Genomic DNA, 66445 nt, shown 5'->3' on the forward strand with positions numbered 1-66445 from the left:
GCGAATCTGGAAACTGATTTGCGATACTAGAGATCGCATTGCGATTTTGTTGGTCATTTTGGCAAATCGAAAAAAAGTTAGTCAAAATCGTATATTATAAGGAATTTTCGGTCACTGAGGTTATTTTCTCTTAATTAAATGACTTAACCATTTGATTAAAAATTATAACCTTTTGATGAAAGGTTAACATGAAAAGACTTGACTTTTTGGGTGAAATGAATTAACTATTTTTCATGAAAATACTTAACTATTTTTCATGAATAGAGATGTTGAATAGTCATGATTGAATAAATCAATTCATTATATTTTTCCAACAATCCCCCATATGAATGAATTTAATTGTTTAAAATATTGACTTGATGTGGTGATAGATTCTACGTTCGATATTTGCATAGGATAGGTAGGCGTCCCCCTTTGAACCTTCCTTATAAAAAATATTACCTTACTGGTTGTCCAGTAGATGTGATGTCCTTGAAATGTTCTTCCATTTTGTTCAAGTGATGGCATACCTCACACAAATATCTCACTGACAAGAGTTTAGTCTCATGGCTATGTCCATATAGCAGTGGACATCTCCTAGTTCTGCAAGAGCTTAGAGAACTATGCCCAATAGTTCTTTGAAGCAGCTCCACTCCACTCTCACATAGGTGACTTATGTTGTTCGTTCAACAAACACATATTGGCATTAAAAGCTGCTTAAACTAATCCACATTTTAGTCACTGTTTTCACCATAGGAATGGGCTTGGGGATAAACCCCCTCAGTGACCTCACCAGGTCTATGCAAGTAGGTTGTCCCATTGAACCTAGATCTTGGGATCTCCAGTCAACTAAGTTGGGTTTTCCTTCACATGAAGCCTTAACAATTCATGGGCTTTAGTCTCATTCCTCTTATTTTTTATCAACTTGATCTCGATTCAACCCTTTGGTTAGCGGATCCACAATGTTATCTTTTGATCTTACAAAATCAATAGAGATAACTCCAGTTGAGACCATTTGTCTAATGGTATTATGTCGACGTCGCATGTCTCGACTTACCATTATACATTACATTTTGTGCTCTACCAATTGTTGCTTGGATATCACAATATATATTTTGGGCACAAGCTTTGGCCATTCAGGAATATCCTCCAAAATATTTCATAACCATTCTGCCTCTTCTCCATTTTGTTAAGGCTACAAATCATATTCCATCGTGGATATGGTTATAATTGTTTGTCTTGAGGATTTCCATGACACAGCTCCTCCTCATAATATGAAAATAACCACTTGTTCCTTTGGTATCTTGAATATCAGAAATCCAACTGGCATCAGAGATTCATTCTAACATAACAGGATCTCTAGAATAATGCAATCTATAGTTTTGAGTATATCTAGATATCTCAATACCCTCAAAATTGCTTTTCAGTGTTTTCCCCTGGATTGCTTGTAAATCTGCTTAAATTCCTTACAGTGAAAGCAATATCAGGTCTAGTACAACTCATAAGGTACATTAGACTTCCTATGATCCTTGTGTATTCCAGTTGATTAACACTTTCACCTTTATTTTTAGATAGATATTGACTTGTATCTATCGGAGTTTTTACTACACCAGAATTATCCTTGCCAAAATTTTCAAGAATATTATCTACATAGTGTGACTGAGTCAATATGAGACCTTCGTATGACCTTTGATTTGGATGCCCAAAATCATGTCAGCAAGTCCCACGTCTTTCATGTCAAATTTTGAATTTAACATATTTTTGGTACATTTTATCATTTCATTGTTACTTCCAATAATGAGTATGTCGTCAACATATAGACATAGGATTACATATCCATCAACAGTGGTTTTGACATACACACATCTGTCACACTCGTTTATTTTAAATCCATTTGATATCAACACTATCAAACTTTTCATGCCATTGTTTTGGTGCTTGCTTAAGTCTATATAATGACTTTACCAACTTACATACTTTCTTTTCTTGTCCTAGACCTACATAACCCTCAGGTTGTTCCATGTAAATTTCCTCATCAAGATCTCCATTAAGGAAAGCGGTCTTAACATCTATTTAATGTACTTCTAAATTCTGTAAAGCGGCAATTAGAAGTATCATTCTTATAGAAGTTATTCTTGATACGGGAATATGTATCAAAGTAATCAAGACCTTTCTTTTGTCGGTACCCTTTAATAACCAATCCGTTCTTGTACTTATCAATTGTTCTATTTGCTTTCATTTTTCATTTGAAAATCCTTTTAAAATTTAATGGTTTAATTTCATGAGGAAGATCCACTAATTCCCACGTATGATTTTGTATGATGGAATCAATACTTTTGATGGCATCTTTCCAAAAATTACTTTCAGATGAACGTATAGCTTCGCTATAAGTTACATGTTCAGTCTCTATCATATAGTTAGAAAATCTGTTCCAAAAGATTTTTCTACCCGTGCCCTTTTACTTCTTCTTGGCTCTATCTCGACTTAACCTTGTTGGAAGTCTTGACTTCTAAAGTTCGTTTCCTTGAACTTGAGCCAACTTCTCTAAATTTACAAGGAAATATATTTTCAAAGAATGAGGCATTTTAGATTATAATATTGTATTCTTGTGAATTTCTTGATTCATTGATTCATGCACAAGAAATCGATATGCATTGATGTGGTGATCATAGCCAATGAAAATACAATTCACTGTTTTAGGACCAATTTTCATTTGATTTAATAAAAGAGTCATTACCTTTGCAAGACACCCCACACTTTCAAGTAATTGTAGGAAGGTTTCTTGCCTATCCACAAATCATACGGTGTCTTGTCATTTTTATTGTGGGGCACCTTATTTAAAAGGTAATTTGCTGATAAGACATATTCCCCCACATGTTCTGTGACAACCAAGAACTTCTAGCATACCGTTCGTCATTTCCTTTAATGTTCGATTTTTCGCTCTGCTACTCCATTCGATGAGGATAGTATGGTGGGTACCTCATGAATAATACCATGTTGTGCACAATATTGACCAAATGATTCAACATATTCACCACCACGATCACTTCTCACCTTCTTAATCCTTTTGTTAAGTTGGGTTTCAACTTCATGCTTATAGAGAATAAATTTTTCTATAGCTTCAACTTTGTTTTTAAGAAAATATACATAGCAATATTTTGTGCTATCATCAATAAAGGTAATAAAATATCTATTCCCTCCTCTAGTTTGAACAAATTTTAAGTCACAAACATCACTGTGTATTATATCAAGAGGTTTTGTATTTATTTCAACGGGTTTAAATGAAAACCTTGTTAGTTTAGCTTCAACACATGTTTCACATTTATGATTATAATTAATGTGAAATGGGGGAATGTGTTCTAAGTTAATTAATCTACGTAAAGTACCATAATTAACATTTCCAAGTCTACCATGCCATAAATTTAATGACTCAATCTTATAAACATAAGAAGAATCATTATTATTTATATTTTTAGCTTTTACAGAGATACCATTGAGTTTCCACATATTCTTCAATACATATCCCCTTCTCACAAATATTCCCTCTTTTGATAAAACTAACTTCTGGGATTCAAACACCATCCTAAAGCCATGTATACTTAGGAGGGTCCCAGAGACAATGTTCATATGTCAGGCACATACAACATGTTTTGAAGTTTCAACTCTTTGCCAGAAGTCATCTTTAAAATTACAGTGCCTTTCCCCTTGATCTTGGAAGTTGTAACATTGTCCATATAGAGCTTTCTCCTTTCTCACAAGAAACCAACTCAACAAAGGAGTCATTTTCACAACAAATATGGCGTGTGGCACCAGTATCAAGCCATTATTCTCTTGGATTTGAATCAACCAAGTTAACTTCAGAGACCATAGCGCATACTTCAAGTTCATATACTTCCTTGGAAATATTTGTCAACACATTAGCCTATTTTGTTCTGGACCTTTTTGGAAGCCTACATTCGGATGAATGTGTCCAGTCTTATTGCAATTAAAGCTTTTCACTTGGAATTTTCGCTTATTAGAAACATCGCCTTTGGTCCTAGTTTATACTCAATTTGAGTGTGCTTCTTTTATTAAAGTTTTTTTACTTCCACCACATTTGCCTTGGCAATGTTATGATTAGCTTTTTTGTTTAGCCTTTTAGCCGCACATCGATTGTCTTCTTCAATCCAAAGTCTCACAATCAGATCTTCTACTGTCATTTCTTTTCTCTTTTGCTTAAGATAATTCTTAAAGTTATTCCAAGTAGGCGAAAGTTTTTCAATAATGGCCGCCACTGAAAGGATTCACTTATAATCATCCCATCGCGAGAATATCATGAATGATCAGTTGGAATTCTTACACCTGATTCACAACAGTTTTAAAATCAAACCATTACAAAGTTTAATAATAACACCTTTTGTATTTATGGTCCAATGATTCCCATAGTTCCTTAGTCGTTTTCTTTACGATGTATACTTCATAAAGTGCATCAGATAACCATTCAAAATGTAGTTATGGCATAGGAAATCAAAATGCTTCCATGCTTCGGTAATGTTGAATGCAGTTGCAGCATCCACTTCATCCTCTAATGTAGGAGGATCATACTTCAAAAATTTAGCCAGATTCAATGTCGTCAAAAAATAACATTTTCTGTTGCCATGTTTTGAAATTCTCTCCATTGAATTTCCCAGACTTTTCATTATGACTCATGGTCATATGTACGTTTGGCTCACAACTGGTGTAGCGACAATCGCATTAGACTGTGAATTGGATGAAGTATCAGACATCTTTCTGTAATCGGAATCAAAACCGAAATAATAAATATAATATGAAACATAATATATATATTAACCTAAATATATTACCACGGTAATTTGTTTGAGTTTATATTGAACTACAACACAAGAAATTTGTCTTAAGATTGTTGCAAATATTGAAAAATAGTGTTGTAGTATTATAATCTAAAAACTTCGTTTCGATAATAAAGTTAAAAAATTTGTGAAAATAAAATAGAACATATAATCGGATGGAAGTGAATAAATAGAAGAAGAGTTTTGTTGATGCCTGTATGAACAGTTTCCTTAAGACATATTCGTCTTCTCTTTGGTGCTTTGAGTAACTTTGGATGTCGATCTCTCAGGATACAACAACAAACGTTCACAATAGTAAGCACAACCGTAGTGAACAATCGAACACAATTTGTCTTTGTCTATTACCGGAAAATGATTTTGAGAGAATCAAAGAATTGAAATGAAAGTATTTGAAAGAAAATAGGAAAAATTGTGTGTTGAGATGTGTCACAACTTAGCCTTTATATATATAGAGAGAGATTTGTATTGAAATGTTAAGACATTTAAATGAAATGACTTAACCATTTGATTAAAAATTATAAACTTTTGATGAAAAGGTTAACATGAAAAGACTTGACTTTTTGGGTGAAATGAATTAACTATTTTTCATGAAAAGACTTAACTATTTTTTATGAATAGAGATGTTGAATAGTCATGATTGAATAAATCAATTCATTCATATTTTTACAACATAAACTTCGATGCAGTCTACAAAATAAAAAAAAATACAATCTTGGTTATTCATGGCAACACTCACAAAAGCCGAAGCCACAACCCATCAACTGAGATTTTTTAACTTGATAGGTTGTAATGGTTTTGAACTTGAAACGGGGGTTTTCATCGTAAATGGAGTTGAGAAGAATAAAAAGAAAAAGCGGAGATGACACATTTTTTTATTTTTAAATTATCACGTAATACGAGTTATAGAATTTAATAATGAACTTAAACCGAACGAATCGATAATATTATTATAATTTATCATAGATCGATAACAATAGAAATTATTTATCCTTAATTTTTAAATTAATAACCAAAATTGATTAAAACGAAAGTAAATGTATTCCCATAATTTACCGTAAAAAAAATACTATCATAGATTGAAAGGACAAACCTGACCGTTATTAGTCCTAACCCCAATTCCAATCAAAATCTGGGATTGTCCGGGTTCATCGCAAAAGCCCAGTAAACACAGCATATACTCATTTTCTTGCAAAACAAATCAATACAGGAAATCTGTTTATTTCTTTTCAGATCTTCATGGCTAATCACTACGGTTTCTTCTCACTCGGAGCAAATTATAATAAACGGTGGTAACTCGTTTTCTCTTTCCCCTTCTCTTACATGTATGTATAGATTTTTCTATTTGTATTCGTAGATCCCAACTCTCTTCGTACGCTACCTGTTTGATCAATGATTTTTTCGCTTTAGGTGAGACAGCGAAGGACACTTCGAAACTATCGGATTCAAAGCGTTGGAGAAGAGAATAATAAAATGGCGGCAGGTGGATTTGTGAGCCGAGCATTCGAGTCGATGCTCAAGGAATGTTCCAGCAAAAAACATCCTGATCTTTACAAGGCTATTCAAACTTATTTAGGTCAGATCTGTAGTTTCTTTTTAAATCTTATTTTTATGGATCTTTTTCTTTTTATTGTTTCTTTGTGGCCGAAGCAGTAATTGTAATTCTTTTGATCTGATAATTATGGTTTGATTATAATTTCTTCGCATTCAATATGTTTCTTTGTATTGTTATTCGTTAGTCTAATTTTGGTTTTCAGTGAATTAAATATCATTGTGAGTTTAAAAGGTCCTAACTCCTATTACTGGTATGTGCTTTATTGAATTTTCTCCTGCTTTTGCCGTTATTTAGTTATTTTAGTCCCGCCTTCCATATTTATTCACTTTCAACTATAATATTACTTTAAAATGCAGTCAGACTGGTACATAGGCATAAGTTAGGATTTTGGAGTAGTTGTGGAATTTACAAGTTATAATCTCTGCTAACATTTGATTAAGAAGCTTGGTGTTTCAAACGAGTACTTGATGCCTTTCGTATATAAGTAATTACTTATACATTTTATGAGAATAAGAAGGATTTTCTGTTCCGAGTCTGACGGATATTAGGAGTGTCAGCAAAATCTGTGAGCATTTCCAAATTGTTTTTATTCAAATAGAACAAGGAACAACAAATTGATAATGATCCCAGTTCATTTTGTTAATCTTTTCTTCTTCTCCCCCAATTGACTAATTCTTTAAAAGACACTATTGTTGGTTGCTGCATGAAATAGGAACTATGATATTAAGAAGAGGAGGGGTGGGAGAGTAACGAGATCCATGCATTTAGTATATGGAATCTTTATTGGTTTCGTTTAATATTTGAACTTATATATTCCTTTAATTTATTGTTAAATTGTTGCTGGTTGGTCATTGCTTTCATTTATTTACATTTTTTTTTCATTTCTCAGATGGTCCGAAACAAAGGGGTCGGCCTTCTTCATCCACTGAGCCAAATCAGGCATTGCCTGGAGATGGAAGGTTTATTCTATTTGCAATCTTATAATATGCTATTCCTTTTTATGTTCCTAGTTTTTTACCCAAGATATAAACCCAATGGAATAGCCTTTTTATATTTTTTTGGTCAATTTGTTTGTGATTATTTTGGCTCCATATAGTTCAGAGTTGAAGTTTTTTCCTATCACTTTAGCCTTTGTAAGATTCAGCTAACACTCTAAATTCCCTTGTTAAATGTAATACGGAATTGATATCAGTTGCGGTAATGTGATCATGACTGCTACTGTAACAATTATAGATGACCTCCATTTTTTTGCTTGTAGTTCCATGGGAACTGAAACTAGAAATATACCTGATGGGTGACCTCCAATCTTTGTTTTTTGTTTTATTTGTAGTTCCATCGGGCCACAGCGTGTTAGTGGAACCATCACAACTGCCCTGGCAAGTGCAGGGTACACCTTGGAACGACCTGAGGTGGAGCTTGTCCTAAATCCTCTTCAACTTGCATTTGAGACAAAGAACTTGAAAATCCTTGAACCAGCTTTGGATTGTCTTCATGTATGTAGTTGCTTTCTTTCTTGATTTACTATTTTTGAGTGTTTATTTTCTGCTTTGTAGTCTTCTCTATGTTTTTTTCATGACATTACGGGAAGACATAATACATAAGAAAGCTTGCTATTTTTCATTGTTTATTTTTGTTCCATGTTTATTTTTGTAGTTTTCTTGTTTAGTTTTGTTCCATTTGATTTTGGGAATTCAAATGTTTTATGTTTTGCATAATTATTACTGACATGATCTGTTTTTATTTCCATAAGCACAGAAATTAATTGCCTATGATCATCTGGAGGGTGATCCTGGCTTAGATGGTGGTAAAACTGTTCCTCTGTTTACAGATATTCTGCATATGGTTTGCAGTTGTGTTGATAATTCTTCTCCTGACAGGTATGGGCTCTTGTGTCTGTCAACCTCGTTTTTAACTTATTTAACTTGTTACATATTTTTAATTCTGGAAAACAATTTGCAGTACAATACTGCAAGTACTGAAGGTACTTCTTACTGTTGTAGCATCCACGAAGTTCAGAGGTACATTGTCCAGGACCTAGTTATCTCGTTTATTTTCTAGTATATGAACCGAGTCTTGTTGTAATTTTCTAATTAAATTGCAGTCCATGGGGAACCTTTGCTTGGAATTATTAGAGTCTGCTACAATATTAGTCTTCACAGGTGTTATTTATATTTGTTGAAGATAGTGATACTCTGTTTTGAAATAGTACTCATGATTTGTGGCTTGAATTTGTAGCAAGAGCCCTATAAACCAAGCAACATCAAAGGCGATGCTAACACAAATGATTAGCATCCTATTTAGGAGAATGGAAACTGAGGTGGTATGGAATTTCATCTCTAAGCTTTTAACTATCTTTTGCTTCATCTTATATCTGGGAGAAGGTAATATCTTTTACCTGAAACTCAGGTCCCTACATCTGGTTCTTCACATCATACTGAAGCTGCTTCTTCGGATAATTCCACCTCAAACGCAGAAGAAGCTTCCTCTGGGGACCAAAATGACAATGAAACAACTTTAGGGGATGCACTTAACTGGGTTAAGGATGCCCCATTTCCATCTATTGAGGAACTTCAAAAGCTTGCTGGTGCTGCTGATATCAAGGTGCATCCTTCTATTTGTTGTTGTTTTGATTCGTTTAATTTGTGGGTCTTAGGTTTATACCATTTTCTTAAGATGAAACTTATGTGTTTTATAGGCTTTAGAGGCTGTTCTTGACAAAATTGTGAATGTTGAGGATGGTAAAAAGGTCACGAGGTACGTACCAAAGTATTTTTACCCAGATTGTTAGTTTCTGTTTCTTACTTTGGCTGATATTTTTGTTGAAATTGTTCGTCAATACTTGCTATCATGAATATGAAACTTATCCTAGAGGGATTGAACTTGAGAGCATGAGTATTGGTAAACGTGATGCATTGCTAGTGTTCCGCACCCTTTGCAAGGTACTACTTATACTTTCACCAATTATTACTCTATGCATTAATCTTTGCTAGGATTCCCTTCATGAAATGTTTTTTCTTCCAGATGAGCAAGAAGGAAGATTCTGATGACACTAAGACACAGATGTTGTCTCTTGAGCTTCTGCAGGTTAACTTTATGAATTTTATGTTTTAATGTTTGGTGTTTTATATAGTAGAACACAATGGTTTTCCAACTGTGTTGGATCATTTTTTTCTATAAGCTTCAAGTTTTTTTCAAAAGGTTATATTTTCTATTTTCATTCTTATTATTGGCAAGGATTTGTGTTTGGATATATGGGGAACTCTTTGTTTATCGGTAATAAAGAATAGGTAGCTAATGACCTTGATCATATTTGCTGGTCCATATGGTATTGCAGGATTTGTTGGGAGGGGTTAGCCATTCATTTACCAAGGACTTGTATCTCATTGATTCAGTGAAAGCATATCTTTTATATGCTTTGCTGCAGGCTTCAATTTCACAATCCCCTGTCGTATTTCAGGTTATCTTGCTTCTACATAATATCTTTTCTTACCCTCTTTTAGAAGAATCTGCCATGACAATGTCTCTGACGCTTTTCTATGTTGCAGTATGCTACTGGGATATTTTTTGTGCTTTTGTTGCGGCTCGAGAGAGTCTTAAAGTATGACTACTATCATTACAGATTATTAAAGCTATTTCTTTCAAATAAAGCATTATTGCTATGATATACAACATCTTTGCTGAGTACTTTTATCTAATTCCTTTTAGGGTGAAATTGGTCTCTTTTTTCCCTTGATTGTTTTGCGGTCATTGGATGGTGCAGACTTTCCCATTAACCAAAAAACTAGTGTTCTTCGGTATGGTTCCCTTTCTAATTGAGTGGATGTTGCAATTACTGGGGCTTTAGTTATAGTTATTTGTGAGGCTTTCACTTTTCTGTATATTCTCATCAGTCATCGTCATCACCATGTTAGTCTGTTGCTTTATATTATCTAACCTTTCTAGTTTTTTTTTTAGGATGCTTGAGAAAGTTTGCAAAATTCCTCAGCTGCTTGTTGATGTTTATGTGAATTATGATTGTGACCCTAAGGCACCTAACTTGTTCCAACGCATGGTATGAACTCGATCAACCTAACATTTATATATTTTATTCTAGGCTTTTTTTTAGATAAGTATACCATTTACCTTCTGGCCTTCAGGTTACAGCTCTGTCTAAAATAGCTCAAGGGGCACAAAATGCTGACTTAAACACTACTGCTGTCAACCAGACAACATCTATTAAGGGTTCCTCACTTCAGGTCTGTTTATCTATTGGACTACTTGACAAAATCAGATTTTCAATTATTAGTACACCTCTTTGGTTTATATTTCTATGCTTACATGTTCAGTGTTGTTGTTTGATAAAGTTATTCTTTTTAAACTCTTTAGTGTCTTGTCAACATACTACAATCAACGATTGATTGGGAGACATCTAAAAGACAACCAGAAAGGAATAAGGGAGGCAGCCAGTCTACTGAAGAAGATTTGTCACGAGGATCGGAAGATGCTACTGGTAACTTTGAGAAGGCAGAAGCTCATGAATCTACCATGGCAGCTGCCATCTCTGAGGTAGTTGGACAAGTTTTATACTAACAATTTATCATTTTCGACCGGAAGTTTTCTCTGATGCAAAATATGATACTGGGAATCATTGTTAATCCATTCTCAATTTCTTAGACTCTAACTAGGCACTAAAACATAGTTTTAATTATATATTGTAGTTCAACAGGCAACCGGCTAAGGGTATTGAGAATCTGATATCAAATAAATTGGTAGAAAGTACTCCTGCCTCAGTTGCCCAATTTCTGAGAAATACTCCCACTCTGGACAAGGTAGTGCTCTTATCTAAAGACAGAGTTTCCTCAATTCCTCGAGAAGTGGTCTAACTCCTAGCATTGTTGCAGGCAATGATCGGTGATTATCTAGGTCAACAGGAGGAGTTTTCCCTTGCTGTCATCCATGCTTATGTAGATTCAATTACCTTTTCAGGAATAAAGTTTGATATTGCAATTCGTGAATTTCTTAAAGGATTCTATCTTCCTGGGGAGGCTCAAAAGATAGATCGAATCATGGAAAAGTTTGCAGAAAGGTACGAGGATTTCGATGCTGGGGCATAAAACTGTCATTTGTGCTTAAAATATAAAAACAAGCACAGAATTTAATTATGGCAACATATTTAAACATCCTTCGAAAAGGGAATCACCATAGATGAATATCTGAAGAATCCTTCAAATATCCATTTGTTGCGTGCTTCAAATATCCAGAACAAGGCTGTGTAGGCAATGCAAATAAACGTCAAATGCCATTTTACCATTTTATTAGTTATTCAAAGAGGTGCGTAGTATGTAATAAGCTCACTCTAAGAAATGTATTAGAAGAATATTCACCGTATAACATGATAAAATGGTTCATAGAAGAGTTGTAGAAAATATAATTTACTGGAAAAATACTAGGAATTTACTTCCATTCCCGTTGAAAAATCAGAATAGTACATGACAATATTTAGAGGTGTACTAGTGTAGTTCAAGGAGTCCTAGTTACAAATAAAATAGTGTTATGTCTAAGTCAAGAGTTCTAACTTATCTAAAATTATTTTTATCTAATAAATAAGTTGCTAGAGTTGGTGTTAGGATGAAACACTAATATTTACAAAGTAATAACTGTAATATAACTCACACTCCCCCTCAAGCTGAGGAGTAAATATTATAAAGACTCAGCTTGGATGTGATTTCGTCGAAAGTAACCCTTGGAAGTGCTTTGGTTAGGACATCTGCTAGTTGATTTTTCGAAGAGACGTAGTTTAGTCTTACTGTTGCACCATTCACCCTCTCAACAATAAAATGTTTGTCAATCTTTACATGTTTCGTTCTGTCGTGATGTACTGGATTCTTAGCAACGCTTATGGCTGACTTACTGTCACTCAGAAGCTCAAAATGTTTGCTATCACACACCTCTAACTCAGCTAGAAGCCTTTGTAGCCAAACTCCTTCACAAATTGCAAGTGGTATTGCTCGAAACTCTACTTCAACACTACTTCTGAAAACCATAGCTTGTTTATTGCTTCTCCAAGTCACCAAGTTTCTCCAAACAAATGAACAATAACTCGTAGTGACCTCTAATCCGTTAGCTCTTCGGTCCAGCTAGAATTTGAGAAAATCTTTAACGTCCTATCTTCATGTTTTCTGAAAAATCAATCCATGTCCCGGTGTCATTTTTAAATACCTCAAGATTCGATTTACAGTCTCCAAATGTTCTTCTCTAAGATCATTCATGTATTGACTTACAATGCTAACAGAAAAGGCTATGTCCGGCCTCGTAAGTGATAGATAAATCAACTTACCTACTAACTTTTGATATTTATTGGACTCCCCTCTTTACGTAACTTCAGGTCTGCTTCCATGGGAGTTTCGGAAGGCTTGCAACCAGTCATCCCGGTCTCAGAAAGTAAGTTCAGAATATACTTCTTTTGATTTATAATAATTCCTTCTCTTGATCTTGCCATTTTCATGCCTAAAAATATTGCAGGGTCCCTAAATCTTTGATTTCAAACTCTCTTGCTAACAACGCCTTCAATCTCTTTATTTCCACTAAATCATCACTCGTGATGATAATATCATCAACATAGATAATTAAGATTATTTTTTTCTTATTTGGCGCAGTCTTTACGAATAAAGTGTGATCAGATTGACACTATAGTTGTCTTGCAAAAGTACCTTCATGAACCTGTCGAACCAAGCCTAAGGTGACTGTTTTAGTCCATATAAAGATTTCAACAGTTTGCACACTCGTTGATTTCCAGATTTCATTTGTACTCCTGGTGGAACTTGCATATAAACATCTTCAAGATTACCATTGAGGAACGCATTCTTGACATCTAGCTGATGAAGTACCCAATATTCATTTACTGTTAAGGATAACAATACCCTCACAGTGTTGAGGTTCGTAACTAGAACAAGTCTCTTGACAGTGTTGAGTTTCGTAATTGGAACAAAAGTCTCCTGATAGTCTACTCCATAAGCCTGAGTGAATCCCTTTGCCACAAGTCTAGCCTTATACCGTTTAACACTGTCATCCGCCTTGTATTTTACGGTAAAGACCCATTTGCAATTGTGAGTAGTGCTTTAGTCAAACTCTGTTTCCTATCTTATCTCAAATTGTATCTCCTAATTTGTAGAAAATATGACTCCTATCTTATATAGGTCTCTAATTCATGTGTATAAAACTCCTATGTATTCTCTTATGTAAAATGAATTTTTTTCTTTTAATAAAAATTATTGCCTTCATCTGAAAACCTTAGTTTATTAGTTTAGGTTCGATCCATTGTTCCTCTTTCTCGGCCGTCATGATCTATTCTTTTTCTTCCGACCTACCACCGAGGCTGAAACATCCATTGTCCAGCCGTCTCCTTCCGACTATGCTCCCTCGTCAATTACTTGTCATCGCCTAAATGGCGAGAACTATATTGCCTGGTCTCAATCCGTGCGTCTGTTAATCACCAGTCGCCGGAAGCAGCAATATCTCTCTGACAATATGCTGGTCCCCGATCCCTCCGACCCCCAATACGACACTTGGCTCACCGAGAACACCATTATTATGTCCTGGCTCCTCATTAGTGTGAATTTCATGCTCTACACCACCGCCTCGGAAATCTGGAACACTGCCAGGGAGACGTACTCCAATCAAGAAAACTCATCTGCTGTGTTTTCCATTGAATGCCAGATCAATGACTTGAAGCAGGGCGATCTCACTGTTACGCAATATTTCACTCAGCTGTCTCGTTTATGGAAGCATATCGATATGTTTGAGTCTCCCGATTGGCAAACCGGTGCAGATGCCAAACTCTACAAAGGGCTGCTTGAAAAACGGCGTATTTTACAATTCTTGTCGGGGTTGTTCGTGTCTCTTGATGATGTTTGTGGCTGGATTCTGGGCATCAGACCCCTTCTGTCTCTTTGTGAGGTGTTTTCTAAGGTTTGTCGCGAAGAAAGTCGTTGATCTCTGATGCTTCCTCCATCCGTTAAGAGTTCTACCTTAGTTACCCATTCGTCCGGACGACCGTGTCAAGAGAGGTCGTCCCTGGTGCGATCACTGCCGGAAACCTGGTCATGTTCGTGATAATTGTTGGAAGCTCCATGGCCGTTCGACCGACTGGACACCATCTAAATCCTCCTCGCGTTCATCTCAAGGTAACTCTGTTGTCACGACATTGGGGGTGGTTCCTTGTCAACAGTTTGATGATCTCCGAAAAATGTTTGGTCACTTACAGCTTCCTTCTGCTCCTGAGTCCAAATCTGCATGCACTAATAGTGAAGGTAGTTCTCATTTTGCCTTCTTATCCCCTTCATCTGGGTGTCCCTTGGATAGTTGATTTAGGGGCGGGTGATCATATGACCGGAAACTTCATTCTTTTTTCTACGTTTCACAAAAACAGTGTCTCATGCACTGTTTGTACTGTTGATGGCTCCCTATCTTCGATTCAGGGAAGTGGCTCGATTCGCCTTAATCGTCGCATTCTTCTGTCTAATGTTCTCTATGTTCCGAGTTTGACTTGCAATCTTTTTTCAATTAGCAAATTATCTACAGATTTGGGTTGTACTTCTCATTTTAATTGCGATTGTTGTGAATTTCAGGATTTGACCTCAGGGATGGTGATTGACAATGCTAGGCTTCTTGGTGGACTTTACATCCTTGAAGCTCCTCCTCTTGCTCTCGTTCCAACCCGCTCACCTTCACCATTTATCTCTTCCTTTGTTTCAGTTTCTCCTACAAATGCGGCATTTGTTCCCAAATTGTTTCCCAAATTGTTTATTAATAAAAATTCCGCATCATTTTCTTGTGACATTTGTTCTCTTGCAAAGCACATTCGTAGCTCTTATCCTCATTCTCCCTCTCGCTCGCCTAAACCTTTTTTCTTAATTCACAGTGACATTTGGGGACCTTCGCTGGTTACGGGTTTACATGGAATTCGTTGGTTTATTACTTTTATTGGCGACCGCTCTCGTACCACTTGGACCTTTCTTATGAAGAATAAGTCTGAGTCTTGTACTGTCTTTAAATGCTTCCATAAAATGATTGAAACACAGTTCCAAAGTTCCATTGGCATCTTTAAATATGATAATGGTGGGGAATATCTCTCATTCGTTGGGATCTTTCTTCCAGGAAAACAGAATAATCCACCTCACTTCCTGTGTCGACACTCCACAAGAAAATAGGGTCGTCGAACGTAAAAACCGTAATCTTCTTGAGGTAACCAGAGCTCTCATTTTGTCTTCTAATGTTCTGAAATACCTTTGGGGTGAGGCTCTCTTAATAGCTACCTTTCTCATCAATCGTCTTCCTGTTAGATTATGCCCAAAGACCAATCATATGATGATTGTATTGACACGTTTTATTTACCATATTTATTAAATAAAGGCATTACCTTTATTTTCTTTTATTGTATTTTTGTGCATCAAATAATCTAAAAGATAATAATGTCCGTATAATAATGTGATTATTATTAAAATATCATTAGTCAAGTATTATTATGGGCATGGACAGTAATAATACGCTTAAAACTAACATGGTATTGATTGGTGACAAAGAGTTGTCATTAACATTGAGATGTAAAAATTAATACATGAATATATTGTCAGAGAACAATATATTGGATTGACCCGCTATGAGCGTATGTCTTGGATTATTATGTGATAGTCACGATATTGCTCATAGTGACAACTATATGTATAATCTTAGACTTGAGATCATTACAATCTCAACATATATTGTTGTATGTTTTGATAAAGTTAAGCATTCTCCATAATTGGTTGCACTATAAAGACTTATATTGAACATATCATGATATATGTAGCGGGGTGTGAATGATCTCGATAGGATTTGTCCTTCCTACATAATAGCAAATATATCGCATGCCACTTGATTGAGTGAGACTAGAAATGCATGGCCATGCTCGAATAAGTTGATATGAGATACACAAATTATTCGTTTATTATACTCTACTCTAGATATCAAGAAATAATAGATGGGTTACACAAGTGTGACTGTTCTAAGACTTGTGCCTATTCTAGATATAAATGACAAAAGGATATAATACATTAAAAGAGTTAGTCACGGACATGTTATGTCGGATCATGACTTCTTGTAACTTAGGTAACAATGACATATTTCTAGATGTCACTCATTGTTTGTAATAGTAGAATAGTTCTAATTATTACTACTAACATTACAAGAACCTACAGGGTCGTACCCAATGGTTGAAGAGAGAGCAACTCATAAATGTGACACATATGTACAATTTGAGTGTACATGAATAAATTGTGTATTTCATATTATTATTATTATATATATGTGTGTGAGTACTTTTAATTGCACAAGAATATCAGATTTAATAATATAATTAAATTAATTATACTCCCAATTAAATTCGAAATTTTTAAAAAGCCGTAATAGCTAGGGCGACACATATGTAAGGGATATATTGGTCTAGCAGCCGTTTAATGTCTTTTGAAAAATCCTGAAATTCTTATAACCCTTTTAGAAAAGGTTTTGCTCTTAACACTATTCAATCGGGTGAACTAAGTAATGGCCGAGACGAATTTTTGTGGAGGCTAGGATTCGAACTGTTCGTGATTTTTATTAGTCGCTGCTGTATTTGCTGATTTTCAAGGAATCCAATATAAGTAATCGCATCTCTTCTTCCCGGTTTCGGATTTAACAAACTTGGATCGCTAGTGAGATCGTCACGTTTTTGTTTCCGCTACTTCATAGATGCGAAGACGGCCCTGACACTGTCTAGTAAGATTCTTGCCTTTAAGTGTCCCCGGGATATTCTTTCCACAAATTTCCCTCATTTCAAACCTTTTACCTCTTTTGTTCCTCTTCGTGTCTTTGGTTGTACTGCCTTTGTCCATGACCACAATCATCATAAATCTAAACTTGCTCTTCGAGCAATTTGGTGTGCCTTTGTTGGTTATTCATATCTTCAAAAAGGTTATTGTTGCTACTTTCCTACAAAACGGTTCTTCACTTCTATAGATGTCACTTTTCAAGAGCATAAACCATTCTTCTCCAAAACCGAAATCCAGTGGGAGAGTGAGTCTGAATTTCAATTTTTACCGATTACTACTGAGTTATCCATCAGTCCATCTTCTACTGAAACAACTACCACTCCATAACCTCTTAACACCACCACATTTGTTGATGAAAACCAATCCATTAATCCCACCGACTTTCATGAAACACGCAGGCCATCAACCGATATTCTCACCTACAAAAGACGATCTAAACAAGCCCTATCATCCACACAGCAGCCAATGCATTGTTAAGAGCCAAAATAGGTTTAAATCCCTTGATAGACAGAGGAGATGGTGACCAAAGTAAGTTGGATGTGGTGATTGATATTAGTGAGTTACCAATTGTTCAAAGAAAGGGTGTTAGACGATGTACAACTCATCTTATTAGTAAATTTGTTGCTTATAGTAAACTAATGTCTAGTTTCAAGACTTTCACAGCTCAGGTTGATCATATTCACATTCCAGAGACCATGATGCATTAAAAAGTCCCGAGTGGAAGAAGGCAGTTGAAGAAGAAATTTCAGCTCTAGAAAACAACAAAACCTGGGTCATCGTTGATCTACCTAAAGACAAGAAACCGAACGACTACAAATGGGTCTTTACTGTGAAATTCAAGGCAAATGGAAAAATTGAGAGATATAAAACTAGGCTTTTGGCAAAGGGGTTTACTCAGACTCATAGAGTTGACTATCAGGAGACCTTTGCTCCAGTTGCAAAACTCAACACTATTCGAGTTCTATTATCCTTGGCCATGAACAAGGATTGGATACTTCACCATCTAGACGTAAAAAATGCATTCCTCAATGGCAATCTTGAAGAAGAGGTCTATATGCAAGTTTCACCAGGAATCCATTTTGGAAATAATCGGGTATGTAAATTGTTGAAATCCTTATATGGTCTAAAACAATCACCTCGAGCTTGGTTTGACAAATTCGTGAAGGTAATGATACAAGACAACTACAAACAATGTTAATTCGTCTGTTTATAAAAACTGTTCCTGATAAGAAGAATTCAATCTTGATTGTTAACGTTGATGATATCATCATCACGGGTGCTGACTTAGTAGAAATCGAAAAGTTGAGACTTTACTATCAAATGAGTTTAAAACCAAAGATTTGGGAACTCTGAGATATTTCCTAGGCATGGAGGTAGCGAGATCACGAGAAGGAATTGTCATAAATCAAAGAAAGTACATTCTAGACTTACTGTCTGAAACTGGAATGACTAATTGCAAGCCCTCATAAACTCCTATAGAAGTTAACCTGAAATTGAGTAAAGATGGAAACTCGGTAAACAAGGAACATTATCAAAGACTAGTTGGTAAACTCATTTATCTATCTCTAACTAGACATGACATTGCTTTTCCCGTTATCATTGTTAGTCAATACATGAATGATCCCAGAGAAGTACATTTGGAGGCAATTAATCGAATCTTAAGATATCTAAAGATGACATTAGGACATGGGTTGATTTTCAGAAAAAATAAAGACAAAACAGTTAAAATCTTCTCAGATTCAAGCTGGGTTGGAGAAATAACAGATAGAAGGTGAACCACGAGATATTGTTCATTTGTGTGGGGAAACCTAGTGACATGGAGAAGTAAGAAACAATTAGTAGTCTCCAGGAGCAGTGCAGAAGCAGAATATAGGGCAATAGCACTTGGGATGTGTGAAGGAATTTGGCTACAAAGACTCTTAACTGAACTAGAGATGTGCGACAACAACTACTTTGAACTTCAACGTGATGGCAAATCTGCGATAAGCATTGCAAAGAATCCGGTGCACCACGACAGAACAAAACATTTAGAGATAGACAGACACTTCATTGTAGAAAAGTATATGGTGGAATTGTGAAACTAAACTACGTCTCCTCACAAAACCAGCTAGTTGATGTATTGACCAAGGCACTTCCGAGGATTACCTTCGACGAAATTACATCCAAGCTAGGTCTTTACAATATTTACTCCCCAACTTGAGGGAGGGTGTGAGTAGTGTTTTAGTCAAACTCTGTTTCCTGTCTTATCTCTAACACTATCTCTTAATTTGTAGAAAAGATGACTCTTATCTTATCTAGGTCTCTAATTCACGTGTATAAAACTTCTATGTATCCTCTTATGTAAAATGAATTTTTTTCTTTGAATAAAAATTATAGTTTACAACAATATTGGTTTCTTGTCTTTAGGAAGATCAACAATAATACAGGTTTTGTTACTTTCAAGCGCCGAAAGTTCTTCTTCTACCGTCGTCTTCCATTCAACACTTTTTAACGCTTCTTCCACTGTGTCTAGAATGCGAATGTTGTCTATTTTAGCTGTTAAAGTCTTAAAGGCAGGCATTAGTTTACCATAAGCAACAAACTTATTAATAGGATAAGTTATACACTGTCGTACTCCCTTCCTCTGAGCAATTGGTAATTCACTAGTATCAACTAATACATCCAACTTACTCTGATCACCTTCTTCACTTTCTAAGAAATCAAACTTGGTTCGGTTCTTGACGGTGCATAGGTGGTGTGGAGACTGATGGGACGTGTTTTGGTCGTCTTTTGTATGTAAAAAGGTCACTCTGGGAGATAAACGATGACATAGATGGACTTGGTGTTCAAGGTGAATTCAATGGGTTTACAGTTTGGTGTAGGTCTATTTGGCCTGCAAGATTGGAAGTGGCGGTGTTAAGTGTTGGTTGAGTTCTTATGGTTTCAGAAGGAAATAGGGTGTTTGGTAGTTCAATATCAACCAGAAAAAAGTTGAAATTCACACTTACTCTCCCCCTGAATTTTAGACTTAGAGAAGAAAGGTTTATATTCAAGGAGGGGAAAATAGGAGAGTAACGCCTATAACCCTTTTGAAGAGAAGTGTACCCAACCAAGACACAGCGGATTGCCTTTGGATCAAGCTTAGACCTAGAGTTGGTATAATCATGGACAAAAGCAGTATAACCAAAGACACGAAGGGGAACACTAGTGGTTAATGGTTTAAAATGAGGAAAAAATTGGGTAAGAACATCTCATGGACACTGAAATTGCAAAACTTTACTGGGCATACGATTAATGAGACAAGTAGCAGTTAAGAGAGCCTTACCCCAAAGATATTTAGGAACATGAGTAGAAAAAAGAAGTGACCTGGTAACCTCAAGAAGATGTCGATTTTTACACTCAGAGACCCCATTTTGTTGAGGTGTATTAACACAGGAAGTTAGATGGATAATTCATTTTTCCTTAAAGAAAGACCCCAACAAGTGAGAAAAACATTCACTATCATTATCAGACTTAAAAATCCCAACAGAACTCTGAAATTGATTCTCAATCATTTTATGAAATCGCTTAAAAATGTCACCAGCCTTGGATTTATCGCGCATTAGAAAAGTCCACGTCGTACAAGAGTGGTCATCAATAAATGAAACAAACCAACGAACTCCATTCAGACTTTTTACACGAGTTGGACCCCAAATATCACTATGTACGATCGCAAAAGGTTTAGAAGAGCGATATGGGGAAGGATGATATGTACTGCGAATTTGTTTGGGAAGAAGACAAATATCACAAGAGAAAGATGCAGGATTTTTATCAATGAAGAGTTTGGGAAACAACTTTGCAAGATAGAAATAATTAGGATGACCTAACCTAAAATGCCATAAAACAATCTCAGTAGAAACATCATTAGATGATGGAAATATCGAAACAATACTAGAGTTTGCTTTAGAAGAGCGATATGGGGAAGGATGATATGTACTGTGAATTTGTTTGGGAAGATGACAAATATCACAAGAGAAAGATGCAGGATTTTTATCAATGAAGAGTTTGGGAAACAACTTTGCAAGATAGAAAAAATTAGGATGACCTAACCTAAAATGCCATAAAACAATCTCAGTAGAAACATCATTAGATGATGGAAATATCGAAACAATACTAGAGTTTGCTTGGGTATGAACCGGAGGAGGGACTTCTCCACCACGGCGTCTAGCACTGCCAATCACCATCCCGAGTTCGAATCCTGAAATTTACAAATATGAGAGTTAAAACCGATAGTGCAACATAATTCGAAAGAATTTACTAACCGAAAGAAGATTGCAAGCTAAATTCGTAACGTAAAAAACAGAAGATAAAACAATATGCGGATTGATACGAATAGAGCCATTGCTAGCAATAGCCGAAAGCGAACCATCAGCAGTTCGAACACCAGAGGAAGAGAATGCTTTCTGAAAAATCTGAAATAGTGTGAAATCGCCCATCATATGATCTCTAGCCCCAGAATCAACAATCCAAGAAATAGAACTAGGCAAAGAAGATAATGCAGCATCGACCGTAGCAGAATTACCAGCATCGGCAGGATTCGGGTGAGAAACAGAGGTTGCTGCCTCCAAAAGAACCTTGGAAGAGGTGGGAAGAACCATCGTAGTCTGAATCTAACCTAATTGATTCATGTAGAAAATATAATTTACTGGAAAAAATACTAGGAATTTACTTTCAATTCACGTTGAAAAATCAGAATGGTACAAGACTGTTTTTATAGGTGTAGTTCAAGGAGTCCTAGTTACAAATAAAATAGAGTTCTATCTAAGTCAAGAATTCTAACTTATACAAAATTATTTTTATCTAATAAATAGGTTGCTAGAGTTAGTGTTAGGATGAAACACTAATATTTACAAAGTAATAACTGTAATATAACTCACACGAGTAAATTGTCTCATTTTGTGTTTTACAGGTATTGTGCTGACAATCCAGGTCTTTTCAAGAATGCAGGCACTGCATATGTTCTCGCATATGCAGTTATTATGCTGAATACTGATGCTCATAACCCAATGGTCTGGCCTAAAATGTCAAAGTCAGATTTTATTCATATGAATACCATGTATGACCCAGAAGTGTGTGCCCCTGCCGAACTTCTGGAAGAAATATATGATTCTATTGTTAAAGAGGAGATAAAAATGAAAGATGCTACTGCTGGCATTGGGAAAGATGACAAGCAAAAGCCAGAGGGTGAAGAGAGAGGCCACCTTGTTAGTATCCTTAAACTGTCTATCCCTAAAACAAAGTCATCAAGTGATGCTAAGTCCAAAAGTGAAGCAATAATTAAGCAGACACAGGCTAGTATCCAGAATCAAGGAGCAAGCAGAGGGGTTTTTTACACTGCACAAGAGATTGAACTTGTGAGCCCCATGGTTGAAGCTGTAGGATGGCCTTTGTTGGCTACCTTCTCTGTTACAATGGAGCAAAGTGAAGACAAGCAAATGGTTGTTCTCTGTATGGAAGGATTTAGAGCTGGGGTACATCTCACTTATGCCCTTGGTATGGATACCATGCGCTTTGCCTTTGTAACATCTCTGATCAGGTACTGCTGTCTTGTTCTACTTGAAAAAGCACCTCTTGCTTTTGTTATTTGCCTAGTTCCTTTGCCCCAGCTCCCTTTGTAACCTTTGCTTTGTTTCTTCTTACCTTGTCTGGTTTCTCTATTTTTTTTAAAGATATGCCGCTCCTGACGTAAGAAAGCCCTTGCATCAATCATTATTACACTATTTGCTTAACTGGGCAGTTCATGTCTGATCATTATAACACTCTTAACCCTAGGGGAATAGCTTAGCTGTAATTCTTGATATGTAAATTTTTGGATGTTAGGTTTACTTTCCTGCATTCCCCAAAGGAAATGCGTATTAAAAATGTGGAAGCATTGCGGACTCTATTGGAACTATGTGATGTAGAACCAGACTGTCTTCAAGACACATGGAATGCTGTTCTTGAATGCGTTTCTCGGCTTGAATATATTACAACAACCCCCGCTGTTGCTGCAACTGTCATGCATGGATTAAATCAGGTTGCCAAGGAGGCTGTTGTGCAGGCACTGAAAGAACAGGCTGGGAAACCAGCTGAACAGGTTTTTTTGAGTAGTGAAAAATTGCCTAGCGATTCTGTTGTGGAGTTCTTCACTGCTCTATGTGGTGTATCAGCAGAAGAACTAAAACAAGTTCCAGCTCGTGTTTTCAGCTTGCAAAGGGCTGTTGAGATCAGTTATTACAATATTGCTCGTATAAGATTGGTACTTTCTTTAAACTGACCGAGCTACAATACCCTCTTGTTCATGTTTATAATTATTATTAAGATTTAATGGCTAGTAATTCTTTGAACCTTATCATGTGGATTAGGATCTGCATCACTTCAATAGACGGGGATACGGAATGTTAAGGAGAAGCATGTAGGATAGTAGAGAGAAGATTGTCTCCGACCACTGCTGAATTTCAATTCACTTTCTTAGTTCAAATTTCTTTTCATTCCGTTTTTAATAGTTCTGGTTATTGAGGAAAATGTTTTATAAATTGCTTGTATTTTTTCCATGGCACTTGATAGATTCTGGAGAATATTCTGAAAAAAAAATCATGTCAATGAATCAACATTACATGTAAAGTTACTGTAGTTTAAAGAAAAGAGCCTTTTATTTTTAGGAATGAGTTAGCTTGACATTTTCAAAAAAAGAAAAGAAAAAAAAGAGTTAGTTTGAGATGTCTAATTTGATAACTCATCAGCTGTTATTTTGATTTAGTGGAATCTAACTATTGTTTATGAATTGATTAGTAGATTGAAAACCATTTTCTTTTCCCTGCTAAATGCATACTGGTTTACATTTAAAAAGTTTTAATAATACGGCTACAGGTCTGGGCTAGAATATGGACTGTACTCGCAAATCATTTTATTTCTGCTGGCAGCCATGCCGATGAGAAGGTTGCTGTATATGCGATAGATTCTTTGAAGCAGCTCGGTATGAAGTATTTGGAGCACACTGAACTGACCAATTTTACTTTCCAAAATGATATCCTTAAACCTCTTGTTGTTCTTATGCGGAATAGTCAAAGTGAAACCATAAGGAGCCTTATTGTGGACTGCATTGTTCAAGTATGTGTGCCTGCTCAGATTTCCTGAACATCTAGTCCTCTTGCTTGCTGCTGTTTTTCCCTCCTTTATCTGCATATTTTTAAGTTAATACATTTTTAATCATAAACCTTTAGCTGTAAGTTTTTTTTCTTATTTCATTGGGGTGACGCCTTGACTGGTAATGATGTTATTGCAGCTGATAAAATCCAAAGTTGCTAGCATAAAGTCTGGATGGCAAAGTATTTTTATGATTTTCACTGCAGCTGCAGATGATGGTTTTGAATCAATTATTGAGAAGGCATTTGAGAATGTTGAACAGAGTAAGAAATTCTCATTGTTCTTCTGCCAACATGATGCTTCTCTTCTTTTCCAATTAATTTACATTATGTTCTTTGCAGTTATACTGGAACAGTTTGATCAAGTTGTTGGAGATTGCTTTATGGACTGCATCAACTGTCTTATTAGGTTTGCCAACAATAAAACTTCCCACGACATAAGTTTGAAGGCTGTTGCCCTTCTCCGTATATGTGAAAATCGTCTTGCAGAGGTCTCTTCCCGCCCTTCAGCTTGATTTTTAATTGACCACATAGTTCTCTCATTTTCTATAAAAATTAGCTTTCATTATTTTATTTACCCTCTTCTAGAAAAATGCTTTTTTTCTCTGCTAACACATTGGCCAACATCTTAAACCGATTTAACCATGCTCGTTTCATAAGAGTCGCAACTGGCCAGAGTCAGACAAGTCCGCTTCTGGCTGTTTTGGCTTTGGGTTGTTGAACTTTAGTTAATTCAGGTTGGGATGGTTGACAAGGTTTGTTTTTGCTCTACTCTTGCTACTTTTGTCTATGTAGGCAAATACCTGCTGAGAGTAACTGGGTTGAGTGTTTAGGTTGCTGCATATCCTAAAATACATTTGTATCTTATGTTATAGCAGCCTTTATACTCTGCATATTATGATTTTTGACGTGGTCAAAAGAAATCCATTAGATTTAACCATGTTCTTTGAAGATTCTCATCCTAAATTTTCAACTAGCTTAATGGGTTGGGACTTGGGAGTCTCTCAACTGATGCAAGTAGTTCTTACTCTAAAACCTACAGATTGAGCAATAAGTAACAACAATTAATAGTAGTTTCCTGACTTAATAAGCCAAAACTACATATTGTTCTGCTTCAAAAAGTGGCTCTTGTAAAAAATAAGATTTAATGTTTTACAGAATATTTTCCCCCTCAAAGTAAAAATATTTTCTTTAAGACCCAAAATATCAGTTGCTCCTCACAGCTGTAGGAGAATAGCTGGCCACCACAAAAAGTGTACAGCATCTGAACATATGAACCGCTGCAGATTTAAGTATTCAGCATCCAAGTAGTCAATGCCATTGCTTCAAAGCTTTTATTGGTGTGGATCTGGAATTAGCTTTGAAATTCCTGGACTGGAACTTGTTGCTTCATAGCTCAGGAAGGATAGTAGCTTCTAGAATAAAAATTCCACTATACTGCAAAAGCTCCAATACAAGGTCTAAAAGCAAAAACTCCATCTCAATGATAAAAGTGTCTTTGATCTCAATGATGAAAGATTCCACTACCAATTAGTTGCTAACAGTGCTTGGAAGTTGAATTTATTTTCAAAACTCGTTTAGCTTTTTGAATCTCTAAACTTTTTCGTAGAAGGGCTTTTAATTGAAATATTCTCTTTATGATCTAAAACCAGTCACGGCCACCAGCCCTTCGAACAAGAAGACTGTCTATTGTCTTTCTATACAAGTATGCTTTAGTTTTGTTTGATACTGTGAAGGTTTATATGAGCTCATTTTCGAAAAAAAAGGTTCAAGTTAACTGCTTTCTCTCAGTGATTATTTCAAACAATGTTTGTGTATATTCTCAATTTCTGATGCATTATTTTCTTTGTAATGGACATATTGCTTAAATGCTTCAATATACTCTTCAATTACAGGGACAAATTCCTGGTTGGGCTCGGAAACTGACTGATGTTAATACTGGCGCAGCATTTGATGTAGCCGAGTATTATTGGTTCCCAATGCTTGCTGGTTTATCCGATTTGACATCAGATTCAAGACCAGAGGTTAGGAGTTGCGCGCTTGAAGTTTTGTTTGATTTGGTTAATGAAAGAGGTAGGAAGTTCTCAACTCCATTTTGGGAAAGCATTTTCCGTCGTGCCTTGTTTCCCATATTTGATCATGTGAGACATGCTGGAAAGGAGAACTTAGTTTCCTCTGGAGATGAGTGGCTTCGTGAAAATAGCATTCACTCACTTCAGTTGCTGTGCAACCTTTTCAACACTTTTTACAAGGTAGAATAATTTTAATAGTCGTCTTAACTGTATTATTGTGTGATTTAATTTGGAGGGGGTATTGAGGTTTTTGTGACAGGAAACCGGATATCATCTAAAGTCTAAATGGTACATAAATTATTTGTAGCTTGAATTTTTTGTTCTACAGGAGGTTGGCTTTATGCTGTCGCCACTGTTGAGTTTGCTGTTGGACTGTGCTAAAAAGACAGATCAGACGGTGGTTTCAATTTCTCTTGGTGCGTTGGTGCATCTCATAGAGGTTGGTGGACACCAGTTCAGTGAGAGTGACTGGGATATGTTGTTGAAGAGCATAAGGTCTGTATGTATTATGGTTTGAGAATAATTCATAATTTTTTGGCAATTAGAATTAATACTTGTTAGTTATACGTAACAATTGGAATTTGTATTGTTATTTATATATATTTTCTCTACTTTTTTCTATCACCAGAGATGCATCGTACACAACACAACCACTTGAGCTACTCAATGTGTCGGGGCTAGAGAATCCAATGAACCCCTCAATTTTAACAGGAGATTTAAAAGCTCGTACAGGTGGTGAGGTTCAGCAGTTTGATTCTACTGATAATGGGAACATTTCACCGTTTCCATCCTCAAGTTCAGGCATTAATAGCAGCAAAAGGGATACTAATGCATCTCTTTCACAAGATCACAATCAAGAATCTGGGTTACAATCTAACCCAGATGGATCTGAAGGTTAGCTGCTGAGCTGTATCTGTCATCAGTTTATACCATTTATATTCGGAATCAGTTTGCAGAAGTCTTTCAAACTTTTAGAAAAAGTTAAAATTCTCGTCTGTTATTATTCTGATGCCTGTTTTTCCTTCATACTATGAGTGAAGGGAAGAGCCTTATGCTATTGTTGAAACAGCCCAACCCATTCATTTGAAATTTGTTCATTAGCAAACCTTATGTGTACATTGTTGTTGTGTAGGTATTTCCTCACCATCAGATAAAGCTCAGAAATCTGCTGAAGCTGCGAGTCTCCAACGAAGTCAAACGATAGGTCAAAGAATCATGGGGAATATGATGGATAACCTATTTCTTAGAAGTCGTTCTGCAAAATCAAAGAGTGGTACATCAGATATTCCAGTTCCTTCTTCACCACTAAAGGTAAGTTAGTCATCTTTGGTTGTGCTGTTTGGTGGTTAGCAATTTCTTGCTGTGGATGTTTAATGTTCCCATATCTCTGGCGGATCAATCACAGGAGATGCTCTATTTATGGGTTCACTTTTACCTTATAGAAGACACTTTAGAAGTTCTTGATTATCAGTCTCCACGCTCCACCGGTATCAAATATCATTTTATTGGATCATTGGTTCACATAAGCCTTTAAAAAGATTTGCTTGCTTATTTATTTCACTCGCTATAGAAAAAGAAAAAAAATTACTTATTTCACTCGGTTTGTTTTATGTTTACAAAAATCTTTGCTTGCTAAAAGCTATTTTTATCATTTCAAATCCACTAATGCTTTTGTTTAAGGATCAAATGTAAAGTAGCAGAGAGGATATACCACGTCTTCATTTATGCATGTAATGTGTAACAGACGTAATATCCCTTATCCTTTATTTAAGTTCACTCAACCCTTGTTTATTTTATTTAATGTTTCTCTAGCTTCCTGAGGCTGTTGAACCTGAAGCCAAGGATGAGGAGGAAAGCCCGCTTATGGAAACTGTTAGGGGCAAGTGCATCACTCAGTTAATGATTCTAGGTGCTATTGATGGCGTTCAGGTTTGCATCTTTGGACATTTTGTCGTGGTATATTTCTGTAATTTTTTACTGATTAAAATATGTCTGAACTGGCAGAAAAAGTACTGGGAGAATTTGAAAGCTCCTCAGAAGATTGCCATAATGGACGTTTTGTTATCCTTGGTAGAGTTTGCTGCATCATATAATTCATATTCTAACCTGAGAACACGAATGCAACACATTCCTGCAGAAAGGTAAGAAAAATCACATCTCCTGATTTCAGTGTTTATCATCACCTAATCGGTTCTGGTAGGAAGTTGGCTTTCTAATAACTTCATATCTCGTCAGGCCTCCTCTAAATCTTCTTCGCCAGGAATTGGCAGGAACATGCATTTATTTGGATGTCTTGCACAAAACAACTTCGAGATTTACTGACAATATTGGGCAACATATAGAACCCAATAGTTCCCAGGATACTGATATATCTTCAGACAACAATGGTTCAAGATTGGCTGAACAGTCTTATGCAGAAACAAAATTAGAAGGAATAGCAGAAGAGAAGTTGGTCTCTTTCTGTGCGCAGGTACTCAGGGACACATCTGACCTCCAGTCTACAATAGGGGAAACTAGTTCGGTGGATATTCATCGTGTTCTGGAGTTGCGGTCTCCAATTATTGTTAAGGTATAAAGAATGTCTAGTTGCTTTCTAATAATTATGCCTTGTCTGTGAAACAATAATACAATATAGCCTATGCTAAAATCATATTAGTGCAAATCCATGAATGGCTGTATCAGTATATTTTCAAACATTGATGTCTGTTGAACTATTAGCGCATTGAAGTGAAATGCCTACCTTGTCGGCATTCTTTCAGTGGTTGAATTATCTTATAAATCTGTTTCTATTGATCAGATTGTTTGCTTGAGATAAGCTCATTCTTGGAGTCGTTATTAATTGTTAATTTACCAACTTGATTCTTTGCTCTTGTGATTTCGTTTAATCTCAGCTGTAATCAGGAATCTCTGTCAATTTTCCTCTTGCAGGTGCTTAACGGCATGTGCTTCATGGACAATAAGATTTTCAGGAATAACCTTGAGGTGTTCTATCCTTTGCTTACAAAACTTATTTGCTGTGACCAGGTAAATCTTCCCAAGTCCTAATAGATTTCTCGTAGCGAGATTGTATGCAATGCATGAACGATTTACTTTGATTATATGGCTTTTAAAATATAGTGATATAACACTTAAACTGCCAAGCTTTCATACCGAAAGGAGTACTATAGTGCTGAGGCATTATCACTTGCTAAAAACATATTTTGACTCTGTGAGTTATGTTACGTGTAGGAGATTACTTTGTAAATTTTATGAGTTTTATTCTAACTCTAGCCCATAGATAAAGATAACATTTAACTTAGCTAGAACTCTTATCTTAGCTAGGACTCTTAGTAATTTATTGTATAAAAACCTTGCAGTAACTACTGATTTTGAACGTGAATAAAATTATTTCTCCTTCTCCAGTAAATCAACTTTCTACAAACTTGGCATAATTGATTAATGTATTCCTCTGCTATGAGCCTTCAACTGATATTGTTAGAGTAATATTAACTTAAATTTGAAGTGACTTCTTCATCAATATTGGGTAGGTTCGGTTAAAGAAAAGCACCTCAACATGTCGTGCCCATTTGATGAGAATGTGGATTTTAATGTTGGGCGATTTTCATATCTTTGTTATTTTTTTTATTAATTTTTGTAGTAACAAGTGATGTGAAACAAGTTTGTTGATGTTTCTAAACTAGTAGATAATCCACATTGATATCTCATTCTTTGAGTTGAAAACCAATTGAAACTTTGTTTTCTTCAGATGGATGTTCGTAGAGCACTTGGTGATATTTTTAGGGTGCAGTTGAAAGCTCTCCTACCTAAAGAGTTTTAGCAAATTATTTTGTTGGGAAACTTTTGCGGAATGATTTTCAGCGTTGCTGCACATTCCATATGAACACAGGCATGAATTATTGTTGGGGGTAAGAAAATAGGTTGGAAATTCACCTTTTTTTCTTTACGGTCCCCGGGTGCTTATTATTATAGGTACCAGTTAAGAATTAATGTTATCCGATTAAGAAAAATAGAAGGTTGGAAATTGACAATTTGATTTATTTTTGTAAGGTCCGAGTGTTTATAGGGAACAGTCAAGAATTACATAATTAACATTTTAAGAAAATTTTGCCCATTTAATATGGTACTTGTGTTTTTTTTTTTTTTTAAATCTTATTTTGATTAAATGGGCATTCTAAAGAAACTGCATTTTAATTCTGTTATAGAAGAAGGTGGGTTCTTGCCTTTGAAATTTTTCCTCATGGCAGGAAAGCAAAACCACTATACAATGCGATAAATTTACACAATACAGGGCAGCAGACAAGATGGGAACAGCTGTTGTGCTGAAGAATTGCCTGTCTGATTTAGTTATAAGCATGTTTGGTCTTGTGATGTTAGGAAAAGGAGTTCCCAGCACCGAGAAGGTTCCACTTATCACGTGATGGGCAGTCTCTTACCATTGAAGCCTGCTGCGGCGTTAAGAATCGACAAACCCAATAGAGTAAAAGTGAGTCTTGAATAACTTATTTGGCAAAATAATGCAACAATTTAGGCACCAATGGTTTCCTCTGTTACTTATACCAACAGATGCTTGAATGTAATCTTTCGTTGACCATCTTAGCGAAGTATAGAGGTACAGGATGATCAATTGTATACTTTTGCTGCTCGTTGGAAGAGTTGAATGTCTGAACAATGAAAATTTTCATTAGTAGAGTTGAATTTCAGACATTTAATTCAATTAACACCAAAAAGTTGTAACTATTGATCAAGACGTCAAGAAAATGCAGTGGATTGTCAGAAGCCAAGGATCTAAAATGAGATCAACTGCCGTGCTGTAGGTCCCAATACTACATTTCCAGCCAACGCAGAGTAGAAAAGATTAGGAACAAAATTTGACCACATGACTTTTGTGTAAAATTTCGTTATCAATATTAGTATAAACTTTTACTTGTAATTATAAAACTTAACGGTAACTGAATACAGATCCGCAAAACGAGGCTTAGCCTGTGTTGGTGCTTCCTGATATCGGTTACCGTTGCATATAAAAAAATTGTTGTCCCACGACCAAAACATAACATTTTACATTATATTTTTATTAAACAATTCTATAAAGAATCCCACTTGCCACTTCAAGATTGCATTATAAGTTTGTCCTCACTAAAACAATAAATTTAGATAATATCGTGTTTGATGCTACTACAGCTACTAATTAGTTCATTATTAAACTGACAAATCTTGAGTCTTGATCCCCTCATCTTCTAGTATTTAAGAGCACCAAAATACTATCATTTCTCTTCATAATTTCCCTTAAGACAACTTCCAACTCTAGTAATTGGCTGCCGTCGAAAATGTCCATCTCTGGTGATGCTGGATTTGCGACATCCCAACGTAGGAAAAAGCTTTTCTTGGCTCTCTTTGCTTCTATCCTTCTCGTTATTGCTATTGTTGCCATTGCCACCACCATTTCCAATAAGAAATCCGGCAATAACACTGAAGTAGCTCACTCCATCATCAAATCTTCATGTAGCGCCACATTGTACCCAGAGTTATGCTTCTCAACAATCTCTTCAGCCCGAGATGCTAAGACCAAGATCAAGAACCCCAAGGATGTTATAGAATTGTCATTGAACTTGACGGTAAGTGCTGTCCAGAGTAACTGTTTATCCATCAGGAAGTTCATCAGTACCCGCTGGAAGAGCCTCATGAAGCGTGAAATGACCGCCCTTTATGACTGTCTCGAAATGGAGGATGAAACTTTGGATGAGCTATCCAAAGCTGAACAAGATCTCATAGATTATCCCGACTTCAAAAAGTCGATTTCTCAACACGCTGATGATCTCAAGAGCCTTCTTTGTCCTGCAATGTCCAACCAAGAAACTTGCCTCGAAGGGCAGATGCATGTTTTCCGTATGTGCAGCAATGCCCTGGCAATGATCAAGAACTTGACCGACACGGACATGGCAAGCCAGGGTCACCCATCATCCGGTAGGCAGCTTAAGGAGCAAGACGAAACCGAGTGGTCTGAATGGTTGTCGGCGGGAGATAGTAGACTATTACAGGCGACAACAGTGACTACTAACTAACCGTGGTGGCTGATGGCAGTGGTGATTTCCTCATGGTGTCTGAAGTGGTGGCGGCCGCGCCGGAGAGAAGCAAGACGAGTTACGTTGTAAAGATTAAATCTGGAGTGTATAGGGAAAACGTGGCTGTTCCAAGGAGGAAAATCAATCTCATGTTCGTGGGAGATGTTAGGGTCAACACCATCATCACTGCTAGCAGAAATATCGTTGATGGCAGCACCACTTTCAACTCTTCCACTGTCGGTGAGTACTCCGTTTAAAATTTTGAATGATTAATGAAGTTGAAATTGAACAATTTGTATCTTAAACATTTTTGCAGCTGCTGTGGGGGACGGATTCTTGGCCAGGGACATAACATTTGAGAACACGGCTGGACCATCGAAGCACCAAGCGGTGGCACTGCACGTTGGATCGGACTTATCAGCATTCTACAGGTGTGACATGTTAGCATACCAGGTCTATGTCCACAGCCTTCATCAGTTCTATTCAGAATGCCTTATTGCAGGTACCGTGGACTTCATTTTCGGAAATGCAGCAGCTGTGTTCCAAGACTGCGACATCCATGCATGTCTACCCGATCGGAACCAAAGGAACATGGTCACCGCACGAGGCCATGATGATCTGAACCAGAACACCGGGCTTGTGATCCAAAAATGCAGGATCGGTGCTACACATGATTTAGAAGCCATGAAGGCCAATTTTTCTACCTATTTAGGGAGACCATGGAAGCAATATTCGAGAATTATCATGCAATCTGTCATAAGTGATATTATTCACCCCGCTGGTTGGTTCCCTTGGAATGGTGATTTTGCACTAAACACTTTGACATATCGGGAGTATCAAAACATCGGACCTGGCGCAAACACGTCAAGTAGGGTTACATGGACGGGGTATAGTTTGATCACCAACGAATCAGAGGCTCAAAGCTATACTGCTCGGAATTTTATCCCCGGAGCTAATTGGCTAAACGCAACCGGCTTTCCTTTCTCTCTCGATCTTTGAGTACTGTCAAAGTTTAGATAAATTCTTAAGACGATTAACTAACAAGCATATGAAGTAAGAACTTTCCCCTTCTTCATGCATTCATCTTAATAATCGACTGGAATTCATCGGACAGCAAGTGCCGACAGGTCACAAGTTAGTATATAGCTTTAACAGTTGACCAGCAAAAAAACAATGTGTTTTTTCCCATGTTTGGAATTAATCTTCTAAAATTGGAGCTAATTTAACACAGCAGCCATTTTTAGCATACGGTTGAAAGCAATTGAAGCCCAATGTCAATGATAGAAATGTAGGGAAATGCGATGAGGAGAGAAGAAAAGTGTATCATTCATCAGAATAGGATGCCTAAAACTTCTCCTGTCCAGACTCCACTTTTATGTTTCATGGCAATAAGATTGAAGCTGAAAATCCGAACCAAAGTAGAAGGGTGGCAAGGGAAGAGACAAAGGGTTATATAATCACATTGGGTTTCTTTGATTGCCCTCTCTGCCTTAGCTTGAAACTAAGGCAGAGAGAACTCTCTGCCTCAGCCGAAAATTGATAAAAATGGTGTTTCAAGATTTTGATTTTATACAAGAACGTCGGAGACAGGAGAGACAACGGGTACTCAAACAGAGGATAACCATTGCCTTGTCTATCTTAGTCCTTGCTGGTATTGCGGCGGCGGTTGCCATGGCTATTGTTTCTATGAAAAGTAGAACGGAAAATAGTAACAAAAAGGAGAACAAAGGTGATAGTAATAACAGCGACCAGAATAAATCAAATCATCAAACTCCTCCATCATCCTCGCCACCTTCTCCTAAACCTACCAAACCATCCGCTCCGAACGTTCGTCCTCCAAAACCGTCATCTCCCAAAGCTCCGGCGCCATCTCCTCGAAAATCACCACCTGCTCCTGCTCCATTTCCAAAACCACCATCACCTATACGAGCTCCGGCTCCATTTCCAAAACCTCCATCACTTACACCAACTCCGGCTCCATTTCCAGAACCTCCATCATCTACACCAGCTCCATCTCCATCACCTTTATCAACACCATTATCTCTACCTCTATTACCTGCGCGAATACCATCATCTCCATCTCCATCACCTGCACCAAAGCCATCATCTCTACCTACATTACCTTCACCAATACCATCATCTCCATCTCCATCACCAACACCATCACCTCTACCTCCGTTACCTGCACTAATACCATCATCTCCATCTCCATCTCCGTCTCCATCTCCATCACCAACACCATCACCTCTACCTCCATTACTTGCACCAATACCATCACATCCGCCAACTCCAGCTCCAGTTCTGGCTCCAGCTCTTGCACCATCAGCAGCACCCAAAGAATTAGTGACATCGTTTTGCGAGGGTACAACTTACAAGAGCTTATGTTCGGACACCCTTGTGAAGACAATAGCACAGAATCCAAATTTGGCGACTCAACCCAAAGAACTTGTCAAGTCTTTCATCACATCAACGACCGAAGAGCTCGACAAGGCCTTTGCCAAAGCCAGCATGATCATATTGCATACTGAATTGGAGAGAAGAGCGTTTGATGTTTGTAGAGAAGTGATGGAAAATGCCAAGGAAGAATTACAGAGTTCTGTTGATAGAATAAGAACAATCGTTCCAGGGAAGCAACCAACCGATGGGGACTTGACCAATTGGTTAAGTGCTGTAATGTCGTACCAGGAAACTTGTGTTGATAGCTTCCCTGAGGGACCATTGAAGCTCCAGTTCGGGACTACCCTCAACAGTAGCGAGGTTTATACTAGCAATTCCCTTGCCGTGGTTAGTGAAATGGCTGGATTGATGAATCCACACCAGGAGAAGCCAACCCTCAAACGCAGACTCTTACAAACCAGATTTCCCTTGTTGGCCGAGGATGGGCTTCCCATCTGGATAAACGTTGAAGAACGCAGGCTGTTGAAGGAAGAGGAAGATGACACGCCGACACCAAATGTAACCGTGGCACAAGACGGTTCCGGAAAGTTCAGAACAATTAATGAAGCACTTGCTGCCATGCCACCAACATATGAAGGAAGGTATGCTATATATATAATAATGACCCATCATTGAGTTCACCTGACCATTTCCATCATAATTGTCATTCATAAATATCCACATTTATCCACTTTCAACCTGGCATACAGGTATGTGATATTTGTCAAGAAAGGAGTATATGCCGAGACTGTAATCATTACAAAGAAGATGGTGAACCTTACCATGTATGGTGAAGGATCACAAAAGTCCATTATCACAGGGGATAAAAATTTTGTTGATGGAATCCCCACTTACCATACCGCAACTTTTGGTATGTTGACGATGACTTTAACCTTTGGAACTAAACTCATAATTCAGAAACTTGTTCGTTATCATTCCAACTTTGAAATAAAATGAGATGTTCTTTTTTTTTTCAGTGGTTGCTGCTCCTGGATTTATGGCAAAAAGCATGGGATTCAGAAACACCGCAGGGCCCAACAAACATCAAGCAGTGGCAGCGAGAGTCTCCAGTGATAAGACGATTTTCCTTAACTGTCGATTCGAGGGGTTTCAAGACACCTTATACGCGCATACTCACCGCCAGTTCTATCGAAGTTGCGTGATCACCGGCACCATAGATTTCATCTTCGGTGACGCAGCCGCCGTGTTCCAGAACTGCTTGATTTACGTAAGACAACCCAACCCCAACCAAAAGAACATCGTCACTGCTCAAGGGAGGAAAGACAAGCAGGAAACGACCGGTTTTGTGCTACAAAACTGTAAGATATTACCAGAAGCACTGTTTAAACCAGTCGCAAACCAATTCAAGAGCTACCTAGGCAGGCCCTGGAAGCTATATTCGAGGACCATCGTAATGGAATCACTGATCGATGGTTTCGTCGACCCTGCCGGATGGCTTGAATGGCAAGGCGACTTTGCACTTGATACCCTTTTCTATGGAGAGTTCAACAACACGGGACCTGGCGCGAGAACTGACCATAGAGTGAAGTGGGCAGGGAGAAGGGATATTAACAGGGAAGAAGCCATGAAATATACAGTAGAAACATTCTTAGAAGGTACATGGGTAAAGGAAGCAGGCGCTAATGTTCGTATGGGACTGGGGAGTTAAGGATTCATTTTCCATGTGTTTAATTATCTCATGAAAAACAGTACTAGTAAACTGAGATAATTCAATGCCGTGAATATTGATGTTTTTTAATTTCCCTCTCGTGAAAAAGATCTGAGCGTAATGACATTATTTTAAAAAAAAAAATTAATAAGCTTCAACTAAATCAATAAATAATCGAATACCATGTTGTTGTATATCAAAAGGCTTAGTACCAATTAGAGAGAAAAACACGCAACGTATTATACATAGTTTCCTCATATTGTAATGGAGACCACTAAATGACTCTTCTTCATCTCCTAACTTCTTATTTTGACAATTTCTCCGTAGTCGAAGGAGGGAGCAATTCTAGAGATTGCTTATTAACATAATTTAATGAAATATGGTCAAGGGAGATTTATGAATAACTCACAAAGTGTGTCAATTATAATTTATGAATCTTAAGAAATGATTACAAGTGAAAATCAGAATAGTTTGTAGGTTTGTATGATCATTAGTAGTTGACTTTTCAATTTTTGGGGTAAATTATATAAAGAGAAAATCGCCTCAGTGACCAAAAAAAAGTTATAATATACGATTTTAACCAACTTTTTTTATTATAACTTTTTTTGGATTTGCCAAAATGACTAACAAAATCGCAACGCGAAATAAAAATCGCAACGCGATCCCCAGAATCGCAAATCAGTTTCCAAAATCGCAACGCGATTCTTGAAAATCGCAATGCGATAGTACAAATTCGCATTGCGATTTTCCAAAATCGCAACGCGAATATGAAAATCGCAACGCGAACACATAAATCGCAACGCGTATCCGTAAATCGCAACGTGTATCCGTATATCGCAACGCGTATCCGTAAATCGCAATGCGTATCCGTATATCGCAACGCGTATCCGTAAATCGCAACGATAATCCGTAAATCGCAACGAGAATCTGTAAATCGCAACGATAATCCGTAAATCGCAACGAGAATCTGTAAATCGCAACGATAATCCGTAAATCGCAACGAGAATCTGTAAATCGCAACGATAATCCGTAAATCGCAACGAGAATCTGTAAATCACAACACTGAAATTTTGGGTATATAACACTGAAATCATAAACTAAATCCCTAAATCGCAACTCATTCCATCTCCATCTATCACTCTCTCCGGCGACATCCGTTCCTATATCCAACGACATCCTTCCCAATCCGGCAACAGGTTTTAGTTTCGCAGCTCGTCTGTTTAGTAAATTAATTTACAACCATGAAATCATCTAATGTTGATCATGTTTGGATAGATTTGTGTTTTGGAGGGTCATGGGATAATGTTCATGGTGTTTTACAATATATGCCTTTACCCATGAATCTTCAACTAAAATTGTCTTTACAAAAGTTAACTTATGAAACTCTAATGCTACGTGTTTCAAATAAATTGAATTTAGAGCCCCTAAGTGGATTTAGGCTATCTTATCAGAGAAATGGTAAAGTTTATTTGTTAACCAACAATGAAGATGTTGAACGATTCATTGCTTACATTAGTGTTTCACAAGATGATGTTACATTGTATGTTGTTGAACCTAGAAGTAGTATTGTTGGGTCAGTAGCGGGTAGTAATCAACTAAGTTTTTCTCAAAACCCACAACCTTTCTCTAATCCAAATCCCAATCAACTTTCAGCACCAAATTCCGATTTTCGTATTGACCAGTTAGACGATGATGAGCCAACAGAAAAAATTGTGAGTACTAGTCAGTATTCGAAATTTGGTCTTGGTCATATCCGGACTTTGATATTGGTCAATACACGGATTTTGATGATGTTTCAGAAGAGAAACAGACCCTGCGTGTAATGATTTTGATATTGGTCAATACCCGAATTTTGATGATGAAACAGCCGTTGCCGAAGAATGTATTGTTGATGATAATGAGGAGGAAGTTACGACTGTGAATGAACATGTTGAACATCCATTCTGTAATTCATATAATCCTGAAGAAGAAAAGAAGAAGAAAAAATCCCCGAAGAAAAGAAAATGCCACGGCGTATAACTGGAATATGCCAGAATTACTTCAGATACCGGAAGAAGAGTTGGTAAAGAAAGCATTGATTGTTACACAAAAGTTATTCGTATCAAGAAAGATGATTGTTTTGATACAAAGGAAGACTTGAAGATAGCTTTGTATACGAAATGTGTGGAAGATGGCTATCAACTAAAAGTTAACAAATCAAGCAAAGATCGTTTCGAAACAAGGTGTATGATTGACAAAAACTGTATGTGGCGAATGATTGCAAAGAGAATAAAAGATTGCGAAATGTTTCAAGTTAGGACTTTTATTGATAAACATACATGTTCAAGAACCCAAGTTTTTCCTCACCATAGACAGACAAACAAAAAGGTGTTGGGTGGTTTTCTGGCTGAGTTATGTTTTTGAATGGCAGGGTATATCGGGGACATGAAATTATGACTGACATGAATGCTCGGTTCAAGATTAGTATATCATATTCTCAAGCTTGGAGAGCCAAATGTTATGCCTTGGAATTGTTGAGGGGGTCGCCAGAAGCATCGTTTGCCCAACTGTCGGCTTATTGTCACAATTTAAAGCTGAAAATCCTGGGTCAGTAACTCATATCAAAACAGATAGAGATGGACGCTTTGAGTTGCTGTTTATCGCCATTGGTGCTACGGTTAGTAAATCAATATAATTTTGTTGACTCATTTTTGTTAGTTACATGCATTTCACATTTAAATGATTATATTTCTTGTGTATATTATTTTGTAGATTCGTTCGTTTATTACTTGCATGCGCCCAGTTATTATAGTTGACGGAGCACATTTGAAAGGTCGATACCTTGGAGTAAACTTATTAGCAGTAGCCATGGATGCTAACAATGGGATATTGCCAATAGCTTACGGGGTTGGCAAATCTGAAACCTCTGATTCATGGACATGGTTTATGGGGCATCTTAGGGATTGCATAGGTCCTATTAGCAATCTGACAATCATATCCGATAGGGCAAACTCAATTGACAACGCTGTTAGAAGGTGTTTCCCAGATGCTTTTCATGGACTTTGTGGTGTTCATTTGTATAGAAATCTAAAATCAAGGTCTGCTGGTATAAAAAAGCACAAATGGACATACTGGAAGGCTGTAAAAGCTTATCGGGAAGTGGATTTCAATAAGCATATAAATTGTTTAAGACGTGTTTTGCCTCAGTGTGCTCAAACACTAGAAGATGTCGGGTTTGAAAGATGGTCAAGAGTACATCAACTTGGAGCAAGATATGGTTTCATGACGTCTAATAGTGCAGAATCAATCAACGCTCTAAGTCGTCATTCCCGGAAATTACCCATTACTATGTTAATGGAGTTTTTCGAGCCTCTATTCAACAGTGGTACTACAAGAAAAGAAACCATGCAGGTATTATTTCTTTGAATTCGTAACTTATCATATTTATATATTTTACTAAGTATTGTTTATTTAAATTTACAGGAACATTGGAACATCGTGTTACACCATGGACTGAAAAAAAGATAACGAAACGTGTTGTGAAGTCAACGTCATGGAGAGTTTGAACCATGTTCAAACACTTTGTTTCAAGTACTGGATAATAACTTAAATGGGCTAGTCGATCTAAATGCAAAGACGTGTAGTTGTATGAAATGGCAAACATCTGGTTATCCGTGTGGCCATGTTATAAAAGTTGCTCTTCATTTAAACCAAGATGATTCAAGCGCATACGCTATGGATTGCTACACTACAGAAGTTTATCGACAGACTTATGCCGAGATTGTCTACCCTATTCCACATCCTTCTGAGTGGGACATACCAGATGACTTACAAACAGTTTTGCCACCAGCCATGGACAGAAGGCTACCTGGCCGACCAAAAAGTCACGATCGTATACCGTCTAAGGGTGAAGAGAAGAAGAGATCGACATGTAGTCGGTGCAAGGAAAGTGGTCATATAAGGTTGACATGTGGATCACCAGTGCCATCAAAATCATCTTTTCCTCTACCAAAATATGGATCCTCATCAAAATCACAATTGGCTTCACCTTTTGGGACTGTTAACTTAGGTGATTTTTAAATGCAAACGTTGTATTATGTGGATTTTATGTGTGAACTTTTAACATTTTCAGTTGAATTAATGACTCAGGCCAACCATTTTGACTTAACCAACTCTTGTTATTCAGTTGTTATCACTATTAGGCATGCATTTGACTATCGCAACACGGAAATTACAATCGCAACGAGAGAATCGCAATGCGAAATTGACTATCGCAATGCGAAATGAAAATCGCAATGCGAAATGAAAATCGCAACGAGAGAATCGCAATGCGAAATGAAAATCGCAATGCGGAAATTAAAATCGCAATGCGAAATGAAAATCGCAACGAGAGAATCGCAATGCGAAATGAAAATCGCAATGCGAAATGAAAATCGCAACGAGAGAATCGCAATGCGAAATTAAAATCGCATTGCGATTCTCCCGTTGCGATTTTCATTTCCGCATTGCGATTTTCATTTCGCATTGCGATTCTCTCGTTGCGATTTTCATTTCGCATTGCGATTTTCATTTCGCATTGCGATAGTCAATTTTGCCTTCAACATAATGCAGATTGAAATCAACAAAATCAACCATTACATTTCAATCAATTAAACAAGCACAAATAAGAATTATATTCGCATCAATTACACAAATCAACTTTTACAAATCATCTTTTACAAATCAATTAAACAATCAAAAATAAGCAATAATTCTTATTTCTGATCATCTACTATTGAATCAACTTTTACAAATCAATTAAACAATCAAAAAACAATCAATTAAACTATTGAATCAACTTTTGCAGCCATACATCATTTTCACGCAGTTCACTTCTGAGATTAACCTGCAGAAACCAAACATTTGCTCAAACAACACTTTCTATACATCTAAAACCTACAAACAGCAAATTATTGAATTCTAGGTACTTAACCAAACATTTTCAAACCAAAGTATATAAACTTACCATTGTTTATGGACATTTTTATAACGCGGATGCAGGTAGGCAGCGTCTCGTATATATCAATTTAGCCATATAATGCCGAAACCACAAGCCTACTGCAGCTCTATCTCTATCGGTGGGAGGTAGATACTTGATGCTTCCCGTCGTCAAACGCTCCAACGCCAAGCATACGAGAGGACCACAATCTCCTCTGGCTCCGCTCGTTTGTTGTGGCGCGTCTCGTCTCTAATAACTGTAATATTGAGCTTCTTTGGCTTCTTGTTTCCAGAACGAGTCCAATAATTGATCGCATCCAAGAATTTAGCCAAATGAGAGCTCCATCCCTTAATAACATCTCTTAAATCAGCCAATGATATGTAATTTATCATGCTGTCATACACTATTGTCTTAAGGGATGGGAGCTGAAGCTCGACGAGAATCCAATGTTTACGTTCCAAAACAGGGATAAACACCTGCAATCATAAGTAATAATTCATTCATTTGCGCACTTATTTCATAAAACCTTTAAACTCAATCTAAAATAAATACTAACCTTATCGACCTCCCACCATGCAGGATAAAGTTTAGCTTGTCCATTGCCCAAATCAAATGATTCATCTCGTGCATTCTTCAAGTGAACGGCGTGAAAAGACGTCGGCATAATTGTATATCGTATATTTTTATTTTTCTTAAGTTTTCTTATTATTAGAAGACGTGTCACCCACGCATCGATATGCTGTTTTACAAAAAAGACATATATTAGTGACTTACATAAATTTAAAAAAAAATTAATCAAATTAAAATATAAGAAAAATATAAGACTTACCCCCCCATCGAAATAGCCATTGTCTTCGACCCCTAATAATACGCCCCACCAAGACCGATCAAGCAACAAATAGATATCATCGGTGAGCTTGCATATGTCAGTGAAACACCCCTGGCTCTGCTCATGTAGATAAAAATCAACAGCGGTCTTAGCCCAAAGGGTGTTATCCAGAATTGTGTCCGGTAGTTGATCCCTCTCCTCTTCAGATACCGGTATGGTACTGGCCGGTAACTCATACGAGAGCCAACTTGAATCCATCATGTCCGGCACGTCAGAGGGTTTCTCAAGAAGCCTACATATGACGCCATGTGAATCGGGCTCTTGAATGGTGGGAGGGACCTCTTCAATGATGACAGTGGCCTCTTGAACGGTGGGAGGGGACTCTCGAGGAATGATAGGGGGGCCTCTTCAACGATAGGAGTGGACTCTTGAGGGATGACAGGCGAGTCGGGCTTCTTCTTGCGGTGTCTTCGCACTATTGGGGTGTACGGAGACTTAATAGCACGTGCACGCTGTCTGATGCGTGAACTCCGTCGTGCAAGCATAACCCGACGTAAAGCATCCACTCTATCGGGCCGCTAAATAATTAAATACAAAAATCAGTAAATAAACAAACATGATATTTAAACAGTGAAAACAAAGACAAATATGTTTCAAACTTGCATTGTATTCACCCAAGTCATTATTCTATCATAGTTCACAAAATGCATCAGATAACAAAGAAAATATGTTTCAAACTAATACCCTGAAGTTAGTATTTGTCTTTGTTTTGTCTATTGGTTGAAGTAATGCAATCCATTCAAGTTTCAATTTGCAGAAGAAGAAATAGTTTACTTTCGCAACACGAAACTTAAAATCGCAACGCGAAACCAAAATCGCAACGCGAAATGAAAATCTCAACGACAGAATCGCAATGCGAAATGAAAATCGCAACGAAAGAATCGCAACGCGAAATGAAAATCGCAATGCGATTTTGGTTTCGCGTTGCGATCTTGTCGTTGCGATTTTGGTTTCGCGTTGCGATTCTGTCGTTGCGATTTTCATTTCGCGTTGCGATTTTGGTTTCGCGTTGCGATTTTAAGTTTCGTGTTGCGAAAGTAAACTATTTCTTCTTCTGCAAATTGAAACTTGAATGGATTGCATTACTTCAACCAAAAGACAAAACAAAGACAAATACTATTTCACAGTGTTAAAGAATACACAGTTTAGCAGAATTGGCAGCAACCGAACAAATTTACTTTCAACCAAAAGACAAAACAAAGACAAATACTATTTCACAGTGTTAAAGAATACACAGTTTAGCAGAATTGGCAGCAACCGAACAAATTTACTTTCAACCAAAAGACAAAACAAAGAAAAATACTATTTCACAGTGTTAAAGAATACACAGTTTAGCAGAATTGGCAGCAACCGAACAAATTTATTTTCAACCAAAAGACAAAACAAAGACAAATACTATTTCACAGTGTTAAAGAATACACAGTTTAGCAGAATTGGCAGCAACCGAATAAATTTACTAAGCAATCTAAGTGAAATGGCTAATCTAAGTGAAATTACGAGTAAATTTATCATTAAGTTAAATATGGAAAATCTTAAACTTACCTCGTTGCGTAGAGTATGAACCTCATTCTGCAACGATACTATCATCTCACGTAGAGCGGCAACCTCACCACGTAAAGTTGACACCTCCACACGCCATGCACCATCGTTATCGCGTAGAGTACCGATCTCCTCACGCAAGGCATTGACCTCATCACGTAACTCCCTTGACTCATCCCGTTGAGGTGGAGGTGGAGAACAGGGAGATAGGAGTCGTGGCATCTTTGCCGGTCGCCTATCATGAGGTGATGGTGGAGAAGAGGCTCGATGATGTGACGGGATAGGTGATGGCTCTCGTTCTAGAGGTGTATAGTCGGGTCGATCGGGTGATGGCTCTAGGTGAGGTGATGGCTCTCGAATTGGAGGAAGTGGATGCTGCTCATCATCCGTGCCATCAAAAAAACTCTGACTAGCTTGCCACCATCAGTGGCAAGCTCTTCCTCCGTGGGTGTCAGTCTTTGTAATGGAATGTTGGCCTCCTAAAATATAAAAACTCAAACAAAGTTAAACGTCTACTATTAATAACTTGTTTATATATTATATGAAAGTATTGTGTTAACTTACATTATTTATTGTCGCATATGGTATTAAGTCTTCCCAATCCAACAGAGTTTTCCTCTTCCAGGAAATAGCCCTGGGAATATCATTTGACGTTTTTATTGCATATGTACGCATGCTGGGGAAAGCCTCGAATATCCAAATCTACAAACAATATAATAACAAAATTAGTAATTGTTAAATATTAATTATAATTTTAGAAACATTATATAGAAATTCTTACCTTAAAGGCCCAAACAAAGCCTGACAAAGTGTATTTGGACCCATCGCCCCGCAAACTTTTGCGGTCATCAAAGGCAGACGACAACTTAGTCCAGGTAGCTTTCCATATACGAACCCCACGGAAACAGATTCCATGCATTCAGGTCCTCTACCAATATTATTAGCTCCCGATGAATAGGTTGTCTGGCCTCTCTGCCTAAAAAGCCGGCATACACAAGTAGTAGAAGGCATACTCGGACAACATCGACGTCATCCATCCGAGTGAAACCAGCTTTCTTATTAAACAATTTCTTCAGGTCGTCGACATGTAGGTTCGGCTTCTCCATTGACTCATCCGGAAAAACCCGGGATAACCATGATGGGCGGGCGATATGACGAGTGTACCGGCCTACATCATCGTGTCCGAATCGTAGACCAGTGATTAAGCAGAACTCCTTCCACCCAAAACAAGTATACGCTGGTGGAAAATGAAACCATATCTCTTCCTCACCACGTTGTATACTGTCGGGTAGATTTGATGTCATGGTCTGAAGCCACAAATGGGTCAAATTAGCATCTCCACCCGGATGCTGTACTCTCAGCCATGGCTCGAAGCAGGTTTCCTCAAACAATTGTCTTTGAGCAGGTGAAAGCTTCGAAGCAATTGTAGTGGCCAGGCTGACTTTATTTCTCAAGGTCAATTGAGCCGAAAAAAATTTCTACAAAAACAATAAACATACCAAGTTAGATATACCAAAAACTACACTGTGAAGATATACCAAAAACAATAAACATAAAAAGTAGTAGTTTATTCTTGAAACTAAAATTTGCAACACTGTTTGTCTTTTGGTTGAAATGAAAATCGCAACGAGAGAATCGCAACGCGAAATGAAAATCGCAACTAGAGAATCGCAACGCGAAATGAAATCGCAACGAGAGAATCGCAACGCGAAATGAAAATCGCAATGCGATTTTGGTTTCGCGTTGCGATTCTCTCGTTGCGATTTTCATTTCGCGTTACGATTTTCATTTCTCTCGTTGCGACAGTCATTCTCTCGTTGCGATTTTCATTTATCTCGTTGCGACTCTTCTGCAAATTGAAACTTGAATGGATTGCATTACTTCAACCAAAAGACAGAACAAAGACAAAGACAAATACTAACTTGAAAATCGCAACGAGAGAATAGCAACGCGAAATGAAAATCGCAACGACAGAATCGTAACGCGAAATGAAATCTAAGTGAAATGGTTAATCTATTATTGAAATGACCAGTAAACTTATCATCAGTTTCAATATGAAAAACCTACAATAATGCAAACATTTCAAAATAAAAATAATTAAAAAAACTAACCCTCGGAGGTTGATTTTCCATTTCTGAATATTGTGAGGGATTTCTGACCGTGAATGGTTGTGAGGGATTTCGCCGGAGATGGGGACGGAAATCTTCGGAGATGGGGACGGATTTCTTCGCCGTAGAGAGTGAGAGATGGAGATGGGACTGAGTTGTGATTTTAGGTTTTAGGTTATGAGTTGCGATTACGGGATTTTGTCTTAATATTGGTTTTTGTAATTTGAAAATAAAATACGCGTAGCGATTATAATGGCGCTTTAAATATCGCGTTGCGATTTACGGATACGCGTTGCGATTTTATGTATTATCGTTGCGATTTACGGATACGCGTTGCGATATACGGATACACGTTGCGATTTACGGATACGCGTTGCGATTTATGTGTTCGCGTTGCGATTTTCATATTCGCGTTGCGATTTTGGAAAATCGCAATGCGAATTTGTACTATCGCATTGCGATTTTCAAGAATCGCGTTGCGATTTTGGAAACTGATTTGCGATTCTGGGGATCGCGTTGCGATTTTTATTTCGCGTTGCGATTTTGTTGGTCATTTTGGCAAATCCAAAAAAAGTTGGTTAAAATCGTATATTATAACTTTTTTTTGGTCACTGAGGCGATTTTCTCTTATATAAATGGTCACTAATATTTAAGTAAGTGTTTGTTTTTCTCACTAAAGTTTTAAAAGTAAAAAATTAGTCACTAACGTTATCGATTTATAACAAATCGATCACTCGCCGTTAACAGTCATCACTGCAATAACGAAACGCTGATTTAGCACATTAGTTGTCTTATGTGGCCCTATTTGACCATACATGTTTACTTATCTTAAGAACTCATTCGTTCTCCTTATTTTAGCAACTAGAACCATTTTCTTCCCTAAACCAATTCAAACAAATCTCTATTCCATCAAGAAATTTTTTTCTACAATTCTTCTATCACAACTTTTTTAAATGTGTCCGTTAGTACAGGTGTGGGAATCCCCACTATCATGTGATCTTACCAATCGATTCTTCTTTTTTCCATGCGACGCAACATCATCATATGTCTCCATGGTCCGTCCTAAAAATACATCTATTATCTACAGCAAAACTATTCTACAACGGTGCTTTTAGTGGCGTTTTAGGAGTAAACGCCACTAATTTTAAACATATAGCGGCGTTTACATACTAAACGCCACAAAATGGTAATTTTAGCGGCGTTTTTTATAAAAATATAGGGTATCACTTTAGCGGCGTTTTTATACAAACACCGCAATAGGTTCATCTATGTGGCATTTTTTCAACAAACGCCGCAATGTGAGTAGTACTTTAACAGCGTTTTTATAAAAATGCCGCTATAAATTAGTATTTTAGCGGCGTTTCGATACAAACGCCGCAATAGGCTCATCTATAATGGCATTTTTCAACAAACGCCGCAACTTAGTAGCACTTTAGTGGCGTTTGTAACTAAAATCGCCGCAATAGGTTAACGTTTAGTGTCGTTTTGTTAAAGCGCCGCACTTGACAAGATATTAGTGGCGTTTGAAATTGAAAACGCCGCAAAGTTTGTATTTTTATCTCCTAAAACCCTAGCCCTTTTTCATCTTATTTTCTTTCTGGTTTTCCTTTATGTCGTTTACCCCAAACCCACAAATTAATTTCTGCCGATCTTAGTCCTTCTTTGGTTGCTTCTTCGATCTCGCAAATTCCTTTCTCCAAATATGTTGCTTCGCTGCTTTGCCCATCTGCTTCGTTGCTTCGCTGTTTCACTTTGCCGAACCTCAAACCCATCTTTTTCGCTACTATACATGAAATAACAAGTAGAGAATCACTTTCGAGGTAACAAAAAAGGTTACTTTTTACCCTTTTGTCTTGCATTTCATGTCGTTGTCGAACTAGAGACAAAAGGGCGTTACCTTTTATGACTTTTTTCTTTATAAATTGCAAAGCTTTGTTATTTTGGGGTACAAAAAAAGAGTCTTACAGCAAAAAGTGGCCTTTGATTACGCACTTGAGACGAAAAATTATTCATCTTTTTTCATTTTTTTCTAGGAAACTTTCTGTTTGTCATTATTATATTCATTTGGCCTATCTCTAATGATGACAAGGGTTGAATTGGATGGAGGCGCATGAGTTTACTGCAATCATTTGGTGCCCATTTTTCCTTTGGTTAAAAGGAATGTAAAAATCTAATCCTTTTGTTCATGATTCTCTCATGAGATTAAGGAAGCGTCGCCAATTTTTTCCTTCTTGCTCTTCTCTTCACAGAGTAATTACAAGTGCATTACTTACACATATCTATTAGCTTAATATGGTTTTGTCATTAATCTTAATCATGGAAAACTCTTCCATTTCTGCTTTGAATGATTATGTCTCTTGTTCGGAGTGAATGCATTTACATTATATAATGAATAGTTAAGAGCTTAGTTACAAAGTTTAGCATCCAAATTTTGAACCTGATGTGAAACTAATTGGTATTGAATGGTTTGCTTAAAATTGAAATGTAGGTTGATGAGGATGAAGTTCACTGGAGATGAAAGAAAGACCGTCTAGAGTTGGAATGGCCACACAATTCCACTCACCTCATATCACAGTTAGCTCAATGTTTTAGTGAGTAGATTTTCTTGATAAATTCTTTCAGCATTCCTAATTAGCATGGTTTTAGCTTTCAGCATTCAGTTTACAACTCATTGTTTAATATCTCTCTCTGATCAGCCTCGACTGATTGTAGCTAATGCTATGGTTGGACCACGATCATGGATAGGAGGGCTCTTCAATCGCTTCGTCAAGCGCACTGAGAAGTTTCTTGACTACAATTTGAATCCTATTCAGGTAATTGACAATGTGAAGTTAGGACTGATAAAGATTTAGGAACTCCGTTATAAGACGGATTACGATAGAAAATCAGACTTTCTTGAGAAGAATTGAACTGGTTTTTGCCATCGTTTCTTGGGTATTCAGTCTAGTGATGTGCTAGGATAATTTGTTAGGGTGATTTGTATTGATCTATCATGTGTATGTACATATATATTACATATACATATAAACATCTTCATTCCATTCTCAGCTCCAGTAATAATAAAATTGATATATATATATATATATATATATATATATATATATATATATATATATATATATATATATATATTACTAATTCTGATCAGTAACAAAGACTTCGAAGGCTTCAAGCACGACTACACGTACCCTTTGACGAGACTCATCCCGACCATCAGACATTTTCTTCATTCTTTTAACATCCATATTGTTTTCCATCTTTTCTAACTATGAGCCTTTGGTGTGACAGAAAGCTCTCATGAAATTGTGGAACATTGCATTTCCCAATGTTGTTCTAACAGGCTTGATCTATGAATAGTGGAAAGAGATGGGGTGACAAGGTGTTAATCCATCAACCGATTTTCGGTACACTTCTGTCATTTTCATTTTACGACTTTTTAACTTGTTATCTGTACATAGAGGTATCTAGGAGACTCGAAAAGGATGTGTAACAAATAGCATACCGTAATTTTATTTGTCTAAAATCGAACTTTATTTTGCATATTCTGAATTTGAGCTTAGTTTTAAGATGATCTTATGTTTCTTTTATATTTTTTTGGATAAAGGTTGTGGATCTTATGTTTCTTGCATTTATTCTTGTTTACAAGTATGGCATAAGCATACCTTGAAACTCAGAGTTGATTACAATTCATTCAGTCCTACAAATAGGAGTTGCATAACCTATTCAATTTTGTTTTAAACTATAACTATTTCATTGAGCAAGCACCTATGAATTTATGAGGGATGACACTTTTGATGACATTCCATACCATGATTATATTAATGATTAAAATTATTTGCCTAAGCAGTTTCATGCAGCTCTCTGACATATTATTTGCTCTTGGTCAATGGAAGGTGAATGAGTAAACTTATGTAATAAAGGATTAAAATTTTAAAGGGCCAAGCTGGATTTATTCAAAAAGTCGTCCTCTAATAGAACAGAAGCGGTTATATGAATTAGCGTAATTAATGTGATTAGTTAGGGGGGAAAACTTTAATTTTTTCATTATTTTTCAAAAATAAAAAATAAAAGAATTATCATTTCGTCCAGTTCTAATAAATTTTTTAAGACTAAATATGACTAAAGGATTCATTTTATTATTCATTTATTAGTAAAATATTGTATCAACAATTAATTGAATAGTAAAATTAAGTGTTTGATCATTTAAATAATATTTAATATTTGGATCATTATATTATAAATGGAGTATATTTTTTTCATTTTTTGAGAAATAATGCATTATTGACCTGCTAAGAAGGATAGGAACGGTCTCTCATGAAAATTTTAAATTCTCATATATTTTATTATATAATTTTTATTAATAACTTATTTTCATCTCTTCTGAATTATTATAAGTTTGTCCCCTAAAATATTATATTTTGATCCCTAACATGAAATTATATATTTGATCTTTTTTATATTAAAGTTTATTCTTATCTAATCGTCCAACAACTTATCCTTGTCCTCCAAAACGACCAAAACTCTTCATGGGACTTGGAAACTCAAGTCTGGTGAAGAAGGAGAACAACTGTTGCTGAGCAACAAGACTCTATTTCTGTTCCTGTCTTTCCCTCTGACACTCTTAGAATGTACTTTCAGGTATGGGTTTTTTTTCACTTTGCTACTTAAATTATGAAAAAAGTTCAATTTGTTTTTCATTAACTAAGGGGGAATTGTCATTATCTTTGTCAAAGGGTTGCTTTAGATAATGTTGGATTTTGAACTTCTTTTTTGAGTTTTGCTTAGATGTTTATCTATTTGTTACTGAATTTTGGAAAAATGTATCATGTTTCATAGTAGTTCTTAAAGAATCTCCACTAGGGGTGCATCTTTCAATTACTTATTGCATAGAATTTGAATTCAAGAAATTAGGCAGAAATCGGTTCCATTGACTAGTTTTTGCTTGAAATTGTATATTTGTCTGCAAATTTTTTCCCTTGGAACTATTCATTCATAGGTCACTGACAATCAATCTTGATTGTTTGAAGGCAGATGGAATGTTGAATGAAGCTGAAATTCCAAAGGTGAGTAAGGCATTAGAGGTATATAATCAACCTTTTGACTTTCAAGCAAATTATAGCAACATTTATGTTTTGCAGACAAAAATGATCATATTGACAGGCAACTTGGTAGATTTATCTTCAAATTGAATGAAGGGGAGGAATCTAACTTCTTACTTCATCCGGTGTCCCGATCATAGTCCAGTGTTTCACTTGATCCCTTAGAAAATGGCTTCTTACAGAGGAAAAGATTTCACATGGTTGCCTTGTATTATCTCTCACCGAAAAGAAAAAGAGAAAAATCTATAATCATATTGTTGTTTAATTGTACTACTATGTTTCTGTCGATATTATTAATGGCAGGTTCTTTGATTTTGTTTAGAGTATATACTATAATTGAATTTGATGGGATGATTTATTTGTTTGTTGCAGGGAGCTGAAGGCGTTTCCAACTTGAAGGTTCAAGTCCTTGAGGGTATTGGTACTGTTGAGGTGAGTGTTCTTTTTGTTGTTGATTGATATGTCTTGTATTTAAGCTTTCAGATCACTTCCCATGAGCAACTTTGATCTATCGGGTCATAAAACTCAAATTCATAGTTGAATGAACAAAAATTAAACAAAACAATCAGTCTGTTTTTCCTGTCTTTATTACAAGACCCTTTGCTCTAGGACTCCTAAATTTGATCCATGGTTTATTCATCGAGTTTTCTACATTCTATTCATTCATAGAGTTTTCCCATCTTTATTCCATTCTTTCTCAGTTAACTAAACAGACGACAGTCCAAGCTACCGGAGTGGCATCCAATTTGGTGGAGCTCATACAGGGTGAAGAATTCAAGTTACAGACATTAAATTTGAGCTTCGATGATGAAGAAGACATTCTTGCGCAGATGTCGTATTTAGATTTTGAAAAACTTGTCGTTGAAGTTCTCTGGCTCCTTTCTTTTGATTCATTCTGGTTTTCTTTTCTTCTAGTAGTTTATGGTTTAGGTTAGGAAAAATCAATCTAATTTTTGTAACTGATGCCAGCTTCTATACGAGAATTTAACACCCTTACAAGCAACTGTGGGCGTAGTCCAGAAGGTATTCTTTTAAAAAGTAGAGCTTAACAGAACTCGTTTGTTTTAGTATCATGCATTAGGCCTGAAACGAACCGAACGCACACGAACGGATGTATGTTCATGTTCGTTCATTTAATAAATAAACGAACATAAACGAACACGAACATAAACGAACACGAACATAAAAAAACAAATTTTTTTTGTTCATGTTCGTTTATTAAGGAATATAACTTGTTCATGTTTGTTCATTTAATAAATAAATGAACATAAATGAACACGAACATAAACGAACATAAACGTTTGAGACCCTACCTTCTATTGTTCTTTCATGAAAAATAGTCGACAATGCAAATCAACCAAATCTACAGTGATAAATAGCGTAAGAGCTGATTAGCAGTGATGAAATGTTTAAATATATCAAATATTTTTATCGATCTTTTAAAGATATTAAATGATTCACACGAATTTAATTTAACGCTATAACATTTATCTTAGTGGTCCATAATTACATATGAACAATCATTTTCCGCTATTACACTCTTTTTCAGAAATTGTATAGAAACCTTTGTTTTGTTTTCTGGCAAATTCTATATATTTTTCTCTTTACTGATGCTCATATACTTCCGATTGTTACCTTTATGTTCCCATCTATTTCTAGAAAGAAGTATGATGTTTTCTTGAGTTTTAGATGTAAAGATACCCGCAATAACTTTACATATCAACTATTAAGCCAAATAAAACAGAGAAAGAGATGAAAACAGACCAGTAAAACTTCATATTGCACTATAATATAACTTGTTTTGAAGCTTTCAGCGATCGTCTCCACTCTCCAGTGAACACTAGGGTTTGGGAAAAAAAGGACTGAATATATGTGCGAGGTGCTTCACCGGTTAACATATTGGATTTAATCTCCAAATAAAATTGGGTTAATTATGGAGTTGGTTATCAAAATATCAGATTAATTAATATTTTTAAGATACTTACAAATTGGTCACCAAAATTGAATTAAGAAGATTGGGTTAAACATAAATGAATGAACATAAACGAACATAACCGAACGAACATAAACGAACATAACCGAACATTCATGAACGTAAATGAACGAACGAGACCTATGTTCATGTTCGTTCATTTAATTAAACGAACAAAAAATCTTGTTCATGTTCGTTCATTTAATAAATAAACGCACATAAACGAACTTCCCGTCGCACGGTTCATGAACGGTTCGCTGAACGTTCAGTTCATTTACAGGCCTAGCATGCATATCCATGTATATCCACTATCCTTCTATATATATATCGCTTGATTCACATGCATAAAGTATTTGGAAAGTTCAGTTTGCATATTGGCTTTACAAGATTTCTAGTTCATACCAGCATAATAGACTTGAAGAAAAAGAGATATTTCCTTTTGTTAATTTCAGGGTTTAATGCCTTTTATTCCTACGCATACTCACCCAAATTTTGTGGAGATGCTGGAGAGATGTTGGCAACAGAATCCACCTTGTAGACCCGAATTCGCTGAAATTTCAAAAATGTTGGAAGACTTGGCCAGTAGATAGAGGGATGTTGTAAGAGATCATCCTTTGCTTATGCTTTCCATTAAGAAATGTCCAATAACCTTGAAAATGGTTGTAGACAGAGAAAAATGGGAGGAGTTGCAGAAGTTGAATCTCCAAGAAAATTTGGAATGGCTTTTAAGTGAGGAATCCAGCCAAATGGCATCTGTAGCTTATATTATATGCATGTTAATTTTTTTTCCATATGTGGACTTGAACTTAATATTTTCGAAGTAATGAATATATTTTAATGTTTATAAATTTTAATTTATTTTGTTGTTAAAATTTATGGTGGTTGTTATTTATATAAAGTTACATGATATTAAATTTAGGTGATGTATAGGAAGAATGTAATATGCAAAATATCAATTAATTTTAGCTAAAGAATGGTAATTAGTGGCGTTTATATCCAAAAACGCCGCTATAGATCTGACCTTTTGCGGCGTTTGTATCCAAAAACGCCGCTATATATCTTACCTTTTGCGGCGTTTTTTCCAAAAACCCGCTATAGATCTTGACCTTTTGCGGCATTTGTATCCAACAACGTCGTTATATATCTACCCTTTTGCGGTGTTTTTGCCAAAAACACCGCTAGAGAACTTGACATTTTGCGGCGTTTGTATCCAAAAATGCCGCTATAGATCTCAACCTTTTGCGGCGTTTGTTCCAAAAACGCCACTATAGATCTTGACTTTTTGCGGCGTTTTTATATCACAAACGCCGCCAATATTAGTGGCACTGGTATGGGCGGCGTTTCTTGTGGCATTTTTACTATCGCCGCAAGTGCTTTCTAGCGGCGCTTAAAAACGCTGCTATAGAACTAAAATACGTCGCTAAAACTCTATTTTGTTGTAGTCAAGACAATATTTAAGTCAAGTTCATGCGAAACAAATGGCATATGATCATGTTCTCCAATTTCATGTTTAACAGTTTTGATTGATTCAAAGCAGTCTTGTTCTTGAGCGCAAGCAAAATCTTTCTCTAAGATCTCAAATCTTAAATACATATAAACCTTCTACTGTGACCACTATCATAACCATTTTTTTAAAACAATTAAATATTATTTTAAAAAATGATTATTACTTTGATTTGAAAAATTGATCATTTTGAATTGATTTGAATAAAATGGAAAATGAGTCACCATCGACCTTTGAGTTAGGTAGGTCGAATACCTAAAAACGTCTTTTAAAAACATTTTGAGAAAAAATTGTTTTTTAGATAAAAAAACTTGTTTGCGTTTACCAGAGATTCGATTTAAAAGGATTCGGGAGTCAGTTACGCATGGGGAAGAATTAGCACCCCACAACGCCCAAAATTAGTATTGTGTTGCTTACACATTGTCATAATTGATGGAAATTATAAATTGTATATATAGTTAAACTATGATCCGTTTATTGAAATGGAATTAATTTACTTCGAGTTAATTACTTACAGATAATCCTTTTACACGATAAGAAATATTAAAATTTTCAATCCTCCGTCAGAAAAGCTATTTCAACTATTTCTCATTTGTTAAAGAATATTTCGTCCTGATTGATTTAAAATAATAAGAATTGAATATAAATTAACTATCGACCTTTGCATAAATTAAATTGCTATATAAAAAACACATTGAATCATAAGAGATTTAATTAGTAAAATAAATTAAATTTATTTCAAGTCTTATTTCATTCGAATGTCATATCGGATCATACCACTTCGATCAAGTGATACTCTCCACGTCTGTTCTACAAATACGTTCTTAGAAATATTTGAAATAAAATATTTACATTAAAATAATGCCAAACATATTCATTCCTTTATAATTACAAAACATATAAAATATATACATAAGTAAAAAAGAATCAATCATAACAAGGAAATATCACATATCAAATTACAAATAATAAAAACAATAAATAATTATATTCAATTTAAAAGGACCAAAATATCAAAAATAGAAACTTAAAGGACTAAAATAGTAAAAACAGAAACTTAAAAGACTAAAATAGAAAAAACCAAAACTTAAAGGACTAAAATAACAAAAATAGAAACGTAAAGGACTAAAATAGAAAAAATATAAACTTAAAGGACTTAACCATTAATTACAACAAACCAGAGTCAAGATTAAAAAATTAAATAATGTAGGTACTGGAAATGTAAACCCATTAACAATATTAAGGACTAAAAAGAAATAAACAGAAACATAAAAGGGCCAAACTATAATTAAACCAGATGCCAACAATGATTAAAATAAAATATTTACAAATGTGGTGGCCAAATTCGAATAACAACAAAAAATATACAATACATGGAATCAGTGACTAAAATGCAACTATTACAAATAACATATCCAAAGTCAAACATTGACAATAATAGCATAACAAGTAAGAACAAGACTAAAATACAAATAAGGAAACATTAATGCTCGAAATTAAATAAATTGAAAATTCATTACATGGCTTCAGTATGATATTACAAAGTATGAGGGACCTAAAGTGTAATTAACCCACATTCTGAAAACATGCTGAAGATCCCCTAGAACGACGACGTTTCGATTAAGTAATATAAGTCTCAAACAAAGGCCTTTTTCCTATTTTCACTTCATTTGCTCGGTTCAAATCCAAAATGGAGATAGAGAGAGAAAAAAAACTCTCTCAACTCTCCTCCCCCCTCTCTATTCCTCCGTCGTGAGGAAACTCAAACAAGGCCGTGATCGTCATGAGGCGACGACGATGGGGTGGGAAACCGAAACGGAGCTAACCCTTGGTCTTCTCTCTCCTTCCCTTTAGCCGAAACAACCCTTAGAAAACCTAAGCACAACGTTTACCCTACCCCAAAGGAATCGAGATCCAAACTCTTCCTAAAATCTAGATCTTAAGAAACAAGATGGGCCTTTTACCTTCGGCGAGGCTCTCCTTGTATCCGATGATCAGCTTTGGATCCAGGGTAAGATTTCTCCCCTCCTTTCTTTTTCCACTTTGGTTTTTTTTTATTCGGCTCTTTCAAAACTCTCTCTGATTTTTTTATCTTTTAAACCCGAATTCTCCTTTCTCTGTGTGATGTTGTCTTCTTTTTATCTTTGATGGCTTGTTGTCTTCCCAAGAAATAAGATTTGAGTGTCCTATTTTCGGTCGATTGACAGCCCAATTTTTCTCAGGATTTTGTTGGATTTGCCTTGATTTATTTCGATTTATCTCTATTTTTTTTTCTTACTTTGGTGCGATTGTTGTTACTGTGGATGACAATATTGGTCGGTGAGAAGTTCGACGGCGGTTCACGCGCATCGGAAGAGGAGCGGTGAAGCTCACGCGCCAAGGGAGCTGAAGAGTCGACGATGGCTGAGCTGATGACATTTAGGGTTTCAAAACCCTAATTGTACTAGGTCGTTCGGGTCAAGTCTGGATTCGGGTTTGGTATTGGGCCGGTTTGGGTCGGCTGGTTTGTTGAGTTGGGTCTTGTACTTAAGTTGATTTAGTGGGCTTGCTGAGTTGTTGTATTCGGGCTCCACTTTGAGTCTATAAAAAATAAGTGTAAATATTGATTTAATAAAAAATATAATAATAATAAATAAATAAATAAAATAAAATTTTTGATAGAACCAGACAAAAACGGATGTCTACAACCTCCTCTAAACCTAAAGAACTTCCTTCAGTAAGGGCATTATCCTTCTTGTGATTCATGACAACGGTTGAATTAGGATTCTGTGAATTATCTCTACACTCTGGAAAAGCATTTAGCTTCAAAATGACCCAAGTCACCGGCTTCAGTGTAAGAAAAAGGTGTACTACTCAGATTAGCTATCAAAATCCTTATCTTAATTCTTGGGAAGACTCAAATAGGTTCTTTTGTATGTGTCTTGTCTCTACTCTTAAAATGTCAGAGCTTTTAGCCCCCAATCTCATCATATGATGCAGTAGACCGTTCAATTAGAACAATTACAACAGATGACGACGTTGCTTCTTCAAATAGAAACATGCAAGTAGCAGGATGTGAATCTGCCCATATATATAATTGTCACTGTTTCAAAATAACCAATAAGCAGGTTCTAACCTTGGCACTTTGGGTTACTGTTAATGGTTGTCAGCCATTCATCTACTTTTTCAATTGCAAGAGAGCACAGTTTATGCACATCATCAACAACATAAAATCTGCTAACAATTCCCCGTTCCATTTTTGGCAGAAACTGATACATGCATCACAAGGCTCACATCAAAGGAAGAAGTAATAACTCTTCCAAATGATCCACTCGTACAAGCATTGGAAAAGAAGATCAGAACAGAAGCATACTTACGACGACTTTTTGAATGGGATCCTGATCTTATTTAGTCAAGATGTCTTCTGAAGATACGACCGTCTGTCTCTTATCTTTCTGACGGTTCTTGAATCGCATCAATCCGATATCGGGAACTCAAGATATGACTATTTTACTGAAGACGGTGCATGCAGAAAATCCTATGCGGGATTAATACGGGATTTTGTAAATATTATGAATTTTCAATATTTTTATTGATTATTTGTAATATAACTTAATATAGGATGATGCATTATCTTTTAGGATTAGATTTATTATTTTATTAGGAATTAAGGTTGGGTTAAAAGTATTATCTTTAGTTATCATTATTTTATTAGGAATTAGAGTTAAGATATGTTTAGTTTATTATTATTTTATTCATTAGTTATTTAGGACCTTTAGAACTCAGTCCCTATATAAAGGAGGCTTCATTAAACTTTGTAATTCAAGATTTCTTTGATTAATAATACAACGAGAGTTCGTTTTTGCAAGTGCTCATTGTCTTGTGCCTTCGAAGCTTCTTCTCCTTGAGTTCTTTCAAGTTTTTGTGAGGGAGATTAATCTTCACACTCCAATTTGCCTTTTCATTGCGACTAGGAGGGTTGGTTAGAGCCATTTATCGTGTTTGCCTTTTCATTGCGACTAGGAGGGCTCGATAAGACACTTATCCATCTATTTTTCCACAAATCCATCCGCACCATCAATCATCTTTACCGTTCACCTTCATAAGGGAGATCTTTTCATTTCTTTATTATCTTTTCATCTTCATCATTTATTTATCTTTTGTTTATTTTATTCTAATCGTGTTGTCTTGATTCCAGCACATAAAAGAAACCCTAAACAATCCTAGCGACTGCCGTCACCTTCCCATATTCATCACCTTTGTTCTTTATCGAGTCTAGAGCTTTCTAGGTTTGATTCTTCAACAAGAGCAACATTCATCAATCCGCCACCGCTTCCCTATCAATTGGTATCAGAGCTGGGCCGATTCTTGGAGAGAAACAAGCAATCTTGCTTGTTCTTGCACACAAAACCGTCAAGGTACCCCAACGGAGTTAGTTCATAAACGATTTAGCGTTTCAGGTTCTTTTTATTTAATTTTAATTTAGATTTAAATCCTTTTTGTTAGTTTGCTATTTTTTTTTAAAAAAAAAGCCAAAAAAAAAGCCAAAATTTCAAAAAAATTGCAAACGAAGGTATTTAGGGCTGATTTTATCCATAAATTATATTCATTCTAAGAGTAATCCCCAGTCCAAATTTCACCCCAATCGGAGTTTATTGGAGCCTTCAAATACATCATTCAAGTCTCATCGGCAGATTCGGTTTAGAATCTTGTCGAATTTCTTGAAAATTTTACAGGAGGAGGAATTTCGTGGTGAAAATTTCCAGATTGAAACTTCATATATTGGAGATCATTCACACAAAATATCAGAATTTTTGGAGATCAAGAACAACTTCAAAAAAAGTGATCAAGAAAAATAGATTGTTTGAGGACTCACCGTTCAACAGAGTCTACTGGATACTAATGAAGGTATTCGGTTCTGAAATTTTACAAGTGGTTTCTTGACGCATCAAAATACATTCAAGAATTTTTCCAGAATTTTTGGATACCGGTAACCCTCTCAAAAACGTTGCTCAAGTTGATCCAGCGTTTTCAAGGTTTTCTGGTTTGGTCCTTTTTTTTCTTTTGACTCTTAGTGCTTTAGGTTCTTTTGTTTTTCCCTGTTATTGTTCTTTTGCATTATCTAACACATTATCTTCCTTGTGTTAGTAGGACTAAAGAGTTTGTATACTTCTTCCTTCTTGGCATTCTCGTTCTCTTGGAGTCTAACCTTTGTTTGGCCTCTTAGAGCTTTTAGATTTTTCTTATCGCCTTTGCTAGTAATCAAACTCCGATACGAACTGTGAAAGACTACTTGGTAAAGTGAGTTTTAAAGAGTACAAGATCGGCTTACTTGCCTCTCGTTGTGTTACTTTCTTGGAGTGACTTGTGAGGTTTCTTGTTTTGTTGAATTTTCTTTCTTTTATTTTTATTTTACTTTAAAATTTTCTTTTGAGTGTTATGATTTCAGAATGGGCGACACTAACAACAAGACACTTACGGCTATCTTAGCCACACTTGCCCGACTCACGACTCAAGTTGAAAGATTTGATGAAATCGTGAGAGAACGATAAGAACCACAATTGGATCTACCAAACCAGAATCCAAAACCAAACAATGCTGAACTTTTGGTACCCGAGAAAAGAACAACCACGTTTCCAAGCACCCAAACTCTTTACAAAACCAAAGTTCACGATCCCGTCTTTCAAAGGAGACAACGATCCAGACAGGTACATCGAATGGGAAGGAAAAGTTGATCTCATGTTCGCATACCATGACTGCCCCCAAGCTAAACAAGTTCACCTCATCACCATACAATTTGAAGGATATGCTCAAACTTGGTGGATGCAAACAAGGAAAAAGATCCAGAACTTCCAAATTCCAACAATCACTTCTTGGACCGACCTCAAACAAACCATGAGGAACCGATTCCTACCGACACATTATACACGAGAAGTTAAACAACGACACACCGACTTCGACAAGGTAGAAGTTCAGTTGAAGATTACTACAAGGAGATGCAGTCCTTACTCAATAGGGCTAACATAACCGAAAAAGAAGAAGTCACCGTGTCAAGATTCATCGTCGGCTTAAACTCAAACATCACTGATCTTCTTGATCTACAAGGGTACGAAAACCTTGAAGATACACTAAAGAAAGCAATGACAATCGAAGCACAAATCCAAAGGAGATCTCGAATCAGTGAACATTACCAAGGTAATTCATCCTCTTACCAAGGTAATCCTTCAAATCCTTCCTCATCTTCTACTCCATTTTCTCTGATAAAGCCAAGAGATGACAAACCTAACAAGGAGAAAGAACGACCAGCAAAGAATGACACACTTCCAGTCCCTAAAGATCAAATGATAATTTGTGAAGAAGTAGGGAAAGCAAAAAAAGAAAAAGCTGAGAAGAGGCAAAAGCAAAAGAGGTCACTAGTTACAAAAGCCAAAAGAATAATGACTCATGGGAGGTGAGTGAACCTAATTGTGAGAAGAAAGAGTGACTCAAATCAATATGTGAGCACAAAAGAATTAAGAGAGAACCTTATTTACAAACAGCCTTCCATCCTTGTTCACTTTAGGGAATCAATTGTTTCGATCTATAACATTAACAAGGATTTGCCTAGTGTGTTTTCATCTTTGTTACAGGATTTTCAAGAAGTGTTAGGTGATCCACCTAACGAATTACCACCGGAAAGAGGAAAACAACACCAAGCCAATCTAATTCAAGGTTCCATCATACCTCGTCAAACATACAATATCGAAGAAACCAAAGAGTTAGATTTGTTACGAAAAGGCTACATCCAGGAAAGCCTTAGTTGTGATGTCATCTTAATGACGAAACAAGATTCGAACAACTCCAAAGGCTTTATAGTTCGTGCACCGGGAATCCATGTAAATGATGAGAAAGTAAAAACAACACGAGAATGGCCCACACCATTTTTCATCGCTAAGAGTTGTCGAATAGTGCTAAGTGACCCTCCTTATGGGTTACCACCTAAAAGCCCTAATCACTATGCCATATCAATGAAGAGCCACCAGTTACTAGAGTCCAGAGGTAAGTATTTTATTACTCATTTTAATGATATTGTAACGTACTTCTTCTCCTTTTTACAAGGTAAGGCTCGTGAAGTTGTCATCCACACTAAGCACAACTCCTTTAAGTGCATAACAGACCAAGGTAAGCAAAACACAGTAGACGATGCACTACCACGAAGGTATACTCTTACCTATAAAACGCATACTACTATTCCGAGAATTGAACATATCAAAGATGTATATCAAAATAACTCGGATATTTCTGATATTTCTACCCATACTTTTAAAAGTGCTTTTAATGAGCTTTATCTTGTATATGAGTTTCCTTGTCAACTAAATAGGTTCTACAGTCCACAAATCTCCTCCCGATAATTCTTAATTAATGAACCACACTTAAAAGACTTAAGGGATTACTTTAACAAACCAGTTTACATGGTTTTTAAACACTCATTCTCGCCACACACGAATAAAACCATGGAGAAATTATCTGAAGCAATCATACAGAAAACCAACATGGTCGGCGCCATCTTGAATTTCAACCAAAACATCAGATTACAAGACTTGTATGCAAAAGAGGATTTCAAGACTACAAGAAATCAGTTCCTACAAAGAAGAAACCTCGACTAAAACGCATAAACACATCACATTGATCCTGGTAATGTTTCACAAGTTTTCCTTTTAACATATAATTCTCTTTGTTTTGGATTTTCAGATTCGAGGACGAATCCTTTGAGGAGTGGGGGAATGATACACCAGAGTCCATAATACATGCTTCTTTGGACTAATGTTTCTACTCGAACCTATTAGAAGAACAAGTCTCGATTTCAAAGCATTCGGTAAGTATAATGTGAATGAATCATTAAACGATTCTAATGTTGCTCCCTTTAATGTTTCAGATTCGAGGTCGAATCTTTTTGAAGAAAGGGAGGATGATACATGCATCACAAGGCTCACATCAAAGGAAGAAGTAATAACTCTTCCAAATGATCCACTCGTCCAAGCATTGGAAAAGAAGATCAGAACAGAAGCAGACTTACGACGACTTTTTGAATGGGATCCTGATCTTATTTAGTCAAGATGTCTTCTGAAGATACGACCATCTGTCTCTTATCTTTCTAACGGTTCTTGAATCGCATTAATCCGATATCGTGAACTCAAGATATGACTATTTTACTGAAGACGGTGCATGCAGAAAATCCTATACGGGATTAATACGGGATTTTGTAAATATTACGAATTTTCAATATTTTTATTGATTATTTGTAATATAACTTAATATAGGATGATGCATTATCTTTTAGGATTAGATTTATTATTTTATTAGGAATTAAGGTTGGGTTAAAAGTATTATCTTTAGTTATCATTATTTTATTAGGAATTAGAGTTAAGATATGTTTAATTTATTATTATTTTATTCATTAGTTATTTAGGACCTTTAGAACTCAGTCCCTATATAAAGGAGGCTTCATTAAACTTTGTAATTCAAGATTTCTTTGATTAATAATACAACGAGAGTTCGTTTTTGCAAGTGTTGATTGCCTTGTGCCTTCGAAGCTTCTTCTCCTTGAGTTCTTTCAAGTTCTTGTGAGGGAGATTAATCTTCACACTCCAATTTGCCTTTTCATCGCGACTAGGAGGGTTGGTTAGAGCCATTTATCGTGTTTGCCTTTTCATTGCGACTAGGAGGGCTCGATAGGACACTTATCCATCTATTTTTCCACAAATCCATTCGCACCATCAATCATCTTTACCGTTCACCTTCATAAGGGAGATCTTTTGATTTCTTTATTATCTTATTTCATCTTTCATTTATTTATCTTTTGTTTATTTTATTCTAATCGTGTTGTCTTGATTCCAGCACATAAAAGAAACCCTAAACAATCCTATCGACTGCCGCCACCTTCCCATATTCATCACCTTTGTTCTTTATCGAGTCTAGAGCTTTCTAGGTTTGATTATTCAACAAGAGCAACGTTCATCAATCCGCCACCGCTTCCCTATCAGAAACCCTATTCACAGGGCCCACTTCAGTTTCAAGTTTGGCCTTTGCAACTTTCACAAACTAGTGCAACTCCTTAAAGCAAGAAGTCTTATCTAAGAATCTGTAACTCAAGTATATGCTATAACAAAGTACATCCAGGCGGGTATCCTTAGTTATACTTAGCTGCTTCTTCCAACATCTGCCAGGAGCAAGCAAACCACATGATCCTGATAACCTAAGCTGAAAAACCAATAACATCATGACAGAAATAGCAAATGCTTCTATAAAATCTGATTCATTAGCTTCAATCAGTTTCCAATATCACATCTCTGGCAAAAAATTGACACAGTGATAACAAATCGTGATAGAGGAATTGGAATAGATATTTGTTTAAATTGGTTTAGGAAGGAAAATGGTTGTTTGGTTGCTAAGAAAATAAGGGAAAGTGAATGGGTTCTCAAGATAAGTCAGCTTATATGGTCAAATAGGGCAACCTAAGTCAACTAACATGCCTCATTAGCATTTCATTAGTAGTTAACGGCAAGTGAGTGATTTGTTATAAATCGATAACGTGAGTGATGAATTTGTTAATTTTAAAACTTCAGTAGAGAAAACAAAAAATTTACTCAAATTTTAGTGACCATTTGTATAGTTTACCCTTTTTGAAAAAAATTAACAATTCAAGTCAAATCGACCACATAAGCTTTCACTGGTTTTTGCTCAAGAAATAAAGCGCGTGATGGAATTGTCGCCATTAGTTTCCAGTAATGAATAAGTTAAGCCACCCAGACCCATTCAAGAAGACGTAGTTACGAGTTCTGAAAGTTTCCAAGCAGTTGGACAAATGGAAACAGCTTGTGACTTGAAAAATAATATCCTCTAGGTGTTGTTTGAAAACAACAAATGTTTTGTTTTTCAGCAATTCGCCTCTTGCTATACGCTTCGCAGATAATACAATTTCCATGCAAATACTACAAAACTTGAGATTGGTGTTGACTTGGTTATTGCCGAATGCCGATTTGTCAACGGGGAAAGAGTATATCTATATCGTATATGCAAACTGTACATCAACCGTCGTCACATCTGATTCGTCATCAGTTTGGCCATTTCAAAAGAACCAACAGAATCTCCATCCCATGGCCGTGGTTAGTCGACCCTAGTTGATTTTTTTTATTGTAAAATTGGTTCATATATATTTATTTGCTCACTTGTTCGTAGCATTTGTAATAACAATGAGAATAGCCATACATGGATTCAACGAAATCCTTTCAGAGCTATTGCAGGGCAGATGAGCTCGAAGAACAGGCGTATCGGAGGACTTGAAAGCGCTGCATCATCATCGGACTCTCTTCCATCGTCTTGATAGCCATCATCATTGGTGCTGTCTTTGGTACGCTTTTTCCTTTGAAAAATTACAAAGACGATCGACTGGCTTACACTGCCAATAGCATCAATGCAATATGTAATGTAACAAGGTATCCTGATTCTTGCGGATCAAGCATAGCTGCCCTTAGGAGCTCCTCGAATGATACCGATCCGAATCCTGGTCCTTCGAAAATCTTCACGCCGTCCATGGAAGTTGCGCTCCCAGAAGATTATCTCTCGTCATGTGAATATTAATCCCCAGAAGCGTGCTGCGTTGGATAGTTGCGAAAACCTTTTCGAGGATGCATCCGGATACATAAAATGAATTAATATCAATTATTCAAATGGAGCAAGGAGAGAAAACGGTGTTGTCAACGCCAAGATCAACGATATCAGGACGTGGCTCAGCAGCACAATCACGTACCAGGAAACATGCTTAGATGGCCTAATTGAGGCTTCGAACAGCACGGCTATACTTCAAGAAATGGAACTTGCTATGAGGAACTCCACTGAGTTCAGCAGTAACAGCCTGGAAATTGCATCCCAGATAATGACCATCCTACTTCAATTCCAGTTTCCGATTCATCGAAAGTTGCTAAGACACGACAGCCATTCCGATCACGAATCTGACCCCAGTTTTCCACGCTGGGTTCATAGCGGGGACAGGAGATTGCTCCAGGAGGAAAATCCTAAACCTGATATAAAGGTGGCTAAAGATGGCAGTGGAGATTTTAGGACAATAAGTGAAGCAATTGAATCAATCCCAAAGAACAACAAATCCAGGTTCATTATCTATGTAAAAGAGGGAGTATATTTGGAGAACGTAACAATCGAAAAGGATTATTGGAATGTAATGATTTACGGAGATGGAATGTACAAGAGTATAATCTCTGGTAGATTGAACAAGGTCGATGGAACCGCCACCTTAAGTGAAATGTAAATTGTCGTTAGTTATTTTCACCATTAGCATATTTGTTTGATTAATTAAAAACAATGGCTTCTTCCCTTTACAGTTGCTGCTGGGAGGGGATTCATTGCAAGAGACATGGGATTCATAAACACTGCAGGCCCAGGAAAAGTGCAAGCTGTTCCAATCTGTGTTCTACCGCTGTTATTTTGATGCATACCAGGATACTCTTTACACATTCTAATAGACAGTTTTACCGTGATTGTCATGTCACTGGAACCGTATATTTCATATTTGGAAATGCAGCTGTGGTTCTACAAAATTGCAGTATCCAACCTAGGCAGCCCGGGTATGACCAGTTCAACACCATTACTGCACAAGGCAAGATTGACCCAAATCAGAACACCGGAATTTCAATCCAACAGTGCCAGATTACTCCTTTTGACAATCTTATGGCTACTACGTACTTCGCTAGGCCTTGGAAGGATTTTTCGACTACCATATTCATGCAATCATACATCAGAAACATTGTGGACCTAGCAGA

At 36.5% G+C, this 66445-nt stretch overlaps 3 protein-coding genes and 2 pseudogenes across 6 annotated transcripts; all 5 read left to right on the forward strand.

Annotated features, from left to right (window-relative positions):
- The first annotated feature begins 5978 nt into the window (after positions 1–5978).
- Positions 5979–30483, forward strand: LOC120207359 (brefeldin A-inhibited guanine nucleotide-exchange protein 5-like). Of its 4 annotated transcripts, XR_005524197.1 has the most exons (34): positions 5979–6118; positions 6237–6402; positions 7271–7340; positions 7712–7874; positions 8137–8258; positions 8341–8399; positions 8483–8540; positions 8617–8701; positions 8788–8982; positions 9077–9135; positions 9251–9320; positions 9403–9465; positions 9716–9838; positions 10087–10175; positions 10336–10432; positions 10518–10616; positions 10747–10926; positions 11079–11189; positions 11262–11446; positions 22132–22758; positions 23043–23460; positions 24072–24311; positions 24487–24610; positions 24689–24837; positions 26242–26598; positions 26747–26913; positions 27047–27312; positions 27551–27729; positions 28231–28347; positions 28423–28559; positions 28654–28987; positions 29347–29442; positions 30164–30306; positions 30397–30483. XR_005524197.1 is itself a non-coding variant. In XM_039206835.1 (33 exons), exons 2-33 carry the CDS (start codon positions 6300–6302, stop codon positions 30233–30235), a joined length of 5214 nt encoding a protein of 1737 aa, XP_039062766.1. In that variant the 5' UTR covers positions 5979–6118; positions 6237–6299; the 3' UTR covers positions 30236–30369. The 4 variants fall into 4 exon arrangements, 3 of the variants coding, with proteins under 3 accessions (XP_039062766.1, XP_039062767.1, XP_039062768.1); XM_039206835.1 differs by lacking the exon at positions 30397–30483 and having other exon boundaries at positions 30164–30369; XM_039206836.1 differs by lacking the exon at positions 30397–30483 and having other exon boundaries at positions 5980–6115; positions 30164–30369.
- A 1259-nt stretch (positions 30484–31742) lies between these two features.
- LOC120207360 lies at positions 31743–38959 on the forward strand (annotated as a pseudogene).
- On the forward strand, positions 34023–36634 carry LOC120207357 (putative pectinesterase/pectinesterase inhibitor 45). The gene is made up of 3 exons (XM_039206834.1): positions 34023–35515; positions 35624–35784; positions 35891–36634. The coding sequence occupies exons 1-3, from the start codon at positions 34023–34025 to the stop codon at positions 36580–36582; spliced, it is 2346 nt and encodes a 781-aa protein (XP_039062765.1). The 3' UTR covers positions 36583–36634.
- Positions 38960–49441: 10482 nt separating the features above from the next.
- On the forward strand, positions 49442–52109 carry LOC120207361. Its single transcript, XM_039206838.1, has 5 exons — positions 49442–49446; positions 50635–50713; positions 51103–51156; positions 51547–51606; positions 51876–52109. The coding sequence occupies exons 1-5, from the start codon at positions 49442–49444 to the stop codon at positions 52107–52109; spliced, it is 432 nt and encodes a 143-aa protein (XP_039062769.1).
- Positions 52110–64877: 12768 nt separating this feature from the next.
- LOC120207358 lies at positions 64878–66439 on the forward strand (annotated as a pseudogene).
- Positions 66440–66445: the final 6 nt, after the last annotated feature.

The sequence above is a fragment of the Hibiscus syriacus genome, unplaced genomic scaffold (genome assembly GCF_006381635.1).
Source record: "Hibiscus syriacus cultivar Baekdansim isolate YM2019G1 unplaced genomic scaffold, ASM638163v2 tig00014614_pilon, whole genome shotgun sequence".
Taxonomy (NCBI): Eukaryota; Viridiplantae; Streptophyta; class Magnoliopsida; order Malvales; family Malvaceae; genus Hibiscus; species Hibiscus syriacus.

Coding starts and splice junctions, on each gene's coding strand:
- LOC120207357 (XM_039206834.1), top strand. CDS start 34,023: ATGGTGTTTCAAGATTTTGATTTTATACAAGAACGTCGGAGACAGGAG. Junction 35,516..35,623: donor CCACCAACATATGAAGGAAG/GTATGCTATATA, acceptor CCTGGCATACAG/GTATGTGATATTTGTCAAGA. Junction 35,785..35,890: donor TTACCATACCGCAACTTTTG/GTATGTTGACGA, acceptor TTTTTTTTTCAG/TGGTTGCTGCTCCTGGATTT.
- LOC120207359 (XM_039206835.1), top strand. CDS start 6,300: ATGGCGGCAGGTGGATTTGTGAGCCGAGCATTCGAGTCGATGCTCAAG. Junction 7,341..7,711: donor GCATTGCCTGGAGATGGAAG/GTTTATTCTATT, acceptor TTTTATTTGTAG/TTCCATCGGGCCACAGCGTG. Junction 26,914..27,046: donor ATGTTGTTGAAGAGCATAAG/GTCTGTATGTAT, acceptor TTCTATCACCAG/AGATGCATCGTACACAACAC.
- LOC120207361 (XM_039206838.1), top strand. Junction 50,714..51,102: donor CTCTTAGAATGTACTTTCAG/GTATGGGTTTTT, acceptor GATTGTTTGAAG/GCAGATGGAATGTTGAATGA. Junction 51,157..51,546: donor AGGTGAGTAAGGCATTAGAG/GTATATAATCAA, acceptor TGTTTGTTGCAG/GGAGCTGAAGGCGTTTCCAA.